Source organism: Ochotona princeps, chromosome 4 (assembly GCF_030435755.1).
Source record: "Ochotona princeps isolate mOchPri1 chromosome 4, mOchPri1.hap1, whole genome shotgun sequence".
NCBI lineage: Eukaryota > Metazoa > Chordata > Mammalia > Lagomorpha > Ochotonidae > Ochotona > Ochotona princeps.
The window spans coordinates 51,027,060-51,099,148 of NC_080835.1; the positions used below are offsets into that span (position 1 = coordinate 51,027,060).

At 41.6% G+C, this 72,089-nt stretch overlaps 6 protein-coding genes across 6 annotated transcripts; 2 read left to right on the top strand and 4 right to left on the bottom strand.

Annotated features, from left to right (window-relative positions):
- Positions 1-7,829: 7,829 nt before the first annotated feature.
- On the bottom strand, positions 7,830-8,804 carry LOC101535548 (olfactory receptor 51D1). The gene has a single exon (XM_004590061.2). The coding sequence runs from the start codon at positions 8,802-8,804 to the stop codon at positions 7,830-7,832; it is 975 nt and encodes a 324-aa protein (XP_004590118.2).
- A 14,447-nt stretch (positions 8,805-23,251) lies between these two features.
- Positions 23,252-28,731, top strand: TRIM68 (tripartite motif containing 68). Its single transcript, XM_004589947.2, has 6 exons — positions 23,252-23,727; positions 24,928-25,023; positions 25,695-25,955; positions 26,321-26,343; positions 26,910-27,010; positions 27,204-28,731. The coding sequence occupies exons 1-6, from the start codon at positions 23,302-23,304 to the stop codon at positions 27,752-27,754; spliced, it is 1,458 nt and encodes a 485-aa protein (XP_004590004.2). The 5' UTR covers positions 23,252-23,301; the 3' UTR covers positions 27,755-28,731.
- Positions 28,732-32,941: 4,210 nt separating this feature from the next.
- On the bottom strand, positions 32,942-34,458 carry LOC131480206 (olfactory receptor 52I2-like). The gene has a single exon (XM_058663482.1). The coding sequence runs from the start codon at positions 34,429-34,431 to the stop codon at positions 33,472-33,474; it is 960 nt and encodes a 319-aa protein (XP_058519465.1). The 5' UTR covers positions 34,432-34,458; the 3' UTR covers positions 32,942-33,471.
- Positions 34,459-41,920: 7,462 nt separating this feature from the next.
- On the bottom strand, positions 41,921-43,026 carry LOC131480084 (olfactory receptor 52I2-like). Its single transcript, XM_058662499.1, has one exon. It carries the CDS (start codon positions 42,913-42,915, stop codon positions 41,968-41,970), a length of 948 nt encoding a protein of 315 aa, XP_058518482.1. The 5' UTR covers positions 42,916-43,026; the 3' UTR covers positions 41,921-41,967.
- A 12,826-nt stretch (positions 43,027-55,852) lies between these two features.
- LOC131480085 (olfactory receptor 52I1-like) lies at positions 55,853-56,842 on the top strand. The gene has a single exon (XM_058662500.1). The coding sequence runs from the start codon at positions 55,868-55,870 to the stop codon at positions 56,840-56,842; it is 975 nt and encodes a 324-aa protein (XP_058518483.1). The 5' UTR covers positions 55,853-55,867.
- An 8,073-nt stretch (positions 56,843-64,915) lies between these two features.
- Positions 64,916-65,911, bottom strand: LOC101525922 (olfactory receptor 52I1). Its single transcript, XM_004589946.4, has one exon. The coding sequence runs from the start codon at positions 65,888-65,890 to the stop codon at positions 64,916-64,918; it is 975 nt and encodes a 324-aa protein (XP_004590003.2). The 5' UTR covers positions 65,891-65,911.
- Positions 65,912-72,089: the final 6,178 nt, after the last annotated feature.

Consider the following 72,089-nt stretch of genomic DNA (forward strand, 5'->3'; position numbering starts at 1 on the left):
AACAGCATCACTACCCATCTATGAGTAAAGTCATGTGCTGTGATTTTACTGTCAAGAAATTTTTTTAATTCATTATAATCATATGAGAACTCCAACACATATGTGGCTTGAGGTTAACCAAAATGTCACTATGCAACACTGTGCTATTGCAATGACATGAATTTCACTGAGAAAGCCAAGTTAAATACATATACACATATATATACAACTCTGCATTATAGATTTAACTTTTATATGTCTAACATTATTTTTAAATGAAAAATTTTAAGTAAATATTCTGAATATAATAAAGAAATAATAAGTTGTTTTTAACATGAGACAACACATTTTAATTCACATTACATCAAAGGTTTATTGGTTTTACCAAATAAGTTCAACAAATAAAGAGTAAAATGATGCATATGCTGAGCATCCTGAATTGACCATTACTCAATATATGTGAATCAAAACATTGCTTTGTACCTCACAAATATGCATAAATACTTATGTATCAAAAATTGAAAATTTAAATTATAAAAAGTTTTCAATTCATAACATAGGTCATGCTAACTGCTAAACACAAACAGACATTGGCAAATCAGACCACTCTAGCTCAGCCCAGAATAATGTTACTGACAATAAGAAAGAGCTTCTGTGCCCACAGAACCTGCTTCCTGACCCTTTCCATCACCATCCAGAACCCTCTTCACTGCCTTGTTAATCTCTCATACACTTAGACAGCACAATGAATTTTGAAGGAAAAAAAAAAGCACGAGCAGCAACTGTGGACCTCTATTTACATCTACAGTGAAGCGATGCCCATCTGAAGGACCAGGAAAGTAGACAACATATGGAAAACAATGGTAAGAGACCAAGCATCAGGCGTTGCAGCCACTGTGAGACCTAAGACAAGGTGAACAAACAAGTGAACTGCCAACTTTGCTGGCTTTTTTCCTTGAAAGAGTTTCCATGCTATAGCACACAGAAAGGAAACAGAATGTAGAGGACTCCCTGAGTTAAGTGTGTGGATTGGGAGCTCATGAAGACCAAGCCAGTTAGAACCAGAACACAGTGTAGGAGATGAGAGATCTGACTAGAAGGAGAGCACCAGGATGTGCTGACTGGCTTCCTCCAGAATCCACCTAGGTAGGGATCAACACATACCATGGACAAGCTGCCCAAAGCTACATAGGTCACACTAGTGAGTGCTCACTTGGGGCCAAGAATAGAGATCTCACAAATCCAGCCTGGAAAACCTCAAAATTAACACCTAGAGAAGGATGTTTAGTAGGTGGGCACATCCTACCTAACACATATTAAAAAACAAACCCTAAAGTAAAGAATCTATTCTCAGCCAGCTTACCCATCTCCCTGAACAAAGTACAAGCATATCTCTAAGGATATAAAAATATCCAGGACCAAAGTAAAATTCAGTGTCTTAAAGGTGGTCAAACTGCCAGAAAAAATTAAGTAAATCAAAACTGATTGGGGGCTTAATCATATTTTTAAAATTAGAAGATATCAACATTAAGAATATTATACTGAAATGTTAGAAAAAGCCATGAAAGACATCTTTAAACCCAAATTTCTAGAAAAAAAAAGTCTACAATGTGTTAGATGTAAAACTCACTGAATGAAATTAAGGACACGTTAGACACTACAGAAGATGACATTAGTAAATTTGAAAACATTATAAATTATTTGAAAGTGAACAGTTATTTTCAAAAATATTTTAAAACTGAGCACAGCATTCATAGACCATGGGACAACCTTAGATATATGTACAGATATATATGTGTATCTGGAATACAAAAGGGGGAAGGCAAAAGATAATGGCCAGAAATTTTCAAATTTGTTGTAAACTATAAATCTACCGAAACAAAAAGCTCAACAAATTCCAAACACCACAATATAATAGTTACAATAAGAATCATCATAATAAAACCAAGCAAAACCTAGAGAGAAACAGAGTGCAGTGGATGTTTGACCAACCAGTTAAAATACAGCTTGGCAAGAGCTCCTCACCACATATCAGAACACCTACTTGGAGTCTCAGCTACTCTGCTTCCAGTCCAGTTTCTTACTAATGTCCATCTTGGCAAGCAGTGGATGACAGCTCAAGCACTTAGGTCCCTGCTACCCACATGGGATGTATGAATTGGGTTCTTGCTTCAGCTTGGTTCAATCTTGGTGTTGCAGGCATTTGGAGCATGAACCAGTGCATGGAAGGCATATTTTCATCTTTATTCACAACCTGATCTATAGGGAATAGATTGAAAAATATGATAAAATGTGTACAAATGATAAGTGAGTTTAGCAAGGCGTAAGATTCAAGGTTGGGCCACTGTGATGGCTCAATTAGCTAATACTCCCCTTGCAAGTGCCAGGATCCCATATGGGCAACAGCTCATGTGCTGGCTGTTCCACTTTCCCATCCAGCTCCTTGCATGTGGCCTAGCAAAGCAGCGAAGCATGGCCCAAACCCTTGGAACCCTGCACCCATGTGGGAGACCTAGAAGAAGTTCCTGGCTCCTGGCTTTGCATCAGCTCAGCTCCAGCCATTGTGGCCTTTGGGGAGTGAATGAGCAGATGGAAGATCTTCTCTGTCTTTCCATCTCTCTATAAATCTGCCTTTCCAATAAAAATAAATAAATACTTTAAAAGAAAAATTCAAGGTCAATATAGATAAATCAATTGTAATTTTCTAAAATAGTAATGACAAAAATTTTGATGAACTTTAAATCTCATATAACACTTGAAACATAAAATGGTACAACTGTGTTGGAAAACAGTCTGACTGTTAAAAATTAAATAAACACTATAATATTAAGGCCATTCTATTCCCAGCTATTTACTCAAGGAAAATAAAAATATATACTCATAAAAAGACATGTACACAAATGTTTACATCAACTTTATTTGTATTGCTCAACCCTGGAAACTTCCCAAATGTTTCCCAGGAAAGAGGTTGAACAACTTATAATCACACAATGAAATGGTCTCAGCAATAAAAGGGCTGCTCTATTTATACACACTGAAATGCAGATGGGTCTCAGACCAACTGTGCTAAGTAAAAGACACCAAATTCAGAGCTCGTTTTTACTAATTCTAGGAGATGCTTTACTTGTGCGTTAGACTCAGGGTGGCAGAGACAGGAGCAAGGAATCTCAGAGTGAGAGAAGGGAATTCGTAGGGGCGAGATAAGTTTATCATCTTGATTGTTGGAATGGTTTTATAAATGTGAATATGTCAAAACTTCTATTGTATATTTTTAATGTGTGCAGTTTGTTGTATACTAATTATACACTAGCAAACTACTAAATTGAATTTCCCCCAGAGCTGGAGACCTAGCATATCCCTGTCCCAAAATTGAAACATTCAAGTTTAAAAGCCATGATGGCCAAAAGGTTCAGTTTTCATGACAGTCTGTTGTCAGGGAGCATAATTAACAGTGGTCTCCACAACTGCCCCTTCTTTGGTTACCACCAAGCTAGCAAGAAAGTCACTCCTGCCCCACTCCTGGTCAGTGACTTCATACGGACTCATTCTTGCCAACCTGGGACTTTTCCAATGAGCAACCATGGCTTAGGAACTTCAGCCTAGCTAGGACTTTCTCAGAATCAGGCTATGGGCCATTGTCTGACTTTTCAATTTTTCCTTTCCTTTCTCTTTTAACATGTATCAACTCCTCAAGCATCCTCCCCCATCTACGCCTGCTTCCTCTCCCTGTTGTGTGCCATAGGCCTTAAAAAAAAAAGCCCTCTTGCATATCTAATCTCATCTTGACCACTGCTTCTTAGAAGACCTGAACCCTGCCCTTTTATGTATTCACCCTCAGTTTTATTGGAGCTGAGGACCCTCATACTTTTCCAGTGCCAAAAGAATATTCCAGAAAAGATCCAGCATGATGGCTTAATTAGTTAATCCTCCACCTGCAAGCATCAGCATCTCATATGAGCACAGGTGCATATATAGGATGCTCCACTTCCCATCTAACTCTTGCTTATGGCCTGGGAAAGCAGTGGAGAATGGCCCAAAGCCTTGACCCTGCATCCACATGGGAGATTCCGAGGGAGCTCCAGACTCCTGGCTTCAGATCCATTCAGCTCTAACCATTGTAGCCATTTGGGGAGTGAACCAGTGAATGAAAGATCTTTCTCTGTATCTCTCCTTGTCTGTGTAAATCTCCTGTCCCGTAAATCTGCCTTTCCAATAAAAATAAATAACTGTTCAAAAAGTTTCCAAAAAAAAGTAGAAAATTCAGAGAGAAAACACTTGCTTATGGGACAAAAGGAGGTATTCCTTCGTTTTAAAGACATTCTCAGTGATCCCTCTACTACCCAGCAGCCAGTGGCGAAGTCACAGTGATCAACCTATCCTGGATTCATCTCACTCATCTAAAGCGCACAGATGTGCTGTGACCATGTGATGTGACCTGGAGCATCTGTAGGAGCCACAGGGGAAAACTGGAGCTCTCTGACACTTGTCAGCAACCTTTTCCAAGACAGTGCATCATCCTCCAAGCTGGGTGGGGTGAAGAGGAAGGCTGAATCCCCTTTGCAATAAGTTTGACAACAGAATTTATAGACAATACCTAAAGAATTACCTATTGCTAAAAAAAATAATAAATAACTAAAGGGGGGAGCTATGGGGAGATGCATCCCTCAAGCTGTCTAATCACCAAGATAAAAACAATAGACTGAAGGCTCAATGACTGTTTTGAGGACCAAGCAGAGTAGGGTTAGTGTTGAAGTGCAGTACACTCCTAGAGCATGATTCTGAAGTAGAGAAACCCACTAGAAGTTTTTCACAGATTTGGTAATATGGTAACATCTTCAATCTTCAGACAAATACTTCTGACTTTGGGAAAGAGGCTTATAAAATGACATTATCCTGGTTTCAGCTGTAGGGGCTTTAGGGAAGTCGCTTAGCTTCTCAAAGCATAGGTTTCCTTATCTGCAAAATGGAGATTAGAGCATTATCTAAGAGCTAATGTCATTTTGTGATCATTCAAAGCTGAGAAAAGTATAATCAATATCAAAAAAACAGAGATGAGGGAGATGGTAGAATAAGAATGAGTTTACTTTTTTAAAGTGAATCAGAACCCTCTTTGTCTCTCCTAATCTCTGAACAGACTCAGGCAAACAGCCACAGAGCATTGCATGTTCCAGGATCAGAAAACACAGAGATAATAACACTGAGGTGTCATGGCCAGAGAAGCATGAACAAGGTCTTAAAAAGAGGATGGCATGTAATGAGAAAAGACAAAGAGAAGTAATTTTATTCAAAATGGGCAACCAGAGGAGTCCTCTCTCATGACAATGCATTCACAATTCTTGTCTCCACATTTGTCTATTCATTTGGGGAACCATACTTAGGTTTATTTGATTCATGTGTGGGTCTTCTGTTTGCTGACTAATCACAATCCCAGCCAGGACATCCTTAGGTGGATCATCACCTACCTGGAGGGAGGAAGATGGCTGAACAGGTAGCCAATCATCTTAGGCATGTGTGCGGCTGGAGATCTGGACTTACCAACCGCAGACCTTATCAACATAGTATCACCCCTACAGCTTCCTCCTCAGACAATTGGCACTAGTTCATCTCTGTCCTTTGGCTTGCTGTTGTCTCCCCTTAATTACCTCTGGTTTTTGAATATACTATCTTGGGAACAATACCTGCCTCTGAGGGCTCTGGCCTTTGGTCTACTGCTGTCTTGCAAGCAGAGTTAATTTTTAAAGCAGTTTCTACCGGCAGCAGGGTTTCTATGCTAAAGAAAGACAGACATATGTTGTGTGGGAAATTGGTTCTATGATAGAGAAAATAATTACCATGCAGCTGCTTAACTCTAAAGCAGAGGGATAAAAACCCAGTTGGATCGCAGAGGCTTATGGGCTGTGATAGAAGTGCAAAGATGGTGGGAACCTAGAGAAAGCCTGTGATCTGGGGTGGCTGTTAGTCAAGTTGTCCAGTTATTCAACAATCACTCTTAATAGTCATTCCTCAGCCAACAAAGAATTCCTAGAACACTCAGAGGTGGCCTAAGAGCTCCTGAGAAAGAAGGCTACCAAGTGGTCTAAAGCAAATGGCAGCTCCATGTAGACAACGCAGTGGCTTCCAGCCTTGGCACATATGCTTTTCATGAAAGGTAAAAACTGCTGTACTTTAAATACTATTGCCTAAGACAGGATAAAGATGTCTCTTTCCATCATTGCATCAGTAATTATTAATCATTTGTATTTTTGCATGTGTGCTCACATCTATTGTCCTATTTCATTAATCCCCACACACATAGAACACAATCTGTAATATACTCTGGTTTTGTAGTGTTTACAGTTCCCAAAATTATTAATTTTCAGTGGGTTAAATAACTGTTCCCCAAAAAAGCTAATGATACTAAGCTAACATATATGCCAGCTAACTTCCAGAGTGGTTTTTTGTTGTTGTTCCTGGACTAAGTGTAGACCACATCTAAAGGAAACTCTTGGCAAGGTCTAGATCTCATTTCCAAGTCACAGTCCAGTACATGGGGAATGAATTTCAACTTCTCTGAAGCTTTGTGAAAACAATTTATTGAAAGACAGCATTATCTTGATCAATTAATAACAAACAAAGAGAACAGTCTTGCCACATTAGGACACACTACACAGCTTAAAATCACGCTTCATATAGACCACCAGTGAATAGCTTCCTCCACTTGAGCAACAAAACAACCAGATGAAGATAACCATTTTTCACATGTTTACAAAACACAGGATTTAAGCTTCCCAACATCACTGCTATTGCAGTTTCTCACTACACAAAAGAGAGAATGTCTAGAGAGATTGTAAGGTATGTTGTTTTTGTGTTTCCTTGTAAACCCGGTTTGAGTATTCTTTCTTGGCCTCCAAAACCACACTATTTTATACCTACAATTTCAATGTGAGTGCTTCTGACCTAACAGATTGCAAAAGTTAGAGGTTTAGTGATTCACCAATAGACGGACTTGACAACATATCAGGCAAACCAACAAGAAAGAGAAGGGAGTAAAGACAATTTAAACTGTTATTGAACAGAAAGCTACTTCCTCAGGTGGAGCAGAAACAGAAGATAGGACGTGACATCTGAGCTACAGGTAGTCAGCATGAAGAAAAAAAAAAAGAGACAAGATTCTTACTAGAGAAACATATTTTCAACCATTTCTATGCAGATACACAATGCACAAAGACATTACTCACGAAACATACTTAAATATGCTGGGACACCTCTACCACACTTACCAAAACACAATTGTCACATTTTCTCTCTCTTTCTCTCACTCATTCTCACTCTCTCTTTCATACAGCATGCACCGATGCATTTTGCAGATAAATATAGCCAAATACATAAAGAAACTTGGGCACTTCATGTGAGATGTCACTCTCCTGTCTCCATTTCCTTCCCATCACTATTCTCCATACATTTTCATTAACTCTTAATTATGAGCATGTATATAACTACTTTGTGGTGCAAACAGTAAGTTTCATAGCCAACACAGATTTACCAATCTAAATGCATGGGGACCATAACAATTTTAATCATACATGAAGTGTGGAATGAATCATGCTGTGTGACATTATAGCTTTCTCATGTCAAAATTACGTGTATTTTTGGTTGAGAGAAAGGGAGTGGGTAAGCCCAGAATAACAGAGAAATTCCCCAGGATGACCTGTCTTTGTGGAATGACACATTCCTAGAGACAGAAACACACCATCTATTTTGATAACCAGAAGTAGACAGTCAAGAGGGTTGGCTGTTGCAATCAATACATTGAACAGTATCCAATCCTTCCATCTTGGGTACTACTAAGGACACTCTGATAGGGATCTTTCTCACGTGCTATCCTGTGAGAACATTTGAAGGACCCTTGAGCGAATCTCCTTGGTCTTGGCTCCATAGACAATGGGGTTGACCACAGGTGGCAGCAATAGATAGGTATTAGCCATAACCACATGGAGCAGGGAGGTGGGCCCACCCAGCCTATGTACCACTGAGAGTCCAATAAGAGGCACATAGAAGACCAGCACAGCACAAAGATGGGAGATGCAGGTGTTGAAAGCCTTGAAGGCAGCTCCCCTGGAGGACAACTCCAACACAGCTCGCAGTATAAGGATGTAGGAGAAGCCAATGAAGAGAGAGTCCACGCCCATGACTGAGAGAATGATGAAGAGTCCATAGACCACATTGACGGTGGTATCAGTACAGGACAACTTCATAATGTCTTGGTGTAGACAGAAGGAATGTGTGACAGTATGTGTTCGGCAGTATGACAAGCGCTTCAGGATGAAAGGCAGAGGGAAGAAGAAAACAAATCCCCTGGTCAGGGCAGCGAGTCCAATCTTGGCCACAGTTGGCACTGTAAGCACAGAAGCATGGCGTAATGGGTGGCAGATAGCCACAAAGCGGTCAAAAGCCATGGCCAGCAAGACAGCTGACTCCATGGCTGACAAAGCATGAATAAGGAACATCTGTGCCAGACAAACATTGAACTCAATCTCCTGGATGCCTGTCAGGAAAAGGCTGGCCATCTTAGGCATGGTGATTGATGAGAGGACAAGATCAATGGTGGAAAGCATAGCCAGGAAAAGGTACATGGGCTCATGCAGATATCTCTCTGTGCGAATAATGAGGACAATAGCCAGGTTGCCCAAGGTGGCCACAGCATACATCACACATAGTGGAAAAGCCAGCCAGAAGTGTATATCAGGACCCAGACCGGGGATACCCACCAGCAGAAAGTATGCTGGGTGGACCAGAGTTCCATTTGGAGTGGCCACAGCAGGGTCCAAAACCTGGGTCTTCTGCATTCCAAATCCAGTGTCTAAGAAAGGAAAAAGTGGAGGGGGGATCAGTTGTAGCTCAGAGGAAAGCTATAAGGAGAAAGCACTAGAGCAGTGACCATAGCACATATAAGAATTTGGTCCTTCTAATAATCCTAAATCCCAGCCTCTCTCTGCTTCTGTTCTCTCCTATCCACCTCCTTGGACAATGTGAATGTTGCCATGATCCTCCAATGTCCCAGAACCATGCAGCAGATTCTATTACTGTGCTGTTCATCTCAGTGTGTCAACGTCCACTCACAAAGCATGCAAGAATCCTTTGCTTGCAGAGCTGATATTGCTGACATTGCCCTTGGCCACTCTCCAACACAGTGCACATGCTTCCAAGGCCATTCACATTGACCCCAGTTTATTGGGTTTGGGGTGGCTATATGTTAATGCAGATTCACTCCATGGTTTCCTTGAAGATCCATTATGAGCTGGTTTAGGGCAGGAAACAGGAGCTCAGTGCAGGCCGGATTTTATGAAATATTTGTACATAAATCTGTGTGGCATTTCTCAACCTTCCTTGATGGGATAGTTCAAGTAGATGAGAAGATCACCCCCTGTCCTAGGTCCTGCTAAGGGCCAACCAGTAAATCAACATGTCTCGGAGAGGAGCCCAGAGTAGTAAATCCCTTTATCCTAGCCTAGAGAACTTCCTTTTAAATCAGAGAAAACTGGAGAAATCGGTTCCAGTGTTCTAGAGATGGGGCAGGGAAGAGTGAAGAGGCACTGTCATTTCTAGCCCAACACAGAATGGAACAGAATGTGCCTTCAGGATCTCTCAAGGCCCACTGAGCCCCGGTCCCACACTGTGCCTGCCTGGCGAGTGTCCAATACAGCTTAGACATTGGAGGAGCACGAGGCAATGCTCCTGTCGCTGCCACCCAATACCCACAGGCACACCCTCCATCACTACTGCACAGGTGTCACTTCCTTCAGTGCACATACCCCTCTGTTCTGAACCTCTGTCCTGCAATCCAGACATAGAACTGTCTTCCTCCTTGATGTTTCTACCTGCATAGCCTGTAGGCTCCTAATAAACCCCTCCAAGCTTGCACCCCACTCTGTCCCCAGTCTCAGTGGACAGTGCCAGATGGCAAGCAGCCACATCATTCAGGTCAGGGCAGCTGGCGCTATTCTCATTTCTCTGCTCTTCTACTACCAGTCGTTGCTTTTGCTTTATTAACTAGTCCATTCAGGCCTTTTCACTGTCTGACATAGCCCTGTCTCCCTCCCAGGTTCACTCTTCTACGCACTCACTCTACCCTGATTATGACGAGAATGTTCTGTCTTCAAATTCAATCTATCACAACCATCCTTCCACATCATTGCCATCTAACAGCATAACTAGAGCTGTCCGTCTCCTGCTGAGAAAACTATAAGTGATCATCCTCCCCTGCCAGACTCCACAGTCTGCACACAAGGACCTGCACAGTGTGGCTCCAATCCAATCTCTCTCTCTCTCTCTCTCTCTCTCTCTCTCTCTCTCTCTCTCTCTCTCTCTCTCTCACACACACACACACACACACACACACACACACACACACATTTTCCCTGAGTAAATTAATCCTGCCTGCCTAAGGAGCTGGAACTGGGAGTTCTGTCCCAGCACTAAGAATAGGTAAAGCTTGGAACGGGCCTCACAGAGACTTGCAGAAGTTAAGTCTATTGAAGCTAAGTCCAGGACCCCAGTACTATAATCAGCAAGGTGCAAGCTGGCGGACCTCCCCAAGCAGCCAGACTATCTAAGCAAGGGCCTGGATTCTGCTGTAGCACACCTTCCTGCCCAGCCTCTCTGTAAACTTCTCAAAGCCTGAACAAACCTCATCCAGTCTCCCTGCTCTGGGCTGTGCCTGGCACAGCATTCACCAGCAGTGCCTCTACCCCAGGGCCACCATCCATATATAGCTTCCCTGGAGGCTCAAGGGAGTGTGAGGAGTGAACAGTGACCTGGGACTGTCTCTCCACTCAGGAGCCCAAGGAAAGCTGTGACTGGACTGGACCCAAAGGGGCTGTGCTCAGTTGAGGTCAGCTGAGGATACTAATGCGAGGGCAGAGGAAAGGGGAGAAGAGGAATGGCCGGTCTGGAAGAGAGTGGCTACTGGAACAGAGGCTGGGCACGTACTAGGAAGCATATAGACAAGAATACTACTCAGCTATTAAAAAAAACAAAATGCAGTTCTTTGTGGCCAAATGGGCCAAACTGGAAACCATAATGCTAAGGGAAATGAGCCAATCCCAAAAGGTTAAATACCACATGTTTGCCTTAATTTAAGATGATATGATGTTATGTATAATATGTTATGTTATGTATGTTATATGTTGTGTATAAACTAAAATGGAAATGTCAATGAGGTGGTCACAGAAGGTGGTTAAGAACTCGCATTTACTTTTAACATATTGGTTACTCATTACTATGTCAATTAATTCCATAATGATGTAAATTTTTGCTGATGGTATGTTGGAGCTTTTAATTGATCGGGATGATACTCTGCTGGCTCTGTCTTCAGACCAGAGAGGGTATACCTAAGAAGCCGTTGAACTTGACTGGACAATAAGACGCTGGACTGTATGTTTGGTATATGCTTGCAATGGGGGAATCTCAAGTGAACTTGAACTGTGGTTATGCAACAAGGTGGAGGAATCCACCATGGTGGGAGGGGTTTGGGGAGGGGTGGGGAGAATCCAAGTACCTATGAAACTGTGTCACATAATACAATGTAATTAATGAATTAAAAATAATAAATAAATTTTAAAAAGAAAGAAAAAAAAAAAGAGAATACTGTGCTTCCATTGGTAACGCATTGTCCCAGGGCACCCAGGGCAGGGTCAGGACTGCGTCTCGCTTCTCAATGCTGCCCTCTTGTGCTCCTGTCGGGGCAGTGGTTCTGAGCCTCAAGTCTCAAGTTCAATTACCTTTTAGGCTTACTTCCTGTCCAAAGCTAGACAGGACGGTGTGGTTGCTTCAACGTGGCCACCTGTCAGGAAACAGATTGAGTGCTGACTGCTTAGTACTGGTTTGACCTTCTAAGCCTCAGTGAGATATGAAAAAAAGTAAGATTTCCCAGTAAATCTTGGTGTTCATTAGTCACAACTGAAGAGCCCTTAATAAGGAGGAGGAAACGCGTGGAAACAGTTCCACCAGAGTCAGAGGAAGAAAATGTTTGGAGAATGACGATTGGACAGCATCCCCGAAGGCTGTTGAGAACTCAGGCTGTGGAACCACTGAATATAAAAGGCTGCTGGTAACCTGGAGAACTGTGGGTTGGGGTGGTGAGGACAGAGAGTCATGAGTGAGTTGGAAAGAAACAGAGAAAGTGGCCTTCAGCAACTCCTTGTATGTGAGAGGACTGAAATGGGCAGTGCTTGAAGAATGGATAGCTCACTAGTTTTTGAAGCCAGTCTTGGGAGCTGGAAGAGAATGAATACAAGTAAAGGTCAAGAGACTGGGGTTAATGGGGAGGTTCCATGTCCTGTAGTCCTCACGTGTCTGATGAGTTCTCAACACGGTCCAGGAGGACTTCTGACTGCCCGTCCATTTGGTAACCAGGAAGTATAGCACTTGCTCCTGTACCTTCCACACCTGAAGGATCAGACCAATCCCCCCTGAATTCCAGACACGGTCATGTCTATTGGCCATAAGCATCATTCAGGCACCACAGACTCAATTCCTAACATTATTTCTAAGCTTGTCCATGTCATCATCCACTCAGCTCATCATTTCTGATCCCCAGTCTGTGGCCCAAGCCAGAAACTGAGAAGCCATCATCCCCAAACCCATGACATCTCAATACTCACAAGATCTTCCATTTGCTATATTTTGTGAATTGGGTGATTTTTTTTTCCTCTACCTCCTTTGACTTTTCTCTCACTGATGCCAAGATAACTTCTGCCTAGATCATCAAAATAGCTTATTTCCAGCTCAGCCTCACTGCAGAACTTTCCTGCCAATCCACTGTCCACACTGTGGCCAGCATAATGTCCCAAACACAAATGCATTCAGAACAACTTCCCACTGCCGTTGCAGTGGAAGCCTGAGGTTCCAGCCACCTAATCCAATTCATAAGATGCCTCTGAACCATCTCACAGCAACACTCTGTCCCCATCCCTACGTCCTACATTCTCTCTACAGCATCTCAAACATACCAACAACCCTCCCCGTCCCTGCTTCTATCTATCCTGCCCTCTCTTAATCCTCTCCTCTCACATGCATTTTTACCCACTGTAAGCAGGCTCACCCACTCCCTGCTCTGAGTGAACTCTTCGTCTCTAAGGTGTGTTTGAAATCTCTCCTTATAAGGACTTTCTTGATGACTCACTTGGAGGGAACCACTTAACTCTTTTTCCCCTCTCTCATGGATAGTATTTAATATTTGGAGCATAATAAATTTTAATTCTTTTGAGTAGAAGTTTCTATATTTTTACTGGAAGGATACTGACAAACATGTATCTTTAAAAGGGGAGGTAGCTACAACATCCTCATTTGTTAACTGTGAAGGCAGAAATAACTGGCCTTCTTGTTAATTTTCACTCACAATGCTTGTTACTACCGCTGAGATATGAAAATGCATACAGGCCCTAAGTTTTTGGTGGCATCAACAACTGCTGAAAAAAACCTCATAAATTTAGGGTTTTTTCCAAAAATTTTTCAAGCATTTTTATTATTTATTTATTTTATTATTTATTTTTATTATTTATTTCCCTTGACACAGTAATGTGAATATTATCATGCAGAACAATGTGGAACATGCTATGACTTTCATATAATAGCTTCGCCTATATTTTTATCTCAATATTTGTCACATAAAAGAAGAGGGAAAATCAACATAAACAGAATATTAAATGGTCCAAACAATAATGGAAAGTTCTTGCTAAGTATATACTCAAGTACTAGGGTTAGAGACCCTACATGACACAACCCACCTGATTCTCCCACAGGCTCTCATTACACCCCAGCTTTCTTGTATTTCTTAGATTTCTTGTATTACGTACAAATTGTGTAATGTTTCTATCAGAATAAACATGTCTTCTCAAACATTTCCACTTATTTATGATAAAAATATTGAAATCCCTTTTCTGAGTTTCTAAGAAAGAAAAACAGTACAGTATCAGTGTCTAACTATGGTCAACCCTTTATAAAACAGCATATCAGAACACCACTAGAACGTAATCCACTTAGATAACCCTTTGCTGTCGCTCCATTCCTCCACTGTTGCCAGCCTTTGGTAGCCAACATTCTGCTCTAATCTTCTCTGAGACCAACATCTCTAGATTTCACATAACAATGGGATTGTGTATTATCTCCCCTTTCACCTCCAGTTGATAAACATGATGACCTTCAGTCTGACAGACTGACTTTATTTCCTTTGGATACATACCCAGAAGTGGAATTCCTGAATCATTTGGTGGTTCTAACTTTTTGAGAAGCCTTCCCATTTTTTCCATGATGATTGCGCTGGTTTACGTCTCTACCAGCAGTGTACAAGGACTGCCTTTTCTCCACCTCTTTGCAAGCCTGCTTATCTTCAGTCTCTTGGACGATAAGCAATCTAGCTGGAGTGAGGTGATGTCGCATTGTAATACTGATTTCCATTGCTCTCATAAGTAGAGATTTTGAGTATTTTTTCATGTACCAATGGACCATTTGTACATCTTCCTTTGAAACATGTCAGGCTAATTCAGAGGCTAGATGCATAAGACAGTCCATGCCCCGTTGTATCACTCTGGTCACAAGTGTTGGTGGAAGAATCCATATTCCATAGAGCATAGTGTAAGTTAGTAGTGCTAAGTTCAGGAATAAGACCATGCTCAATGAGCAGTAACGGTATGTCCACTAGGGTGATACAATGTTATTCCTGTCATCAATGAGCTGCCAGATTATTTAATAAATTTTATTTTCTGTTTAAAATAGGTTTCTGGAACTTTCACCTCTCATTTTTAAGGCAAATCTTTGGATGGATGGCTCCTGGTTCAGTTTTCCATCTGAACCCATGGTAATGCCAGGCCAAACCCCTATAAACACATTATGCTTGGAAAAGGAAGCATGTCTTCTTTTCCAAAACTTCCTGAGTTAATCATATAATGCAATTACATAACTGAATACGAAACATTTTCCCAAATTACAGGCTACAATGGTTCCTCATCATAAAATAATAGGAAAAAAACCTTTTTTAAAAATACCTACATATTTAGCAATACAATGAAATCATTTCTGGAGAAAACGAAATTCAAAATCATACTTACCCAATCAGTGCACCATTAGGACTTCTGGGATAAAGCCTGACCTACATTTAGAAAACTTTATCCTCCCTAATGAGCAAATTAAAACTCAATATAAGAAGAAAGAAAAATAAGATAATTAACATTAAATGAATAAAGGAAAAATAGAACAGTCATAAAATCAAGAAAAATTAATTATAAAGCTGCCTTTTAAATTTTAATCTAACAGAACTTTGGTATCAAAATCACTAATAGTATTTGTTTGGTTTATTGTACAGCCAAAGCATGTAAACATCTTGCTGTTAGTTCTGTCTAACTAATAGTCACTGCTATAATATACGCCAATGTTCTGATTGCCATCATCCCTCAGCATTCATGAGATTGGTTCCAAGTCTTCCTGTAAACAGTTGCTCATGTTCCTTATATAAAATGCCAAAATATTTGCAAATAACTACACACATTCTCCCCAGACCTAAATTACCTCTTAAGTGCCTATCATAGCTGATAAAAGATAAATGCTGTGAAAATAGTTGCACTGTATTATTTAGATTATGACGAGACATTACACATTCAGTACACTATTTTCTAATATTTTTCTGTATTTTTTACAGTTATTTGTTTGAAAGGCAGGTCAAGAGAGAACGAGGAGCGGGCACAGCGTGATGGGCCAATAGCTGAATCCTCACCTTGTACACCCAGGATCCCATATGGGCGCCGGTTCTAATCCCGGCTGCTCCACTTCCCATCCAGCTCCCCGCTTGTGGCCTGGGAAAGCAGCGGAGAATGGCCTGAAGGCTTGGGATCCTGCACCCATGTGGGAGACCTGGCAGAAGCTCCTGGCTCCTGACTTCAGCGTGGCTCAGCACCTACTGTTGCAGCCACTTGGGGGATTGAACCAATGCATGTAAAAATCTCTATCTACTTCTCTCTCTGCAAATCTGTTTTTCCAATAAAAATAAATAAATCTAAGAAAGAAAGCAAGAGACGGGGCTGGTGGGGGGGAAGATGGAGCAAGAAACCAATCTTCCATTCACTGGTTCACTACTCCACAAATGTCTACAACAACAGCTAGAGCTGGGCATGCCCAAAGTCAGGTGTCCAAAAACTCTATCTGGGTCTCCTATGAGAGTGACAGGCACCCAAGTACTTGAGCCACTCTCAGCTGCCTCCTAGCCCGCACATTACCAGGAGCCTGGATTGGAAGCTGAGGCAGGACTCAATACCAGGAACCCTGGGATTGCAAAAAACAGTTTAACCCACTGCTCCATAACACCTTGTCCTCAGATACTTCCAAATCCACAGTTGTGATACCCCCCAGACTTTACTATCAGTCTACATGTATAGATGCTGCTATATTCTTATCCACATCATCTCATACTAAAACCACCCCCCCACACACATTCTCATAAGGTCTTCTGCCTCTTTCTAGTCCTTTCTTCTGCCTCTGAAGTTGCTCCCTCTTTTTCACTCCCCAGCTCCCCATCTCCTGAGGTTTGTTCACACCAACCTACAGTCATGCCAGTCCCAATGACAGCACATTCAGAAAGGCGTCCCACCTGCTCCAGGCACAATTCTTGGCACTAACATCTGAACTCACTGCCCTGTCCATCCTTGCACCTTCACAGAGAGTGGTAAAAAGGCCTACAGCTTTGCTGCTTTCAGCCCAGAGTAGATAGCGGAGAGGGGTCCCAACTTCCCCTACTCAGACACCTGTGAGGTGCCAGCCTTAACTTCTGTAAACTGAAGACACAAACAAATGAACATGCATACATACACAGCAAATACAGAAAGCAACATTGAGCATCAACTCATTCTGAAGAGATCCAAAAAGAGACTATCAGGGTAGGGCCCGGTGGCGTGGCCTAGCGGCTAAAGTCCTCACCTTGAAAGCCCCAGGATCCCATATGGGCGCCGGTTCTAATCCCGGCAGCTCCACTTCCCATCCAGCTCCCTGCTTGTGGCCTGGGAAAGCAGTCGAGGACGGCCCAATGCATTGGGACACTGCACCCGCGTGGGAGACCTGGAAGAGGTTCCAGGTTCCCGACATCGGATTGGCGCGCACTGGCCCGTTGCGGCTCACTTGGGGAGTGAATCATCGGACGGAAGATCTTCCTCTCTGTCTCTCCTCCTCTGTGTATATCTGGCTGTAACAAAATGAATAAATCTTTAAAAAAAAAAAAAAAAGAGACTATCAGGGTAGAATGAGGTCTCTGCTCTTAGCAGGTTCCCCTGCTGACTGCTACTCCACTAGCACAGACAGCAATCTCCTCCTCTCTAAGGCTTAACCTTGATATGGCTGTGGACATTCCTTCTCAGACTTGTGAGAGGAAAATCATCCAGGGGTCTCCCATTATGGTAGGTTGCACAGCACAAAGTACAGGCAGTCTCTCATCTTCCAGAAAGGCAGGCCCCAAAGGTCTACTCCAGCTGCTTCCTGACCTTTGTTCTACTAAGTCAACGCATGGACCTCTTTCCCTGCCTCTCACCCAGTTCTCTGTCACTGCTTCTCCTTTGGTGCCACAGCTCTGCTAGTATGTAGCTGCACACCATCCCACATCTAGCCACTTGCCCATTGTCCTGGTCTGTCTTGGATTCAGGGCAGAAGGTTGGATTCTGCAAAAACAGTGGCAGACTCTGTCCTAAACAGAGTCTCTTCTACACACACACACACACACACACACCCATCTGCCACTCATGGCCAAAATAGGCACTCTGAAGGCAGCTTAGGAGAAGAGCGCCTGTACTTTCAAATCCCCCTGCTTGGCCTCCCCTGGTGCATAAGAACCCTCCCTCACCCCTGCAAACCAAGGTGCCTGTCACCAGGATCCTTGAGAGGCAGTCACAGTTAGAGGCAACTACCACATCACACATGAAAAGGATCACACCCACGACAATTGTAGCTTCACAGAAACGCTAGAGAAACATAGCCAATTCGATCCTACTCTCCTTGAGAGTGAGCCTCAAGTCTCACCCATTGCTGTCAATACTGGTTTTTTAATCCGTCTTTAACAAACAGAATCCTGCTTACCCTGCTTCCAATTCAACTTCTTACTAACATGCATTCTAGGGGGGCAGCATATGATGGCTTAATTGAGTTTCCCACCTTCCACATGGGTGACTTGGATGGAATTCCAGACCCCTGGCTTTGGCCAGGCCCAGTCCTGGCTATGCAGGCATTTAGGGACTGAACCAACAGGCAGAAAATGTCACCCTCTCTTTCCCTTTCTCTATCAGTCGACCTATGTTCTGCTCTCTCAACCTTTTAAATTAATTAAATTTCAAAATAGGGGAGGCCTGGTGTGACGGCTCAATGGGCTAATCCTCCACCTGCAAGTACCAGCATCCCACATTGGCCATCACAGCCACTTAGGGAATGAACCAATGGATGGAAGATCTTCCTCTCTCTCTTCCTCTCTGTATATCCGCCTTTCCAATAAAAATAAATAAACCCTTAAAAATAATAATAAAGAGTGGAGAATCCTTACAAATAATAAATTCTTCAAATGGTGCGTCTCAATTAACCCATGTGATACAGACAACCTCCAAAACTAGCTCTGCTCACCTAAAGCACAGGGCAATCACTGATATCCAGGGGGTCAGAGAAAGAGGGCACAGCAGGAAGTCCAGTGGCTGTAATGAGTTTCTGGGGCTCCCTGAGGAGTTGGGGTAAAGGTTACTACCGGCTGAAGTTGGGATAAGAGGTACATTGTCAGCACATGTCCACCTTACTTGTGGCCTCACAGCCTTCCTTTGATTGGTCAGGATAACATGTTCTTTTTAGAAAGACAACATTTGTTTCTTTATTCGAAAGAGCTAAAGAAGAAGGACACATGGGGGCGGAGGAGACGTCCATACATTGGTTCACTCTCTAGATGGTTACAACGGCTGGGGTTGGGCCAGACCAACAGCAGGAACAAGGAGGTTTCTGCTGGTCTCCCATATGGGTGGCAGGGGCCCAAGCACTTGGCCCTCTTGCACTGCTTTCCCTAGGCCATTATCTTGCAGCTGGTTCATAAATGGAGCAACCAGGACACAAACTGGAACACATATGGGATGCTGGCATCACAGGCAGCAGCTTTACCCACTCTGCCACATGCCAATCCCAGGATACAGTATTTTTTGGAGATTTTTTTTCTTGATGGTCAAGTGTGCCCTGGTCCATCTGGGGGCTACATGCAGGTGGGGGAAGGGATACTTTCTGCCTTGGTCCTGTAAAGAAACCCCTTGAGGCAATCTTGAGCATCAAGAGGTTACCTATTGGAGGCGCAAATGACCTCGCAGCACTGGTGTTTACAACCTTGGAGGACCAACTACACCACTTCCTCAATTCAGTGAGTTAATTTTAGTTAGTGGTTGGTTAGCATCTCTCAGCTATTGTTGCTGTTTTTAATTTTTTGGATGACGGTCTGTGACCAGGGATCCACATTCTGCAGTGTCTGCTTCTAATTCCGAAAGGCAGGCTGGGACTGTCGTGACGAGACAATACCTGCAGAAGAATTACCGCGGGAGTACGCCAGGCAAACTCAGGGAGGATTTTTGTTTTGTTCAGTTGTTCCACGAGTAGGCAGTACAGGAAGCCTAGCGCCAGGAGAGGGCGCACCCGTTGCACGCACAAGCAGAATCCACAGCACCTGCGTGCCCAGTCCTGTGCTAACTGGGGTCACCGAACCACACCTGGTCTCATAAACTGCCGCGTGTAACACGGACAGCCGACAAACAGCAACCGACTAAGGCTCCTGTGCACGGCCTGAGCAACCTCATGCGGGAGTTCCGGGAGCCCTGACCCATCCCGAAAGCTTTCAGGGACTCTCAGTCCTGGAGGAGGTCAGGAAGCCCTGGAAGGCACAGGAAATATACGGAGACTCCCCGAGCCCCGTCCCGTTTCCGATTGGCTGGAGCTGTCCCGATCCTGGTCTGTGACTCCGCCAGTGGGGCGGTCCCTGGGCCCCGCCGGCCGCTGATTGGTTGTGGTCCCGGGAGCTGGGCCTGGCATCCGGGTGCGGACACCGAGGAGCGTCGGGGCGCCTGGCAGCCGTGTCCTTGACCTCTGCTTTTGGGGCAGCAGGTAAGTTCTGCACTAGTGGGGAGCCAGTTAACTTCCACGGTGCGGACCGAAAGGCCCGGGAGGGAAGTGTGTGGACAGTTAGCAGCTGTGCCTCTTGTGAAGTCAAGGGTCCTGAGAGCACCCCGTGGCCGGCGCCGACTCGCGCTGCCCACAGGACCTGGCCTGCGCCCGGTCCCTTTGCGGGTGACTGTCCCCCTCCTCCCTGTCTGGTCTGTCCTGGGGAATTTTTTCAGGCCCCACCCTCTCTGTATTCCAAAGGTACCACGAAACAAGTTAAGCATTTTATTTAAGTTTTGTCCTAGAAATTTACGTATGGTTTTAAAAATAAAGCATTTAATGATACTGAGCAGTGCTCAGTACTCACACCCAAATGACACCACTTGTAACTTGCCCAGGTTTAATTTCTTTGCAGTTCCAACTTACTGTCTCCTGGATCGCAGGATTTACATTTGGTTCTTAGGAAAACGAATGTTTGGGGCACTCTTCTTAGTGTTAATACTAGTGAACAAACACGTGAAACTTTTGTGAGAAATAAGGCAGTCGGTGTGTGGCAGGTGATGACAAAGTTACTGTGGAGGAGCAGGTGGTGTGGAGCTTAACGGGTAACATGCCCACATCCTGCTTCAGGGTGCCTGGTGTGAGTCCAGACCTCTCTCCTGACCCCAGCTCCCTGCCACTCTGCTCATCCCTGGGAGGCAGTGGTGATGGTCCCGCTGATTGCACCCACCCACCTGGAGAGCAGGCCTGAGTTTCCAGTGCCTGGAATAAACGGATTGGGATGATGTGGAATCCACAGACGGTGGTGAAGTTCATCTTGCTGTCTGGCCACATGAAGTTTTAAGCTTGGGGAAGATTTATGTAGGATGCCTGGGCTACAGTTTGTGTAGAGCTTGCGCTGAGGGTTGGGAAGCCAGAACGGGCTGTGCAGTTAATGGTTTGTGGGATTTGTGGGATCTTGGATCCCACAATTTGGCATTGATAACAGGAAGAGGAAAAACAGGAGGCAAGGGGAGGCCAGTGAGAGGGCATGACCTATTGGTACCCTGGCACAGAGCCCTGTGAGACTGACTGTCCTGCTTCCTGCAGGACTGCCTGGAACCACAGCGGTTTCTCTCTGTACATCCCTCTGGAATTTGTATGATACCTTAAAGCTATGAATGTGAAGTGATTTTGCAAAGATAGAATGATGTATTCCCAAACCAAGTCTATAAAATGAAAATCATGATTTCTACCCAGGTTTGTGAAATACACTAAAAATTGTGAAATGCTTAGAACATGACTGGCTTGTAGCATAAGTGCCATTAATATTTGCTATTAATATTTGTTATCAGTCATTTAAATTATAATAGCATCTGCAGTTTAGGTACTGTGTCCTACATCTAGCTAGCAAATGTCCTACAGCAGCAACTGCATGGTAGGCTAAGGATATAGCAGTGACCAATAAGGTTCTTTTCTCTATAGGTAATGCAGACTTGTAATGTGAGTGAATAAATATTGCAAATCAGGCCAAGAATGTGCCCTTTGCAGTTGAACTTCCCTGGCCATATGTGGCCTAGGAGCAACCTCAGACGCCTTGCTGGAGGACTGGTGTCATCTTGAGTTGTCATCAGATGAGCTTTGCTTTTATCTTCCCCAGGATGGTATTCCATCTCTGCTTCTGACATACCACTAAAGGCTGAGGAATGTGACTAGGTTAGTGCTGCAGATGTGGGCAGGGTATAGAAAAAATTATTTTCCTTATATTTTGTCTTGTAGTTGACAACATAAAGAAACAAATTGATGGGCCCAGCACAATAGCCTAGTGGCTGAATCCTTGGCCTTGCATGAACCAGGATCCCACACGGGCACTGGTTCATATCCCGGCTGCTCCACTTCCTATCCAGCTCCCTGCTTGTGGCCTGGGAAAGCAGCTGAGGATGGCCCAAAGCTTTGGGACCCTGCACCCATATGGGAAACCAGAAGATGCTTCTGACTTTGGATGGGCTCAGCTCTGGCCATTGCAGCTGTAGGACAGCTAATGGGATCTATAGGCCTAGTTCACAAACAAGGAGAGGTTCTTCCAGATAGGGGTGTGGGAACAATTGATAGGATTTGCAGAGGGGTGGTTGATTGGATCTATAGACCTAGCTTACAAAACAAAGAGATATCCCACACAGGGGTGTGGGAACAACTCCTGGGGGTCTGTGGGCAGGCATATGGAAGCTCCCATAATCTCAAGTTAATTCCCTCTCGTTGCTGATATGTAAATTCCTCAAATCCCGCTCCCTTATCCTGTGTGACCCTCGGTATATAAAAGCCCAGTGCTGCTAATCAACTTTGGCTATTGACCATCAGTCAGTAGTTCTTGTGTGTGATGATCAGCTCTGTGCACCAAGTTCATCACTGACAGCAAACAGTGGCCACTTGGAGAATGACCAGTGTCTCTCCTCTCTGTAAATCTGACTTCCCAATAATAATTTTTTAAAAAAGAAGAAGATAGAAAACAAGTTGAGCGTATGGACCATGAGCTTCAGGCATACTAGCTTTTACATCTTCAAGCGTACAAATGCACAGCTGCCACACTTGCAGACACCAACATTCATGAATATTCAAGTCCTTCATATAAAAGCAGGTGTGCAGCCTCTTTCAGTTCTTTTAATGCTTACTACAGTGTAAGTACCACGTAAATAGATGTTACTTCATAAATAAAACAGCCTAACAAGAAAAAAAGTCTTTATGTGGTTAGGTCAGACATGATTCTGTTTGAGTTATTTTGAGTCAGGTACAGAATTCAGGGATACAACCATGTCAGAGAACAAAGCTGGAGGTCTCGTGGCCATACTTTACATACTAAGATACCACATTTTATGTGAACTTTCCCAAGTTCAACAGTAACACTGAGTTCATGGAGTGCGATTGGAGTGAGAATGATCTGGTGGTAAACTCAGAAATTGTTGACCAAATGAGTGAAAACAGATCTGTATGTCCCTTCTACAGCTGGAGTTCTATGGCCCTACTGGGCCATCAGCCAGGAAAGCCAAAGCCTAGGACAAAATCAATAAGGGATCCAAAGGAAGGAATGTGGTTAAGTCATTAATTGTCCTTTCACATGATCTCTCTGTTGGATTTTTCCTCCTGATGTATTGTTTTCTTTTCCTCGGGCATCACACTTCTCACTGGTCTCCTGCTTCCCTGAGCAGGGCATCGGAAGGAGCTATGGATCCTGCAGCACTGGTGGAAGCGATGGTGGAAGAAGTGGCCTGTCCCATCTGCATGGCCTTCCTGAGGGAGCCCGTGAGCATCGAATGTGGCCACACCTTCTGCCACAGCTGTCTATCCAGACTCTGGGAGGTTCCAGGGGAATCCCAAGAAGCGGACTGCACCTGTCCTCTCTGCCGAGCTCCTGTCCAGTCAGGGAGCCTGCGACCCAACTGGCAGTTGGCCAGTGTTGTAGACAAAGTCCGCCTGCTAGGGCTACATCCAGGATTGGGGCTCAAGGGTGACACGTGTGAGCCTCACGGGGAGCAGCTAAAGATGTTCTGCAAAGAGGATAGCCTGATGATGTGTGAGATCTGCAGCCAGGCCCCAGAACATGAAGCCCACTGTGTTGTGCCCATAGAGGATGTCGCTTGGGAATATAAGGTAGGAGAAGCAGCCCGTCTCAAGAGGGGTCGTATGACCTTATATCAGATGACCACTCTCAGTCATGGTCCCTTATAACTGAAAAATCGATTCTGATTTCCAATTTCTAAGCCTCAGATTTGTCTGTAAAAGGAAGGAGTTATAGTGACTCACCCAGTGTCAAGTGGCATTGCTAGAAGTTTGCAGTTTGGGTAGCTGCCACCTTGATAGATAACAACCTCAGTCGCAGATTCATCCAGGGCTCCCAGAACTCCAGATACACTCAGTTAATCTCCCTCCATTTCTCAAAATCAGAATCATCTTGGACTCAGCCATAAGCCAGGTTTGGATGGAGGATTTTGGGGGACAGGGGAGGGCAGAGGAAGTTGAAGGGAAGGAAATCAAAGAAGGTCATGAACGCTAACAAAGGTATATCTGTGTTAGATGCCACAAGCCTACAGGTGTTGGGGTTCACAGAAATTCAATCTCTAGGGCTGATAAGCAAGCTCTTGACAAGAGATAGCTAGATGAGGACGGGGGAGAGGCCCTGTGTGTGTAATCTGAGAGTTAAGGGCTGAGTAATTCCCAGCTGAATGACTTTGGGTGGGGCATTAGTAAGCTTCATTTTACTTAGCTGCAACATAAGGATAGCACCAGTCTCAAGGAATGAGATTGAATGGGTATGAATGTACATGTAGTGCTTAAGCTGCATCCAGGTCTGAGTAAATCCTGAGTAAAATGGTTACTTTGGTCAAAATTAAAAGTATTTTCAAGATACGCTTTCAAATAGAAAAACTGCATTCCTGTTCTAGAAAGGAATATGTGTTTGATGCCCCCTGGGTCTTGCTGAAACAGAAGTTCTCATTCGGTTGGGTAGGGGAAGGTCTAGGATGACCTTTCTTTCTTTCATTCTGGCATGCCATTCTTTAGTAAGGAAATCCTTATAACTGTAACATTACAAAGTTAAGTTTAGGCAACATCCCCTCTAAGAGTTACTCTCCCAAGAAGGCCCATTTCTTACCTGCTCCTTAGTAGTACTTATGCTGCTGGTTGGCCTGATGCATATTTTGAATGGCAGGATCTAGGGAAACCTTGCCCCAACACCTCTTCCCACCAGCTGCCTGAGGGACACACATTCTCCCATCAGTGCCAACACTAGGAAACTTTCATCAGCCTGCACAGCCTGAGCTGGCCCCGTCAGGTTGTATTTGTCTCTTGCAGTGGAAACTCCACGAGGCTCTGGAACATCTGAGGAAGGAACAGGAGGAAGCCTGGAAGCTGGAAGTCAGTGAGCGGAAGCAGGCTGCCGACTGGAAGGCAGGTTCTCCCCAGAGGAGCTTGTGTTGTTGTCCCTGTGTTGTCCTGGAGCTGTGCCTGGGAGCTTCCTTCCGGAAGGGGGGGCACTTACCTTTAGAGAGGCCGAGTTCTCGTTGGAAAGGAAAAATGCAGGCCTCGCCATTAACTCTCGGGAACATGGCCTGCTCCATGCTGGTAAAGCGGCGGCCCTGCTGCACTTTCCCCACCTGGTTCACAGCTGCCAGAAGTTCAGTTACTAAACTGTTGGAAAATCACCTGTGAAACAAATTTGAGGCTAGGGACTACCAAACTCAGATGAATGGATCATCAAATCTAAAACAGGTTGAACAGATACACAACCAACAAGAAGCGAAGCCGTCTACGCATGTTAAGTCACACCGCTTCCTAGACTGGTGTGATCCATTGGGCCATTAGTCTGAAAACTGAAAATGGTTCAGAGCAGGTAGTGCTAAAGTAACATCGTAGCCCCTACCAGAGTCACCAAGAATGCAAATAGGGGCCCAAAAGCATGCGCTGGACTGTGGGAGCAGAGGGAGAAAAAACCACACTCTACCTTTGCCTCAACAGTACTTGGCACAGAGTCATTCATGTGTGTGTTTTCTTACATCCTCAATCCTGGGCGACACTTGACCCTCAAGATAGTAGTGCTGATTCCAATGTTGACTTTGTAGATACAGGTGAAAACCCAGAAGCAGAATATCATGTGGGAATTTGAGAAATATCAGCAGTTACTACAGGAGAAACAGCCACCAGGTCCCTGTCTGGAAGAGGAGTTAGCTGCAGCTCTGGCCAGCCTAGAGCAGGAGAAAGGGGAGACCATGGAGAAACTGGAGCAGAATTATGAAAAGCTCACCCAGCAGAGCCGAGTCCTAGGGAGGATGATTGCGGAGCTGGAGGAGAGGGCTCAGAGGCCCATCCGCTGGATGCTGCTGGTAAGTAGCAGGTGTCTGTGGGGAGCCTGCATGAGAACCCCCCCCCAAAGACCTCCCGGTTAGAGGGCTGGCTATTGATGGGCCTTTCAGCACTCTGTCCAGTACATGTGTAAGGGTACCCCTCGCACACACAGCACCTCCTCTCCTGCCCTGGTTGTCCTGGTCTGTGGCAGCCTTATAGGTCAGGCAGCAAGTGGGCAGTTTGGCTTCTGTCTAGTCCCTCTGCTTCTGCTAGATGCCCTTCTGCATGGCTTCTCTCCAGTCTTTGGATCTGACCCCCTCCCCTGTGAGAAGCCAGAGTTCAGGGTCCACCGGGACCTGTGAGGAATAGTACATCTCATGTGTTGCTGTTTTTCTCCTTGCAGGGTATTCAGGAAGTCTTAAACAGGTAGGTGCCCATCCTCGGAACCTCCATCTATGCAAGGAGGAGTGGGGCCTTCTGGCCAGAGCCAGAAGCAAGAAGAACATAGAGCCAGTAACTACAGAAAAACAGCTACAAGTGCCCAGACTCCCCCTTCCCCCCACCTCCATTGTTTTGGCAAAAGAAGCTATGTTGACCTTTCTGTTGACTTCATGGAACATGATCAGATTCATTTAGGGGATGGCCAATAAAAATGGGAGGGAAAGTGACCACGTCAGCAGTTTCCAGTAGCTCACCCAAGGACAGGAAAGACTGCCTTAAGGCCCGCAGCTCAGAGTGGCAGCCCTTTGCCCTCTGTGGCATGCCCCTTCCTTTCCCCATGTCAGACACACGCATCCCCTCCCCACAGCACCGGGATGTGAATGTTCTCACCTCTGGGTCACAATTTAAGGCTCTACCACATAATCACCCACATCTCTACTTGGGTGAGGAGGGATACCCCACTACCTCCCCAACCAAGCCCCTCTTCCCTGTACTAAGAGCAAGCCCATGTGGCCAGACTTTTGACCTCAAGACTCACCCTCCTCTGCCAGGAGCAAGTCTTGGAGCCTTCAGAAGCCAGAACTGGTCTCCTTGGAGCTGCGGACGGGTCGCTGTGTGCCAGGGCTGAGAGAGATCCTCAAGACATATGCAGGTAGTGGGTGCTGGGGGTGGCTGTGATGGGCAGCGGGAGGGACCCCTGTCAGTGAAATAAAGTGATTCAGTGCCCTCTGCATGCTCTAGTGTCCCCACCACCCACCATCATAAGAATTCTGTGCTTGTTTGCCAGGCAGACCTCACCTGGTCCCTGGCTCTCTATGTGGCCAATCATGGCTTTCTTTCCTCAGCTGACGTGCGCTTGGATCCAAATACTGCTTACTCCTACCTCGTTGTGTCTGAGGATAGGAAGCGCGTGCACTATGGAGACACCAAACAGAATGTGCCTGACAATCCGGAGCGATTTTACCGCTACAATGTTGTCCTTGGCAGTCAGTGCCTCTCTTCTGGCCGGCACTACTGGGAGGTGGAGGTGGGAGACCGTTCTGAATGGGGCCTGGGAGTGTGTAAGGAGAATGTAGACCGGAAGGAGGAGGTCTACTTATCCCCCGACTATGGATTCTGGGTGATAAGGCTAAGGAATGGAAATGAGTACCGGGCAGGCACCAATGAATACCCTCTCCTCTCCTTGCCAGTCCCTCCACGCAGGGTGGGAGTCTTTCTGGATTATGAGGCTCATGATGTCTCCTTCTACAATGTGACTGATGGTGGCGCCCACATTTTCACTTTCCCCCATGCTTCCTTCCCGGGGCGCCTCTTGCCCTTTTTCAGTCCTTGCTACAGCATTGGAGCCAATAACAGTGCTCCCTTGGTGATCTGCTCCCTGGAGAAAGAAGACTAAGGAAGCCACCATCCTCATCACAGCCTGCAGAGGTCCCAGAGGAGCCTGCCACTGGAGCCACACTGAGCCTAGAACCCAGGGATCCCTCTGCCTGAACCAGTACTCTCTTGCTCCCAGGACCAAGTGTAGCACTAAATCACACACATATGGAATCTAAATGAGCATGGCACCCCCATCAGGAGGATGTGTCAGGGCTGGTGACAAGGAGCAGAGTGATCCTTCAATAACATGTTGATATGAGACTCGAGGCTCTGTCCCTTCTGTAGCTCATGTCCCTCAGGTTCCTCGCAATTAAATCAGAAAGGCTGGGGCAATGGCTACAGTCTTCAGGAAACCTGGATAAAGTTTACAACCAGCTGGAGGAGTGTCATCCCTGCACTTGCTGAGGCCAGTAAGAGACTGCCACAGCGCAGATTGCTGGGCAACCTGCAAAGGAGTCCACTCAGTTCTCTGTGCTCCTGGCTGGAGAATTGCAGTGCAGCCCAGGCCCCCGGCTATCATCAGGATAAGGCTAAGTGTCAGGTGCAAACAACTTGTGAGCCTTAGATATTATTTTCATTTTGTAGAAGATCCTGAACTGACTGATGAAGCAAGTCACTTCTTACAAAGCCTTTGAAGATAAGTTTATAAAGACACAAGGCACTTTCCACATTGAAATGAACAAAATGAACAGATTCACTTCCTAGGTTATATATCTGCATATCATTCATGCCATTGGGGTCTGAAATATCTCACATGTTCAGCCATATTGAATTATCTTCATTAGAAAATAGATGTAACAAATCAGCATAAAACAGCATAGTTGCCTACCTCACCATTGTGAAGATCCCAGTTCCATCCCATACTTTGATCCTATCTCAGGAATACAAGAAGGCAAACCATGGATTCTCCCTGTGGTAAATTCCCCAGCAGCCTGGACACAGCCAGCATCCTCAGGGCCTGTTCCTTAGGGCCTCTGATCCTGAGCCCTTAGGTGCCCACCACAACAGTAGTGAAGTGTGCATGTGATTTTGTATGTCTTTGGTTTGAAGCAGGAACTATGATCTCAGGGTAGAAAACAGATCATGAAAAGGGGAAAAAGTGTAAAACATTGGGTAGTAGGAAGGATGGCTCTCTCAGTAGTTAATTGGGCTAAAATTTGAATATTTTGATGTTACCAAAGGAATCTTCATGGTACTTGGAGTTCGCTAATATTCATCCTGCCTTCCTGTCTCTGAATCTATGATAGAAGAAGAAAGTGGGCAGGTAAGTCCAGGGAGAAAAAAAAAAAAGCCAGTTTGGGAGCCATATACTGGAACAAAAGGCAGTTAGCCAAAGCTGGATGTGGGTCATTAATTGTGACAAATATATCACACTAATGATGTTAATGATAGGATATGCTAGGTTAGGGTCTATGGTACTGCATCACAAGTTTTGTCTGATAAATTTGAAGTTATTCTGAAATGAAAGTTGAAACAGTGAAATATATAGTTAGACTTACTGGCCTTGACGTGATCGCCATGTGAGGTAGGGAAGGTAGAGCAAAAATAATTTACTATAAATCTGAAGGTAATGACAGGGGACTGATTGTGACTAGAACAAACTGCAAGACAAACATGGAAGAATTACTTGCTCAGTCTTTTGCCAGGGTCTGCAGTCTATGAATTCCATGTTACAATAATGCTGTATGAGACAACTTCAAGCACTTCTTGTTGAAAGATAGCAAGTTGTTGTCAAGTTAGCAACAAGAAACAAGATAGGTGTTGGCTAAGAGCATATGTAAACCAGCATCCAATCAAGTAAGGAATACTTAAATGTGCTGATTCATAAATAGATGACAAACTAGGAGCAATAAGCTCACTCTTCCCACCGTGCTTCCAAGCTGAGAATTGGTGGCAAAAGGACAGAAGTCTCAGTTGGAGGGCAGCAAGCTGGTGAGAGATGTGCAAAAGGTTGGGTTAATGTACCTTAGAGGGACTGTGCGTCTTCATGTGTGGGGATCCCTGGAGAATGAGATGGAAAACAGGTCCTTATGAAGTGCTGCCAGTCATAGCCCTGGGCACGTGGCAGAAGAGAGTAAGATCAGAGCAATGATGCTCTTCATTATGGTGTTACTGGGGCAAATCATGAATGCGTCGCAGAAAAATTATTAGTTTATCAATTCCTTCAAACCTAGCTTTAAAGAATAAAAAGGCCTTGTTTGTAATTTAATTTATTGGTGTGTTTTCTTAAAATTACAGGTTTATCAGGGTACTATAAATTCAGTATAATTACAAAGATAAATGATACCACATTGTTTATTTCATATACTATGACATTTTTAAGCCTCATGCACAAAGACTAGAGATGTTAAGCGCGTGAAAGCACCGTTCAGTATGTTATACTTCCCTTCTCTTGTGCTTCCCGTGAAGTCAAATGCCTTATTTGTTTAGCTCACCATTGTAGCCCAGTCTAGTGCTCACCCTGTCTTGTCCTTCCAGTCTCCTCTACTGTGTGTGTGTGTGTGTGTGTGTGTGTGTGTGTGTGTTGAGAGTGATTTTAAACTTCTGAGGACTTCGATTCATATGCCTAGTATCAAAACAAAAACAACGAGAAAAAGAGCTCTTCCTGACTCACAGTGGCAGTAGGAATGAGATGACAACTAAGTTTTTTCTGTGACTTTCAAAAAAGCCAGTCCAGAGGAACACAGAAAGCCACTGTGAAGTACCTGCCTGGCCCTTGTGGAGTCTGGTGCCTCCAGCAAGCTGTGAGAATTCCCTACAGGCTTTGCCATTCTTGTTTGCAGAGACCAAGTGCTCTGAGTCCTGAGAGGAGAATCTTACGACAGGAAGCATAGGGGCAGATTGTTGGACTCAAGCTCCCTGCTAGAAAGCTGGTCTCTGCGGTGTGAAGCAAGATTGAAATCCAAACATTGATGGTCTACTGTGGGTCACTGCTGGCATTAGCTAATGGAATGTGCATTACTTCCTGTGAAGATGAGCAGGGGCCATCTCTGAATGCCTTGGAAGCATGGAGTCTCCATGATGAGTTAGGCATAGCACACAGGCGAATAAATATTTGAGTATGAACGGTAGTTTCCACAGGTTTCAGGGAAGAGCAATGTCAAAGAAATGGAAAACTTCCAAGAAGGAATGCCTGTTTTGGATGCAGGCTGGATTTTAAATTGTTACTTTACATGAGATTTTTAATGCATGTAGTATTTTTGGATTTGATAAATGTAGCCAGTTCTTCAAATTGCTCATAGAAAGGTTTGGTGAGAATTTTTTTAAATGAACCTCTTTTCAAGTTCTTCTGTGTATAACCACCTCATGATTGTGGCTTGTTTTGATGTTAGGAGGTTGCAAGAGGAGGTTCTCTTTTTCCTGTGTGAGATCTCAGTGTACATCATTGTCAGACTTGGGGTCTGACTCTTCCTCTGCTGCTATTCAAAAATAGAATACGTAAGCAATTCCCACATTAGCGAAATGCAAGGATGATAGCTAAAAAGCATCATGTCTTTTTGAAAGAACTATCGTGAGGCCTGACTGGGTAGGACTGGTTTCAGCAGTGTCTAAAGTATCTACCTCAGAGCAGGGTGTTGCATTATGCACAATCAGTTACTCCTCAGCAATAGGAAATGATAGGACTTAAATACAATAACATGTTGTCAAAACAAACTCTTCCCTACACTGAATTTTAACATTATGAGGAAATTATATTTTTGAGGATTTTTAAATGTATCAGATTCAATTAGTGTCTCTTAAATATGAGATCATCTCTTCTCAGGTATCTTTGCTGCTCTCTTTAAAACTTGCCGAAAGGCAAGGAGTAAGAAATCTATGGAAGCGGAAGGAGACATGCAGATGAATAGTAACGTTTGAACTGCTTTTTATATCATTTCCCAATAGCCTTAAAATGTGAGGGCATACATCCTGAGGGGTCCCACAAAAATCAAGACCTCTGTTACATTGGATCCATCTTCAATCTCTCAATGTTGAATTATATAGTGCAAAGCTAGGAAACAAAAACCGTTTCTAAAACCAGGCTTGAGGCTGGCATTGTTTTTTTTTTTTTTTAAAGATTTATTATTATTGGAAAGCCGGATATACAGAGAGGAGGAGAGACAGAGAGGAAGATCTTCCATCCGATGTTTCACTCCCCAAGTGAGCCACAATGGGCCGGTGCGCGCCGATCTGATGCCGGGAACCAGGAACCTCTTCCAGGTCTCCCACGCGGGTGCAGGGTCCCAATGCATTGGGCCGTCCTCGACTGCTTTCCCAGGCCACAAGCAGGGAGCTGGATGGGAAGTGGAGCTGCCGGGATTAGAACCGGCGCCCATATGGGATCCTGGGGCATTCAAGGCAAGGACTTTAGCCGCTAGGCCACGCTGCCGGGCCCGAGGCTGGCATTGTTACATAAGGGGTCAAGCCTCCACCTAGACTGATACGCTGGCATTATATATGGGTACAACTTTGAGTCCTACTTGCTCCATTTCTGATCCAGCTCCTTGCTGATGCACCTAGGAGGGCAGTGAAAGATGCCCCAAGTGCTTGGGTCTCTGAACTCAGGGAATAGACCCAGAAAAGGCTCCTGGCTCTTGGCTTTGGCCCACCCCACCCCTGGATGATTCAGCCATTTGAGAAATTAGTCAGTAGATGAAAGATAATCTATTTACCTCTGTCTCTCTTTCCCTTTCAAATAAATTAAAATATTTAAAAATATGAAAATCTGGGCCCAGCACAGTGGCCTAGTGGCTAAGTCCTCACCTTGCATGCGCTGGGATCCCATATGGGCACCGTTAAGTGCCCCAATGGCCCCACTTCCCATCCAGCTCCCTGCTTGTGGCCTGGGAAAGCAGTTGAGGACAGCCCAAGGGCTTGGGACCCTGCACCCTCATGTGAGACCCAAAGGAAGCTCCTTGCTTCTGGCTTCAGCTCAGCTCAGCTCCAGCCGTTGTGGGCACTTGGGGAATGAAACAACAGACCTTTCTGTCTCTACTCTCCATATATTTGCCTTTCTAATAAGAATAAATAAATCTTAAAAAACCATGAAAATCTGGTAGTGAGTGTACCAGTTCAAACTAGCTTAGTGATAGGTACATATTAAAGGACACAGAGGTAACTTGTAAAACTAAATCACAGAAATGTACCTGGATGCAGGTGAGTTAGAACCAGGAAACAGGAGATTCATTCTCTCCATCCCATCCTGCTGATTAATCCTCTTGATAGCTCCAGATTTTTCCAACATCTTTAAGCCCAGGTCTACATCTCATCAACTGGAATCCATTTCACATGCACAAAGACCCTGGTCCAAGTATGAGCACATGACCCAAGTAACATGCGTTCATTAGCAGACTAAAGGGCAAGATTGTATACCAACGGCTTCTTCCATTAAAATCACATAAATGGAGAAATAATTTTGATGAGACAGGATAGAGGGAAGTATGCACAACATGCAACTTCAGTACTGGAGGGACTGGGAGAATATCAGGTAGGAAATATGGGTCAGATGCTAAGAAAAATTCTTAATCTATGTAATATATCTCTGAACATATACAAGTGGATTGAAACCATTGACATGCTATTATGACACAGCACACTTTCAATTCCCATTTTAACTAAAAAGTGAAAAGTTATGAAGAAACCAATTACACACTCATTAAACAAGTGATCCAGTCCAGCTCAATAGATCTCCAAGGCATTTTTTATTTAGCGGTAAACTCATAGTCTAAACAGATTTTGTGTTCCATAGCAGTTGTTTCAGTGGTCCAAGAGACAACATATCAGCAAATTCCATATCCTCTTCTGAATTTGTTTGGTCTTCATGCCATAAATGATAGGATTTAATGTGGGTGGGATGACAAGATACAGGTCAGCTAACAGCACTTGAGTGTGCAAGGGTACTCTGTATTGCCCTAGCCAGGATACATAGATGGATGCTATTCCAGGCAAATAAAACAGAACCATGATTCCCACATGAGAACCACATGTGCTCAATGCTTTCAACTGAGCTTTCTTGGAAGAGAGACCAAATACCGCCCTGAGAATCAACACATAAGAGGAAGCAATGAACGCCACATCACAGCCCACAATAATAGAGGAAACAGTGAGGCTGTAGAGACTGCTGGGCATGGGGTCAGCGCACGCTAACTTGACCACAGCCATGTGCTCACAGTAGGAATGCAGAATCACATTGGAGCCACAGAAAGGCAAATGACTCACCATCCAACTCAGTGGAGACATGGATATTACAGCTCGAAGAATGATGGCCAAAGTCATACCCAGGATCACTTGAGAGGTGAGAATTGTCTTGTAGTGCAGAGGCCTGCAGATGGCTACATAGCGGTCAAAAGCCATGGCCAGCAGCAGCCCTGTCTCCACAGCCGTGGCCGCATGCACAAAGTACATCTGAGTGAGACAAGCATGGAAGCTGATGGAGCCGTCTCCCGAGCAGAAGATGCTCACCATCTTGGGCACCACGGAGGAGGCCATGACAATGTCCACAGCAGCCAGACAGCACAGCAAATGATACATGGGCTCTTGCAGAGTGGAATCCATCCAGACTGCAATCACGATGAGGGTGTTTCCCACCAGGGCTGTGGTGTACATGGGACTCAGAGAGATAGCCAGCCAAAGATGTGAGGATGGCAAACCTGGAATCCCCACCAGGAAGAAGATGGCAGGGGTGTCCACTGTGTGATTGTAGGGTGGTCCCAGCATTTCAGGTGAGAATGATTTCCTGTTGGTGCATAAAGTGATGTCAGGAAAGGATGCAATTTTGTGACATCTTTTTCCATCCGTGGTTTTGAAAGAGTGTGGAATTACAAGTTTGGTGGCCTTTTTCAGAATCAAAGAACTGACATCATGAAACTTTCCTGCTCCAGCTGCTTTTCTTCCCAACTATCTTAATAATTTCTCTTTATCTTTCAAGTATCATTCATATCTGACCTGTTTGGGGAACTCTGTTCTCTCCTACCCCATGTCATGTCTAATGTTGGCACATATCTTTGGTTAAGGTTTCATAGATTCTGCCATGCTAACTCCTCAGGCACCTAAAAACTCCCCCATTCCAATATGCTACATATCTCGTATGACTCTTCTTCATCCCCTTGTACCACACAATTTGTCATAGCTCTCAGGCACAATTCTTTTAAAAGCAAATATGCATCCTGAATTTAGTAAATAGTTCCTACATAATGAATGATTAGTTACTTATAATATTTAGTGGTTGTTGAATGATACAGTTAAACTCTTGACATCAAATGTCACATTTTGTATCCTCAATAGAATACCCAGAAGAAATATGAATAAAACATCCTTGTGATTGAAGAAATACAGCAATGATTCAGGCAAATAAGCTTTAGAGAGCATCATTACTTTCCACAAAAGATAACATCACCAGCAAATATTTACACCCTATTTTCTCAACTTTGGTCTGGGTTTCCTATCAAACTGGGTTCAATTAACAACTAAATAACCATAGATCTTTGATCTCATATCATAAATGAGTGCCTCCAAATATGTTTTTATAATTCCTAAACATAACATTCTCCTTCTACACGATAAACTACAAAAATAAGTAGATAAGAAGGAAGTCTATCCCTCAGAAGGGAAAGCATTTATAATGAACCTAATATTTCCCAGGATTGTGTTAAAAAGTAGTAGGAAATATTCTGAGCATATTTATCCATTTTGAAAATAAGACAAGGACCCATGCAAGACTGTTGTATAATTTAAATGAAACCAGATGGTTCAAAATCACATGGCAAGTATATGACAGTCTAGTCAGGGTCTTTTCAAGTCTAATTCCAAGGTGTCCATCAGTCCAAGATTACTAGATTATATATAGACTATGGGCACTAGTCACACACACACAAAAATCCATCAAACAAACAGATCAGGCACCCTGCACATCCAAGAGCTGAGCTCCAACACATGCTATTTCTGTTTATTGTGCTGCAGTTGAATTACCTGTGCCTCATTTAGGCATTATAGTATAGCATAAAGTTCAATAATCTGACGGAGTAAACACAAATAAAGGGTCAACACTAACTACTATTGCCGTGTGACATAACCCTTAGACTGGGTTCCATGATTTCATATGGCTTTGGAGTACACAAGCCCTCAGCCAACTGAGAACACTCCCTATAAGGGCCTTTTTTCCTCTACTGATACACCACTTAGCCATGTTGGTTGAAATTTATGGGACCTTATGGTTATTTTTCACTAGAACACAGTAAAAAATTCTACTTACTTCAAAGTATCTCATTGAGAATATATTGATATATAATATATTGAATATATTGATCTCATATCAGCAAGAAGCAGTATAGCAAAGTGGCAACAAAAACCTTACTGTTACATCTGCCTAGACTAAGAACCCTTCTCTGTCACTTGCTAGCTATTTGATTTGGGGGAATTCTGCAAAATGCCTAAATATTTATTTACTCATTAGTAAAATGTAGGTCCTAATCTGCACATCACAGACATGTTTAATGTTTCAATTAATAGCTATGCAAAAGTCTTTAGCATGATGCTGGATATACAGGTTCTCAGAAATGTAGTTGGTAAAAATGAGACTGTTTTCCTATTTTATTCTGGCAATCCTGGAACTCCCTAAAGAGTATATTTAAATGTGCAAATATGGCCAAAGCCAAAAAAAAAGGTAGCTCAACCTTCATTGCTTGAACACCATGAAGGTGTCTTAGCCAGTGGCTATAAACAGAAAAAGTTTTCAAACCCAAGTACGATTAAGAATTTATTATAGGTTGGTTTTCAAGTTTAGAATTTCTAGTTTTGCTTTTGCTTTTCTTTAAACACTCTAGTGAAGATATATTTGTTACATTTGCTAACAACCTATCTTGAACAAGAAAGCCTCAAAGTAATTAATACTTATGCTGTCATATATATCAAAAAAGGGAAACCTGATTAAACAGTAAGTGGAAGCCAGTATAACAAATATCTTTACCCAAGCTAAATTGTTGCTTCTTTTCATAGTATTCTCAGATCATTCTACTTGCTCAAGATATGAACATGTAGCTTAGTCTTAATCCTGGACTCAAGATCCCTAGTATGCATGAGATCATATTAAGTGCAAGCCCTTATTGTCTCATACAGCATCTCTCAATGCGTTAGCCTAGTGAGCCTCTGTATGAAGTATCTGATATGTGTTAATCAAGCAATAGCTCTTTATAGCAAAGAAACTCTTTGTGTCAGTAACCAGAAAAGACGTTTCAGTGCCCAGCCTCATGAAAAACCTGCCTTTAGCCTTAACTTCCTAAAATTCCCCTCAATAAAGGGCTTCCAGGAACTTCCAGGGGGAGTTGCCATTTCTCAGCTCTTGTATACTGTCGCTATGAAGCCCTATTTCATATCTTACTGAATGCCTGACCCCTCCAAGAACCATTGGTGGGGTCCAATTGTGATTCTACACTCAAGATCCTATCTGATGCATGAGACATTTTCTGTTAGTCAAACACTAGACAACCATTCACATCCTAATCATGTAATGGACATGTCCTCTTCCATTTTCCTTTTAGAAAGTCAGTTGTTTACTGACCCTGTACCAGGTAGCAGCAACACCACTGAGAGAAGGGTAATCCTCAGAAGTTCACTAAAAACCCAGATCTAAGGGTCTGGGGTAATGGCTGAACTGGCTAATCATCTGCTGGCAAGAGTTAGCATCACATATTGTCGCCTGATATGTGTGCCAGCTCTTCTACTTCCCACCTAGCTTCCTGATTGTGGTCTGGGAAAGCAGTAGAGAATGGCCCAAAGCCTTGGGTCCCTGCACCCACATAGGAAACCTAGAAAAATCTGGCTCCCAGCTTTGGATAGGCTCAGCTCTGATTATTATAGCCATTTGGGCAGTAACCAAGTGGATAGAAGGTCTCTATGTCTCTCTTTCTCTCTTTAAAATATGTTTTTTCTGATAAAAATTAATAAATCTTAAAAAAAAATCTAAGACAACTATGTGAACTGTGGTCATTATTAGAACAAGGAAATAAGCAGCAAAAGAAAAAGAAAAACTGCAAACCTGTAAGTTCTATGTAATGAAACAGACTGAATTATGAAGTGAATTCTGCACCATAATAAAATTAGAATAAATGTTGTAAAAGTTAGCCACTGGGCAAAACACCTTCAATGATCATGAGAAGACAACAGAAAGCAAAGTAGAATGGTAGTGAAGAGCGAAATATATCTCAAGATATCCTTGAGACTATCATGTGTTGTTCTGTCTGATACATCTGCAGGGTTGGGCATCACTGCTTATATAACTGAAGAAAAACTACAGAATTTCTACCTCCAACCAAGTGCTGCTCCAGTATTTTCCTGTCTGGAATGCTTCTCAAACCTATCATTCTTTTTAGGGCACCCTTTCTTGTACAACCCTCTTTTCTTCAACCTTGGCAACTTGTAAATGTTTTTATGGTTTGTCTTTGACTGTTTTACTGTGTTCATGTTCTCTTCTTTGTTAACATTTCTGTAGACTTACCTTTGTTGTTAGTCTTTCCAAGTACAAGAAATTTGTTTTCGTATACTGGGTCTTTGCTTTAGAATTTTTATTTCATTCAACTTAATGGGAAAGTTTCTTATTATGATCAATACTGCTCTCCATCAAAGATCTATTTGTCTAGTGACGTTAGTCTTTGTTCTGCTGATCTCTCCAAAGTATTCAACACCATTTGATTCTTCCTTTTTGTTTGCATTTTAATGGAAGTAAATGTGCACACTATAAACCATAGAAATCTCAGTTGTACAGCTTGCCAAAATTTAATGTTAACACATGACCACACCCACATGGTCAGACAATATACAGACAACATTGCTCCATGATTGTTCGGTTGCAGTATTTTCAGCAAGTTCTGGACAGGCTCTCACAAGACACATTGCTAGCATATTCACTTACACCTCTCAAAGACATTCACATGAAAAGCTGAAGGGTCAGTCCTTGAGAACTAGCTTAAATAAGTCACTAACTTCAATAACAAAATCCTAGGATATGTGTGGCTCTTTCATTCTATTTACAGGACAAAGATTTTATGATTCAGATTTAGCATATCTTAAAGATAAAAGCAGTGATGTGTGACTCTTCTGAATGGAAATTTTTTATTTATGATGATCCTGTGTCTTTGCCTGGATGTCTCCAAACAGAAACCTTTTGTTATACAAAAGGTTTTGTTTTGTCTTTACTCCTGAATCAAACTAGGATTCCCATTTTGAAACATGAAAATATACCCATACAGCATGATACTAACTATTCTACCTTTACCTAGACCTACCACATAATGATATATTTAAATAGCAGGAAGTTAATGTTGTAACTGTTACTAAGGCAATGTACTCCTGGATTCATTCAAGGAATAATAGCAGGTGGGGTGGAGGAACAGGGAAAGATAAAAGAGAGGAAGAGGGGAAAACTCCTGTATCAATAAGACTGTACCATAGTGAATAATAAATATATTAAAAATAAACAGAAAAAATTTAAATACCTTCCCAAACTTCCCTACAGCTTGGTTTATTCTCGTAACTTCTCTTGGCCCCGAAAACTATCTCCACTATTCCAAGTTTGGACTTGCTGCTTTCGTATCTGTGTTTGGAATCAAAGCATTCACAGGCTGTTTTTCCACCCTCTCTCATGTTCCTCATTCTCACCTCATCTCCAGGAGAAGCTCTTGGTTTCACCAGTCCCCTCCTGAGCTGGTGAGTCCATTGTGGAACTGAGGACTTAGAGCTCTCTTTCAGCAAGACCCTAGCCTTCAGATTCCTTCTGCCCCCAACCTCATCGCCGATCAGGTACCCACAAAACTGAAATTTTGCCTATTAACCTTGCTCTGTTAATCTTTGCTGGTGCCCTACACTTACTTCACTCCGATAGGGGAGGACTATTCAGAATCCCTAAGGAAAAGTAACAGAGGATCACTAATGAGCAATGTGGAGTCATAGTACGGCATATTGCCCTTTTCAAAAGCCTCCCAGGGGAGCCCTGTGTGCCCCTTAGATACTATAGTATCCTGCCTTTTCCCTGGACAGTCACTCCCCTCAGCCTTTACACAGAAGCAAAACACCATGACTCTCCCAGACTAATGCTTCATTGTACTTCATTGTAGGTTGTGTTGTCATTCTGTTCCTTTGTTTCTACAAAGTCCTTATGTTAAGATTCAGATACAATAACTCACCGTCAATGCTATATCTCTAGACACTTTTTAACACTCTTAGCAAATTATCTTATTATTAACACTCTCAAATACACCAGAGTCAACTATATGTCTTTTACAGATGAGGTCTCTTTCTGCTGATTACATAGCCTGAGACTCTGAAAGTCCTGGTTCACCATGGGATGTTACCCTCTGGTCAGTTTTCATGATTTTGTCATTATAAACTTTTAGAATTTTCTTCTCTTGAACTATTTTCCTTCAACTGTAGTTTTTACATCTGTCTTTAGGAGTGGAATCTTCCCTTTGGCCCTGGCACCTGTATGTGCACAGACTGAATTTGTTGAATCATTGGGTCCTAGTTGATGAATTCTATCAGACAAGCACTCTACTGCTACTGTACTTTTCTTACCACCTCCTTCTGTTGCAAATCTCTTTGCACTACAGGGACAATTGCCTGCTGCACCATTGTATCAGTCTTCTAACATTATTGCGAGCTGGTATACGACATCTTTACCTTTGTTCTGCATCCTTCCTCTTGAAAACAAACAAAAGCATATGAAAGATATCCATGGAGAAACCAAAACTACTACCTAGTACACCTTTCTTAATTACTTATTCTCTTTTGTCATGTAACTGCCTCTGATTCCTATCAGAAAAAAAAATCTTTTTAAGCTTGAGAAATTTGTTTAAATGTTTATTCTTTATTTGGCTTCTTATCAGAGTGCTTCAAAAACAATTTCTTGTAAACATTTTTTTTAATTCCTTGGTGTCATTGCATTTGGCTCCCAAAAGAGCATAGTAACTGATTTATTTCACCATTTTCTACAGCCTATTTGTTTTAAGTGGGATTCCCCAACCATTACTTGAAGATGGTAATATAAGAAGATATTCCTTAGGTTTATTATAGGCTACTTTAAACCTTTTGACTTTGCTCCAAAGTAATTTAATGTTGTTAGGACAGCAAATTATGATGAATCCCTTTAATTGTGTGTTTAAAAGTCATGTTCTCAAGTTTAAAGATGAATATTAGAATTGAGGCAATTCTTGAAATGCATAAGTCTCTCCTTAATATACTGATTAACGAAGAATAGAAGACTTTCTAAAAGGAAAAACTAAAAGCAAAAGTAATAGAAATAACTAGAGACATAAAAATGCATCATGGCATTTCAACTTCAATGTCAATGTATTATTTTCTATTAACCTTTTCATCCCAAAACACAATTCCTGGGAGGTGCCCAGAAGAGGAAAGAGGTGCTATACTTGAGCCCTGTTTCATATGTCAAACTTATAGTACACACAACAGGAATAGGAAAAAATGGAAGATTTGTAAAACCACACTAACCTTGACTCAGTTTCAGTGGTTTGAGTGTATAAAGCTATACACTATCGAAACAATAGGATATACTTGAAAGCATATAGAGATGTCTTATGGGACTTTGTACCAGGGATACACACAGTGATGTCCCAAGAGAAATAGTAGCAGAGAATCGAACTGGCTTCTCTTACCAATGATTCAGTTTCTGGATAAAATCCAATGTTTTAACATTGCTACCATCACTAATCTCAGTTGTTGAAATGAGCCATAAAACCTGGAATCCAAGTTGGCTAGAAAAGACTTTGCCCTGAGTTTGAGCAATGGCCCAGGTCAGGAGGGATCATCAGTAAGCCAGAGGACACAGTCATAAGTTGTACAGTTGTACATTAAAGAACAAAATTTTACAGTTATCAATAGGAGTAGGGTGATACCGAAGTGCCAAAGACTCAGGTTATTAGGCAGAGAAACTGCTGTGATATTAGTTTGCATATATAGACCCAAAATTAAGGAAATAAGAACTTATAATTGATATTCTTTGTATAAAATACTTCCAATTCAACACTATTACATAGAAATCATTAAAATGCTCAGAGATATTCAAAATAATTCTGTTATTTCTATAGAAATTGAAAATTTAAATAAGATATATATTACAGCATCATATGAGAATTACCTTAGATCCAAATAAAAAAATGGATGATAACTCTCGAAAAGATCTTTCACATTGGATGGAAAATTCAAGGTTGAAATGTATTTTGAGTTCAGGGACCACAAGGGAAACATTCAAGGAGACAACAGTAAATTCCATATTCTCTCCTGGATTTGCTTGGTTCTCATGCCATAAATGATAGGATTTAACGTGGGTGGAATCACCAGGTATAGGTCAGCTAACAGCACTTGAGTGTGCAAGGATACTCTGTCTTGTCCTAACCAGGCTACATAGATAGATGCCAACCCAGGTAGATAATAGAGAGTCATAACTCCCACATGAGAACCACATGTGCTCAATGCTTTCAACTGAGCTTTCTTGGAAGAGAGACCAAATACTGCCCTGAGAATCAACACATACGAGGCAGCAATGAACGCCACATCACAGCCCACAATAATGGAAGAACCAATGAGGCTGTAGAGACTGCTGGGCATGGGGTCAGCACATGCTAACTTGACCACAGCCATGTGCTCACAGTAGGAATGCAGAATCACATTGGAGCCACAGAAAGGCAAATGACTCACCATCCAACTCAGTGGAGTCATGAACAGGACAGCTCGCAGAATGATGGCCAAAGTCATACCCAGGATCACTTGAGGGGTGAGAATTGTCTTGTAGTGCAGAGGCCTGCAGATGGCTACATAGCGGTCAAAAGCCATGGCCAGCAGCAGTCCTGTCTCCACAGCCGTGGCCGCATGCACAAAGTACATCTGAGTGAGACAAGCATGGAAGCTGATGGAGCCGTCTCCCGAGCAGAAGATGCTCACCATCTTGGGCACTACGGAGGAGGCCATGACAATGTCCACAGCAGCCAGACAGCACAGCAAGTGATACATGGGCTCTTGCAGAGTGGAATCCATCCAGACTGCAATCACGATAAGGGTGTTTCCCACCAGGGCTGTGGTGTACATGGGACTCAGAGAGATAGCCAGCCAAAGATGTGAGGATGGCAAACCCGGAATCCCCACCAGGAAGAAGATGGCAGGGGTGTCCACTGTGTGATTGTAGGGTGGTCCCAGCATTTCAGGTGAGAATGATTTCCTGTTGGTGCATAAAGTAATGTCACGAAAGGATGCAATCCTGTAATATGTGTTCCCATTTTTTTCTATTGAGAAACTTTAAGGAATTTCTACATCTCCTTGAGGTCTCCAAATCAGGTAATGTTTTCCTCTTCCACTTCCCATAATCCCCATTATGAGCTGTGCAATCAATTTTTTTTCACAGTTAAGGATGTCTTTTCTAGGGTATTAGCTCTCCTCTCTGTCTAGCTCCCCTCTACCCATGCCTAGCCTAAGGAAGTTCTTTTGTTCTTCATTCTGCAGTATCTTTCCTGCTGATTGCTGAGACACCTAAATTTATGATGTAAGCCTTCCCCCTGTGGTTCTAGTCTATGCACTCAGTTCTGTATGTCTCATCCATGGTTTATACTTATTCCTGTAGTCCATGATCAAGCACATATTCAGGGCTTTAATTCCTGAGCATTCTGGAAAGCAAAGGCTGAACAGAGAAAAGAAATTACATTTGTCCATGTTTAATTAGTTACTGGTGAAAATGTTGAATGCAATAATGAAAGTCTTGGCATTGAATGTGACATATGCTATGAACTCAGGAAAGTGTGCAACGCAACATGAGTGCAGCATTCTTGTTGTTGAATAACTATATTAGTCTGTTCTGGAAAATAAGAGAAATAGCTACCATGCTTTATAGCCAGTAGTAAAACATCTGGAAATGTCTGTAATACCCAACATCTCTTAGTTTCTCCTCCATTTACTGTATCAATAGTTTCAATTGACCTGTTAAGTATAAATAAAACTTTCAAGAATTAATAGTTAATTCCTGGTAAATCCTTGCGATGCTTCAATATCGCTAAATATTTCTGTATGGTAATAAGCAGTCAAAGAAGAAAATTTATCACTTAGAAAATAAAGCCCTCCTTTTCACATTCATATGTTTTATTAATATAAAATCATAGATTTCATGTAGTTCATAGATACAATTCAAGCACCTCTTAATGGACATTTGCAGTAAGGAATGAAAACCATGCAATGCCCTATGTGAGACTACATTTATGAAATAGAATGCAATCCACGTAAGAATGAGCATAACTGAAATCATGTTAAATATTTCCTCTAATATCATAAAGCAGGTAGTGGTAAATTTGAGAGTCAATTTCAGGTCTTACCCACTGCTGTAACTCCCAGGCGCCCCGCCAGCCAAAAATCAGTAGTCCAGAAAACAATATGTTCATACGAAGAGAAAAATGTGAAGGGCTTCATGTGGCCTGTTTCCCTGAGACAAAGGCAGCTATTACCCTGCACAGGAACTAAACTCTAACATCTGTACAGTTACCCACCTTCTGCTCAATTCAAGTGTTACCTCATCATAGAATGTACAATAATTTGATTGTGCAAACTTAAATATAAGGGATCGGCATTAATGATCAATCGAGTTGCAGTATGCTGTCCCATCAGCTATCTTCTGCTTAGAATGTTATGCTACTCAGATTGTCTCAGTGCAGTAACAGATTACTCCTCTGGCTGCCAGAGCAGGTATCTCACACAGGCACTGGTTCCTCTTCCAGCTGCCACACTTCTTTTTTCCTTTTGTTTTTTTTGTTTTAATTATTTTTTACTTTTATTGGAAAGGCATATTTAAAGAGAGAAGTAAATACAGAGGAAGCTCTTCCATCTGCTGGTTCACTCCCTAAATCCCACAATGGCCAAAGCTGAGCCACTCTGTAACTAGAGGCTAGAAGATTCTTCTTGGTCTCCTAAGTGGTTACAGGGTCCCAAGGCTTCAGGCTATCCTCCATTGCTTTTCCGGGCTGTAAGCAGGAAGCTGGATGAGAAGAGAGGACAGGAAACAATTCCCCACATTGGATCCTAGGGCTCGCAAGGGGAGGATTAGCCACTTGAGACATCGCACACCAGGATGGTGCATTTCTGATCCGGCTCCCCCATTTGTCCTGGGAAAGCAGCAAATCCTGGCCCAAGTCCTTGGGCTCTCCATTCACGTGAGAATCCTAGAAGGAACTCCTGACTCCCGACATTGGACCAACCCAGCTGTGACCTCTCATGGCCAGTTGGAGAGCAAACCACTAGATGGAGAGATATACAGAGATCTTCTATCTGTATATCTCTGAATTTCCAAAAACATGTAGAGCTTTTGTTTTAAAAATGGATGGTTTGTTTCCATGATTTAATATGATATTTGGACATGTTCACACTCCTTCAGCCTTCTGAAAAGACTTTAACACAGGTCTTACAGAAGAATCTTCTGGCCCTATGCTATCACCCAGTCTTTGGAGATGTTGCTTGGTTTTCATAGAACCCTTAGTTTCTCTCCTTGGAAAACAGTATAAAAATTATATTGATGGAACCCCTTCACAAAGCTTTGCTGTAAAGACGCCACTAGGGACACCTGCAGACTATCAGAGTTCATGATTTTGACTCACAGTTGTTCTGTTCTAAAATCCACCTTCCTCATCATGGACATTTTCTGGAGGCAAACGTGATGGCTCAATTAGTTTGAAACTTATTTCTCTGTCATAGCGCCCAGATTGAGTTCCTGCTTCATCCTGAACCATCGCTGGCTGTTAGTGGAATTTGGAGAGTTAACTAGCAAGTGGGAGACTGTGCACTGTATCTTTGCTTTTAAATAAGTAAAAACAAACTGTTTTTTTGAAAGTTGAATTATCTTGCGATCAGCAATGCCCACCCCACCTAGGACACTTTAATAGGTATTCTGCCACATTCCTAGGGTGACTCTGCTGTTCAAAGCACATCTGCCCACCCACTAATCCCGTCGGTCAGTTGCCCACTCCTCCAGGTTTCTCTCTTCAATAATCTCTGATGGCCTTTACCTGGTAGTCCACATTTCTCTCACTCCAAAGAAAGAGAGTTGCCCAGAACTCTGCTTCAGGAGGGAGCAGGAAGAGCCACAGGAATCACACATGAACAATGAAGAGTCATGGGGAGGAGTATTGTCCTTTTCAGAGAACATTCCTGGGGAACGCTCTTTCCCCTTTACACACTCTGTCACTCTACCTTTTCCCTGGACACTCTGACTTCCCTTGGCATTTGCCCAGCAGCCAAATATGTCACTCCTCCAAAGGCTGATTCTCCTCTGTGCTTGGGGCCCTGGGGCTTCCCAGTATGCAGGAAGAGGAGGCAGAGGCCTTAATCAGCAGGGAGTCTTAGTGTCTTCAAGTCTCAAAGGATATCTGAAAATTAGGCTAAGAATGTAAGCTATTTCCCTAAGGTGAAGACAAAGTGAAAGCTTGATGTGTCACAGGCATCCTAATAAAGGACTTCCCAACATTGTCTCTTTCTACTTCACTATCACCTAAAGCACCTGCTGTCATTACATTTTACACAGGTAACCACGTTCGTAAGGCAGAGAGGATGAAAATTCTGCAATCACAATGTATTTCGCTCTGTGCAGCTATTCACATAGATAGTGTATTTAAGTGCACTATGTACCAAAGTGTGCCAATAGTAATTTTTTAATGCCCTCCTTCAAATATTTTGGATATATACTCAGAAGTGTGATTGTCTCAAAATATAATATTGGCCAATTTCCTAAGTTTAATTGATTTATTATTGCTTATTAAAATGAAAGACAGGGGCAAGTATCATCAGATGACTTTGTACTCCCTCAAATACTTGGAACAGTCAGGACTGGGACTGGCAAAGCCAGGATTCAGGGACACAATAGGAGTCTCTCAAGTGGGTGGTAGAGATCCAACTTCTTAAGCCATCACCCAGAATAAGCATAAGAAGGAAATAGAATTCTGGGCATAACAGAGCCTGGAAATCAGGTACTCTTTGAGATACTGGCATCCCAGAAGCTTATTAATTGTGCTAAATACCCCCACCATGAGTCCTGTTTTTGCTATTCTGAGAAACCTCTGTACATACTATTTTTCACTGGAATTGCTCTACCTCACAGTGCATGAGGGTTACTATTTAATGCATCCTGACCAATACATATTAGTTTAAAATACTTAGCATCCTAATGGGAAGGTGACATTATCTCCGTGTGTGTGTGTGTGTGTGTGTGTGTGTGTGTGGTTTTGGTTAGCTTTTCTGTAATGATTAGTGAGGTGAAGCATGTTTTTCCTGTGCTTCTTATCTACTTGTATAACACCTTACCAGGAGAGGAACAAGGACTCCTGGTAAGTGGCATTCTCAGATAGCTTAGGGATTGTGCACGTACCCAAACACTGTATGAAATCACAGAAACCAGACACCCCTAAGGCGAAGGTAACTCAGGAGATTGTAATAAAGACAATCTGTTAAATTCCAAATTAAACAGTCAGGTTATTTCAAGTATATTATATGGTCACACCTGAATGAGACTGGCACAGGGCAATTGTAGCACAATAAACAGATATGGACAAATTCTGGAGCTGAGACTTGTACAGAGAGAACCTCCTTTATTTTCATGGAAACAAGTCTAGATAAACACAAAATATGTTTTTTTTAGTATCTTTAGTCATTTTCTAGACTGTTAATTTTGGGCCACATGGGCACCACAGTGTCCAGAAAAGATGGTCTATTATCTCACAGATACCATGGTTTTCTAAATGATTGGGGAAGAAATGTTCACTATATTTAAATTATACCCACTTCTTCATATGGGTATGTATCCAATTTTTAAAGTAAGATGTACATTCAGAAAAGTTGTTAATGTTTTCAACATAGTACTGCCAAATATTATATTCACTAAACATTGTTTTACCTTATAAAAATTGTTATGTTTTTGATAGTTGATCATGCAGAAGGAATCAGCAATATTAGAGAATCATAAAAAATCATTAAAAAATTATCTGGGGTTCATCCATAAGGTAGATCCTTAGTTTCACTTGTAGTCATTTCATCTGTCAATTGACCCTAACTCTGTAGGCAATCAAGACTGTACATTAGAGAAAGAAGGGATCACAAATCTTTCTAGACACATAATTATCTTTTATGTCAAGTGATACTATTTTCCCTTATTTTCCTGAACACATAAATTTATTTCCTCAACCATGGTATGCTTCATTTTGTATTACTTAGGCACTTTACTCAGGATATAAAATGTAACATGTCTGATATCAAGAGTTCATTATTTCACTGGCACATTATATTGCTGGTAACTGAGCAGATAAATGAAAGATAGATGCCTTCCCCTGATTTATTATTAATATTTCTGGGAAATTGCTTATTGTAATGGATACATGTGACTACTTCACTGTGCTTTATTCCTATGGATTCCACACATAACATGAGACCATGAACAAGAGATGCAAATTGAGTACATACAATAAATATACAGGTGGGAAACCCACATTATGTGGACACAGGGCTGCTGGTGGTCATTGCTTTGACAGCTTTGTAGTTATTTGCAAGCCTCTACACTACCAGACAGCCCAACCCCTCAGGGATGTGGGTGTGATTGTGGCCATCGTCATCAGGTGGTCATGTCTCCATTGGATGATGAGTCACCTGCCTCTCTGTGGCTCCAATGATTCTCCATTCCTACTGTGAGCATATGGCTTTGGTTACATTAGCATGTGCTGATCTTGTTCCTAGCTGTCCCGATAGCCTTAACACATTCCTCCATTATTGTGGCTTTCATTGCTGCCTCCTATGTGTTGATTCTCAGGGCAGTATTTGGTCTCTCTTGAAACAAAGCTCAGGTTTAAAGCATTAAGCACTTGTGATTACCATATGGGGGGTGGGCTATTGCTCTGTACCCTCTACTTGTAACAGCATGTGTCTATGAAGTCTGGCTTTGGAAAGATGCAGTGGCCCCGAACAGTCAAAACTTTCTGAGTTGTATGTGGTGATTTCACTCATATTAGGTTCCATCACCTCTGGCATGAGAATCAAACAAATGTGGGGGGAGAATATGAAATTCACTGATATGTTGACCATTTGACCATACCAATCATGGTTCCTGAACAACAAAAAATTTGTTTAGATCTTATACTACTGGCCAAGTTCAAAGACATTTAGAGATTAGGGAGCTAGATTTATTTACTTTGCACTATTAAATTCTGATATGATGCTGTAACAGTTATCCTGTTCAACTTTTCAATTTTACAAGATTAAGGATCAATTTATTCCAATTCTTCTGACAACCTTTTAAATGACTTCAACAGCTAGTATCTGATTTGAAGATATACTGAGGTAGAAACATACATTTGAGATTCTCATTTCCTTAGTTTCAGATGCATATTTGCAAATCAATAACTTATCAGTCCTTCTTGGATAAACCAAGAGATTCCATCCACTAGCATACTTGACTGAACTGTTCATTCTCCCCTCATGTGACTATATGGAGAAGCTGTTTGGACAAGACTTTTCCCTCTTACCCATTGATAAACCCACCTCACTTGGGCCAGTGCTCACTCTTAGGTCAAAGTCCTTTACCAGCCCAAGTGGATTCCAGTTTACTTAAGGATATGTAAAACTGAGGTTAATGACAGTGGCCATGTTATATAGCACAGGAAAGAAGAGAAACCAGGTCTACAAGCAAGAAAAGCTGATTAGAAATCTAGGATAATGAGAACCACTCTTTGATTCTCTGGAACTGTTTCTGTGTTGCTGTCATGATGTACATCCGGTTATTAAGTTCTACAAGGCACCTCTATATGCTTTATGATACTTGCAGCTGGTATAGGAATTATCATCTTTAGGTTTCTGAGTCAAAGAAGCTAGTCAGTGTATTTACTTCTGGGAATATTTCATTTGCTTCCTAGGCCTGTTCTTTGTAACCCATCCATCAGACGTAGTGAAGAGTGACCATGTATAGCACAGATCTTTCCTTTTGTGGACACTTCTCACGGATTGTAGTCTGGGATAAAGAGCAATGATTAAACTGAAAATCAAGTTAAAGTGCCACTACTGTTCTCTAAGTCTTCAGATCCATTTTTGATTTTACTTTCTCCTGATTACTGATTAATTAGTGCATGTTATAAAGTCTCACATGTAAAAGACACATATTTAATGCTCATAAATGTGAAATTCTTAAAAAATAAGATAATTCCTAATAGTGTTAAAATTAAGAGTACATAGAGGTACTGTGTAAATAATGAGCTACTACAATTGAGTCAAGCACATTTTCTGTAACAATGGAGACAACAGTAAAAGCAGCCTACAAAATGAGAGAAAACATATCACAGATCTGAAATGGGACTTTAATTCAGCAAAGAGAACTATTAGAAACCAAATCAAACAAACAAAATCAATGCCTTAATTAAAACTTGAGTTTTAAACATTTCCCCAGGATATTATACAAGTGGATAAGAAGCACAGCAAAACATGCTCCACCTCACTAATCATTACAGAAAAACTAACAACAAGTACAGTCTGGGAACACACACACACACACACACACACACACACACACACACACACACGGAGATAATGTTCTTTGAGACTTGAAGACACTAAGACTCCCTGCTGATTAAGGCCCCTGCCACCTCTTACTGCATACTGGGAAGTCCCAAGGCCCCAAGCACAGAGGAGAATCAGCCTTTGGAGGAGTGACATATTTGGCTGCTGGGCAAATGCCAAGGGAAGTCAGAGTGTCCAGGGAAAAGGTAGAGTGACAGAGTGTGTAAAGGGGAAAGAGCGTTCCCCAGGAATGTTCTCTGAAAAGGACAATACTCCTCCCCATGACTCTTCATTGTTCATGTGTGATTCCTGTGGCTCTTCCTGCTCCCTCCTGAAGCAGAGTTCTGGGCAACTCTCTTTCTTTGGAGTGAGAGAAATGTGGACTACCAGGTAAAGGCCATCAGAGATTATTGAAGAGAGAAACCTGGAGAAGTGGGCAACTGACCGATGGGATTAGTGGGTGGGCAGATGTGCTTTGAACAGCAGAGTCACCCTAGGAATGTGGCAGAATACCTATTAAAGTGTCCTAGGTGGGGTGGGCACTGCTGATTGCAACACCTCCTAGAAGTGATGGAAGGTTGATAGAGGTGGGAAAGGGAGCAGAACACATCTGACTGATTTGTTTCAGAAGAGTTAGTTCAACCTTCTGATTGCTTAAAGATGGTTATGAAAAGAAACCAGCAGCATGGATGCCTTCGTGCCTGTTTTGTTGCAGGCACTCACTAACATGGGGTTATCACAAACAGAAAGACTTGACTCAAACTGATAATTCATTTGTGTTTTTATTTTTAATGTAATTTAAATTTAGATTTTGTATCCTCCATCTTGTAATTAGATATGAAAAATCTTTATCATTGAGGCATTGAAATTAAGTGACATATCTAAGCTGCTCTTCAGTTTTTGACCTGCACCTGTTCATTTGAAAATGTCTGCAAGGTTAAAAGTGAAGGAGTTAGAAATGCACCTTCTGAGAGTTTGGCCAGAAGTAGCTGAGACAAGTGAAACAATCATCAGGAAGCCACATGAGCGAGTTCTTGCGTTCACAGCATCAAATTTTCCAAGTTGTACACCTGAAGTGTATAATTCATAGTATGTATGTTTACTTCTATTAAAGTATTACCAGTAAAATGAAGAATATGGAGTAATGCTAACTTCTTTGGAGTGACCAAATCAAGAATGAAAATAAATCACTGGTTTGGCAATAAACTGTTGATGGGGAATGCTACTGACCTTAGGAAGTCATCTTTAAGCAATGATTTATTTTATTCGAAAGGTAGACATAAGAAGAGACAGAATGAGCTCTTCTGTATTTGCATATCTATCTTTTGCTTCGAAATCAGAGTTACGGAGAAAGAGAGATACAGAGAGAGTTGGGTGAGTTTTTTTTTTTAAGATTTATTTATTCTATTACAAAGTCAGATATACAGAGAGGAGGAGAGACAGAGAGGAAGATCTTCCATCCGATGATTCACTCACCAAGTGAGCGCAACGGCCGGTGCTGTGCCAATCTGAAGCCAGGAACCTGGAACCTCCTCCAGGTCTCCCGCACGGGTGCAGTGTCCCAAGGCATTGGGCTGTCCCCAACTGCTTTCACAGGCCACAAGCAGGGAGCTGGATGGGAAGTGGAGATGCCGGGATTAGAACCGGCACCCATATGGGATCCTGGGACATCCAAGGCGAGTACTTTAGCCGCTAGGCCATATCGCTGGGCCCATGAGATCTTAATCATACCATTCTATCAATGAGCTCTACTTAATGGTAGAGGCCTTGTGTCTGAAGAAATATTGAAAAGGACTAAGTAGAGACAATAGACAAAGTGGGAAATGAAAACTTCTCAGCCATGATGTTCTTTATTGAGAGGAGACAGAAATGATTGTTAAAAGCAGGGTAGCCCAGATATGGAACATGCTTCACATAGACATTCATGGTCACCAGGACAGCTTTGGCCTAAGAGACTACTGTAGATCAACACAGGTAGAAAGTTTGTGCAATGACTCAGCAGGCTGAGGCACTGAGAGATGTCATGTTAGGACAATGAAGGTGTGAGTTCCACTTGAACTAAAAAGAATTCATGCATACTTACAATGTTGAGCCTAGGTCTTGGGATATGATAGGTATGTCCAGGTGCTGAGTGAGCTGAATGATCTGAGTATGAGGAACACAGTGGAGCAACAAGTTGGCCTGGATAAAGGGTATTTGTCAGATCTGTACTCAGATTTTTCCTAATCTATTTCCATTTTTGTTAAGATATATTACACGAAAACATAGGCATTAGCTGCTTTCAGGTCTTCTTGTTAGGGAGGTGTTGTAGGTGGATGTAAGGGACATCTCATTAAAGTGGGAAATAAAGCACACAAGCAAATAGAGAAGTTCCACACTTGGAAACTGACCTATGAGAAAGCATATGATGAGTTCCTAAACAAGTGTGGATTTGAACAACCTTCCTGTGTACAGTCACCGAGAGAGAGAGAGATCTTCAGAGCTAGCTCCTAGGAGACAAGAAGAAAGTCTCAGACATTGCTTTTGTTGTTTTTTGTTTCAACTTGGCTGCCAAATCACACAACACTCTCCTCTTCATGTTTTTCTTTGTGGTGAGTCCAGAATCACAAGAGTAAAAAAAGAAAGTAGTTTTTTTGATTCATTCTTATCAGAATATACTGAACATGAAGTAAAGCATTGTGTCAAGCAGTTTTGCACAGCTTTCTACTTAAATATCAAAACATCTCTGTGATATAGGGACTAGGACCATCATCTAGCCAATTAACAAATGAAGATTTGGAGACTGCAAATGTTCCAAATCAGATGCTTAGAAAATAACAATAGGATTTTTATTAAAAGAAAACAAAAAATATTCGACTTTCATTTTGTTTTGTCACTTGTCTATTCCGCATCTTGATTATGTAAGCCAAGATGAATGCAAAATTAAAACCTTTGAAAAATTATATTTTTATTTATTTAAAAGCAAAGATACAGTGTGTGATGTACCAATTCCTAGTTAACTCTCCAAGTTCCACTAACAGCCAGCGATGGTTCAGGATGAAGCAGGAACTCAATCTGGGCACTATGACAGAGAAATAAGTTTCAAACTAATTGAGCCATCACGTTTGCCTCCAGAAAATGTCCATGATGAGGAAGGTGGATTTTAGAACAGAACAACTGTGAGTCAAAATCATGAACTCTGATAGTCTGCAGGTGTCCCTAGTGGCGTCTTTACAGCAAAGCTTTGTGAAGGGGTTCCATCAATATAATTTTTATACTGTTTTCCAAGGAGAGAAACTAAGGGTTCTATGAAAACCAAGCAACATCTCCAAAGACTGGGTGATAGCATAGGGCCAGAAGATTCTTCTGTAAGACCTGTGTTAAAGTCTTTTCAGAAGGCTGAAGGAGTGTGAACATGTCCAAATATCATATTAAATCATGGAAACAAACCATCCATTTTTAAAACAAAAGCTCTACATGTTTTTGGAAATTCAGAGATATACAGATAGAAGATCTCTGTATATCTCTCCATCTAGTGGTTTGCTCTCCAACTGGCCATGAGAGGTCACAGCTGGGTTGGTCCAATGTCGGGAGTCAGGAGTTCCTTCTAGGATTCTCACGTGAATGGAGAGCCCAAGGACTTGGGCCAGGATTTGCTGCTTTCCCAGGACAAATGGGGGAGCCGGATCAGAAATGCACCATCCTGGTGTGCGATGTCTCAAGTGGCTAATCCTCCCCTTGCGAGCCCTAGGATCCAATGTGGGGAATTGTTTCCTGTCCTCTCTTCTCATCCAGCTTCCTGCTTACAGCCCGGAAAAGCAATGGAGGATAGCCTGAAGCCTTGGGACCCTGTAACCACTTAGGAGACCAAGAAGAATCTTCTAGCCCCTAGTTACAGAGTGGCTCAGCTTTGGCCATTGTGGGATTTAGGGAGTGAACCAGCAGATGGAAGAGCTTCCTCTGTATTTACTTCTCTCTTTAAATATGCCTTTCCAATAAAAGTAAAAAATAATTAAAACAAAAAAAACAAAAGGAAAAAAGAAGTGTGGCAGCTGGAAGAGGAACCAGTGCCTGTGTGAGATACCTGCTCTGGCAGCCAGAGGAGTAATCTGTTACTGCACTGAGACAATCTGAGTAGCATAACATTCTAAGCAGAAGATAGCTGATGGGACAGCATACTGCAACTCGATTGATCATTAATGCCGATCCCTTATATTTAAGTTTGCACAATCAAATTATTGTACATTCTATGATGAGGTAACACTTGAATTGAGCAGAAGGTGGGTAACTGTACAGATGTTAGAGTTTAGTTCCTGTGCAGGGTAATAGCTGCCTTTGTCTCAGGGAAACAGGCCACATGAAGCCCTTCACATTTTTCTCTTCGTATGAACATATTGTTTTCTGGACTACTGATTTTTGGCTGGCGGGGCGCCTGGGAGTTACAGCAGTGGGTAAGACCTGAAATTGACTCTCAAATTTACCACTACCTGCTTTATGATATTGGAGGAAATATTTAACATGATTTCAGTTATGCTCATTCTTACGTGGATTGCATTCTATTTCATAAATGTAGTCTCACATAGGGCATTGCATGGTTTTCATTCCTTACTGCAAATGTCCATTAAGAGGTGCTTGAATTGTATCTATGAACTACATGAAATCTATGATTTTATATTAATAAAACATATGAATGTGAAAAGGAGGGCTTTATTTTCTAAGTGATAAATTTTCTTCTTTGACTGCTTATTACCATACAGAAATATTTAGCGATATTGAAGCATCGCAAGGATTTACCAGGAATTAACTATTAATTCTTGAAAGTTTTATTTATACTTAACAGGTCAATTGAAACTATTGATACAGTAAATGGAGGAGAAACTAAGAGATGTTGGGTATTACAGACATTTCCAGATGTTTTACTACTGGCTATAAAGCATGGTAGCTATTTCTCTTATTTTCCAGAACAGACTAATATAGTTATTCAACAACAAGAATGCTGCACTCATGTTGCGTTGCACACTTTCCTGAGTTCATAGCATATGTCACATTCAATGCCAAGACTTTCATTATTGCATTCAACATTTTCACCAGTAACTAATTAAACATGGACAAACGTAATTTCTTTTCTCTATTCAGCCTTTGCTTTCCAGAATGCTCAGGAATTAAAGCCCTGAATATGTGCTTGATCATGGACTACAGGAATAAGTATAAACCATGGATGAGACATACAGAACTGAGTGCATAGACTAGAACCACAGGGGGAAGGCTTACATCATAAATTTAGGTGTCTCAGCAATCAGCAGGAAAGATACTGCAGAATGAAGAACAAAAGAACTTCCTTAGGCTAGGCATGGGTAGAGGGGAGCTACACAGAGAGGAGAGCTAATACCCTAGAAAAGACATCCTTAACTGTGAAAAAAAATTGATTGCACAGCTCATAATGGGGATTATGGGAAGTGGAAGAGAAAAACATTACCTGATTTGGAGACCTCAAGGAGATGTAGAAATTCCTTAAAGTTTCTCAATAGAAAAAAATGGAAACACATATTACAGGATTGCATCCTTTCGTGACATTACTTTATGCACCAACAGGAAATCATTCTCATCTGAAATGCTGGGACCACCCTACAATCACACAGTGGACACCCCTGCCATCTTCTTCCTGGTGGGGATTCCGGGTTTGCCATCCTCACATCTTTGGCTGGCTATCTCTCTGAGTCCCATGTACACTACAGCCCTGGTGGGAAACACCCTCATCGTGATTGCAGTCTGGATGGATTCCACTCTGCAAGAGCCCATGTATCACTTGCTGTGCTGTCTGGCTGCTGTGGACATTGTCATGGCCTCCTCCGTAGTGCCCAAGATGGTGAGCATCTTCTGCTCGGGAGACGGCTCCATCAGCTTCCATGCTTGTCTCACTCAGATGTACTTTGTGCATGCGGCCACGGCTGTGGAGACAGGGCTGCTGCTGGCCATGGCTTTTGACCGCTATATAGCCATCTGCAGGCCTCTGCACTACAAGACAATTCTCACCCCTCAAGTGATCCTAGGTATGACTTTGGCCATCATTCTGCGAGCTGTCCTGATCATGACTCCACTGAGTTGGATGGTGAGTCATTTGCCTTTCTGTGGCTCCAATGTGATTCTGCATTCCTACTGTGAGCACATGGCTGTGGTCAAGTTAGCATGTGCTGACCCCATGCCCAGCAGTCTCTACAGCCTCATTGGTTCTTCCATTATTGTGGGCTGTGATGTGGCATTCATTGCTGCCTCGTATGTGTTGATTCTCAGGGCGGTATTTGGTCTCTCTTCCAAGAAAGCTCAGTTGAAAGCATTGAGCACATGTGGTTCTCATGTGGGAGTTATGACTCTCTATTATCTACCTGGGTTGGCATCCCATTATGTATCCTGGCTAGGGCAAGACAGAGTACCCTTACACACTCAAGTGCTGTTAGCTGACCTGTATCTTATCATCCCACCCACGTTAAATCCTATCATTTATGGCATGAGAACCAAGCAAATCCAGGAGAGAATATGGAATTTGCTGACGGACTGCCTCTTTAAGCACTCTAATCATGGTTCCTGAGCACAAAATCTTTCCAGACCTTAAGCATGTCAGACCATTTCAGATACCTAGTGTAATCATGTACATGTCTGGGCTGTTCTGTCTGGCATTCTAGAAGAGTTAATATGAACCTGTACAAATTATCCTTGCTTAATTTCTCAAATGCTAACACAAATGATGGAAAAGTTCTATCTGAATCATAGATAATTTTAGGCAGAGAATATAGAGTTGGAGTTTTTCTAGCATCTGACCCGTATTTAAACCAGATATTTTAGTAGTCCCTCTGTTGAAGAATCCAACTGTTTGGTCCACCTCACACATTCAGATACTCCACTGATTTTCTTAGAATTGCTGTTCTTGTGTTTATATGGAAGAAGCTTTAGGCATGTAAGTCATTGGCAAATGTCCCAGACTTGGATCACATGTGTCCATCTATAGCTTGTGCCATTTAAATGAACTCTAGATATTTGACAGACTCACTTGGATTTGTCTCAGTGTTGCCTATCTCATGTAAATCTCAAGGCATTAAATATTGAAGATCTTCAAATCCCTATTGTTTTTTAATCTTCAGGGATTCCACATATATACAATTGATGTAAATATATTTGCCTTTCTTACATATTTACTTTCTCTTATTTTATTTTGTGTTTGTTTTTCGAATCAGAATGTTTTTAACTTCCCTACTGAAATTTTAAGTTGAATCTCTTCAAATTTAGACAATCATTTAGTTTAAATTTTGAGCTATATTTTTAATATTGAAAACTTAGGGTTCCTAACTCCAGGAACATCTCTTTTATATATTTCAATTTTATTTTTTCTTATGTCACATTTTTGACATGAAGAAATTTTTTAACAGTCAAAATGAATTAATTTCAAGGGGAAATAAGTTCCAAGAGGAGGACAGCTGCTGAGGTCCACACAGAGGAAGCACGTGGCCAATAGCAACAATGCTGTTACCACCACTGGTTGATATAGCATAAGACAGGCAAAAGCTAGGAATAGGTATGCAGAGTTGTGCTAGCTTTGGCTTGCTGGTTAGCAAACAGTGAAGAGAATGGGTGTGGGATTGAGAGAAAAAAAAAAAGACAGGTGAGACCTTCTCCCCACTGGCTTACTCCTTAAATACCCACAATACTTATCGGTGGCCCTGGCTAAAGCCATCAGCATGGAACTCAATCTAGGTGTCCCTGTGGGTGCCAGGGTCCAATACTTAAGCCATCACCTGCTGCACCTCAACCCCCAAGTGCACATCAGCAGAAAACAGAGACTCAATCCTAAACTTTGTAACACCTGATGCCGACACCTATTACCACTACCACAAATCCTGTCCCTGTTTTATTTTAATGACAGCTGGGAGTACACATACAACTGCATTAGGGAGGTTAATAACCAAACAACATACTTCACAATTTACCGGAGAAAATATGGGCTTGGAGATGGTGGAGAATAGAACGTAAAAGCACAAGCCTAGTATAAGACACACGAGTATTTTCATTTTTTAGGATTTATTTTTATTGGAAAGACAGATTTACAGAGCAACAGAGACAGAAAGATTTTCCATCAACTGTTTCGATACTCAAGTTGCCACAATAGCCGGAGTTCAGCAAATCCAAAGCCAGGAGCTTCTTCCAGGTTTCCCATGTAACTTCAGAGTCTTTGGGTCATCTTCTCCTGCTTCCCCAGCCATAAGCAGGGAGCTGGATAAGACGTGCAATAGCTGGGACACAAAACAGCGCTCTTATAGGATCCTGGTGCATGTAAAGCAAGGATTTAGCCACTGGGCCACCATGACAGGCCCATGTGTACTTTCCAATCAATAGAAAGTTTTCTCTGTATCTCATACAGAAAAATTACTTCCATCTCTGTAGTACTCATTTGGCAGTAACTACCCATTAAATTATCCATGAAAATAGAACACAATTGAACATGTATTATATTACTCTTTGTTTGTTACAAACTAAGGAATATTATATGCCTTGAACCTAAGGCTAACTTAAAGAACACATTGATAAACAAGACAAAAACTTTTGACAATAGAGATATTAACTCTGCCTAATAGAACTGATTCTTATTAGTGGCCCCACATTCTACACTATGCCATGTGATATGCTGGATTGTGGCAAGCTCACCCAAAACAAAATATTTCTCCTCAGAGGTATTTTTATTAAAATAGTGGAGCATCAAGGAAACGCCTAATGGAACTACAGAACACTTTTAAAACATCACAATTTCTGAATCTACTTAAATTTTCAAATACTTATCCATTGTGTGCACACACCCACAAATACTCACACACACATACTCTATGTCTTGACCACAAAGAGGCTACATGTTGCTAGAAGGCATAACTGCAGCAGGCAAGAGAAAAAAAACAAATAGTATCCAAATTGAAAAAGTTCAAATGTTATGTGCAAATGATTTGATCTTGCAGAGAGAACCTCAGGGACTCTTCCTATAACTAGTATTGGAATTTACTAAAGTTAAGGATTTAGAATTACCTTGTCACCAACTATGTGAAAGAGAAATTTAAAAAGTAATCCTTGGGGAGACCATTTCTGGTCCGAAGTTAGAGCTGGTAGAATATCATCCCAGTCAATTACGAGTCCCAATATAACATCAACAGCAGTTTGCAATATTATGGAATTGACATGGTTTTGAGTAACCAGTATGTTAAAAAAAAAAAAGTAAGTCCTAACCACAACCTATGATTAGCTCATTGACATTTCAATTTTAGTTTATATACAGCACCGGATGCTATATACCTTAAAATGGCTATAAGGTACCGTTCAGCCGTCTCGTGTCTATTTCATTTTAGTATTTAGCCATTTGTTGTGTTGAAGTATAGAAACTGTTCAACCCATCTGGACAATAAGTAGCTGGACTCTATGCTTGGTATATGTTTGCAAGGAAAGAATCTTGATTGAATTTGAACTGTAATACTGCATCAAGGTGGAGGAATCCACCAGGGGGAGGGGAGGGAAAGGGGTAGGGGGATTCCCAGAGCCTATGAAACTGTCACATAATGCAAAATAATTAATAAAAAGTAATCCTATTTCCAATGCTACCAATAAATTCCTACAGGTGAAACAGCTCTATAATGTAAATTATAAATAAAGAAATAAAAAGAACTCAAAGAAAAAATATGCCTTGTTCAAAATTAGAATCAATAAAAATATTTACTCTAACTGAAGCAATATTCAGATTCAATAGCTACCTATCAAATACTAATAAGATTTTTCAATAATTACAAAAAAATTGTAATATATGGGACATAAAATATTAAATAGCCAAAGCAATCTTGAACAAAAATAACTAAATCAATGAACAAACCATTGCTGAAAATGACAGAATCAAATTACCACCTATTCATATTAACCCTGAATGTAAATGACTTAAACTCAAATAAAACAGGATAGATTAGTAGATTGAATTAAAAACTAGAATCCATTTATTTGTTGTCTAGAACAGACACATCTCAGCGACAAAGATCACCGGAAACTGTATCTCATGGGTTATGATGTTTTTGTTTTTATTTTCATTTCTTCAAAATAGTTTTTTCATATTAAATTCTTCACTGATTCATTGACCATGCAGTAGTATGATTTTCTTCAAGAAGGTTTTTGATTTTCATTTTAATTTCTTCAGTGACACATTAGTCATTCAGTAGCATATTATTTAACTTCATGACATTGTAAATTTGTATTTTTCTTCCTGTTGTTGATTTTGTTCTGTGGCTTTTCATATAAGGGGATGTATAGTAACTGTGTAATGGAGACTATCATGTCCAGATGTGAAGATACAATGCAGTATGCATCTGTACTTCCAGATCAAAGATGAACTCCCAATAAAACTGTTAAATTTATCTTGACAATAGGAAGCTGGACTCTGCTATTGTCCGTGCCCACAATGACGGACTTATGACTGCTTATGAAGAACTGTATTATTGTAATAAAGGGGAAATCAATGTGTGGGGGAGGATTTGGGGAGTTGGTTAGGAAAATCCCAATACCTATGTATCATAGAATAATAAAAAAAAAAAAAAGCAAAGCAGGAAGCATTAAACCACTCGACTTTAAAACACACAACAGAGTTAAAACAATTAAAACAACATGACTTTTGGCATAAAACAAGCATTAGACTAAAGGAACATAATAGAGAACTGAAAAGCAAACCCAGCCATAGGCTGCCTAATCCCATCCAATCCCCAATTCTAAGTGCTTTCAACCCCTAGGGCCCCTTACTGCCTGCTCCATCCCAGAGGACCAACACCTCAAGAGTGTTATTAGTGCTGCTGCTCCTCATTGTGAACCCGCCAGGACCCAGCCTACTCCACCCCACTAGCAGCTTATAGCCCTCCCCCAGCCTCATTAAGTCTGCCGTTGATTTTTTTGCTTCTCTCTGCCCCCCACCCCTATCACCTTCGGTGGCTGAAGGGGTGGACACCAGAAACAGGCCATGTTCCAATGAATGTGTTTCCACCTACAAGCAAACAAAAAGTGAACTCGGGCATCTACATCCAGTGGAACTCTGACAAACTACTAAGAACACTCATTAGAGCAAAAATAATCTTCTAAATAAATTGTTCTGGGAAAATTCAATCTCTCCACATGTGCAATTATCAACTCAAAATGGATTGGTGACCTAAATATAAGACCTGGAATTAGTAAACTACTAAAAGAAAACAGAGGAAACATTCCAGGACATTGGAATTGGCAAGAACATTTTGGATCGAACCTGAAATGCCCAGGAAACAGAAGCAAAATTAGACAAATGAATTTTTTGAAACTGAAGAGTTTCTACACAGCGAAGAAAACAGGGTGGAGAGACAATCTTTAGATTAGGAGAAGATATTTGCGAACTATTCATTTGGACAATGGTGAGTAACCAAAATACATAAGGAATATAATCAGTTTAGTAGTATATACACATACACACACACACAAATAATCATTTAAAACCAAGTAATATATATTGAGATATTTTTCCAAGAAAGACACACATTTAGACAGCAAGTACATCTTTTAAAAATATTCAACATCACTGGGCCCAGCAGCGTGGCCTAGCGGCTAAGGTCCTCGGTTCTAATCCCGGCAGCTCCACTTCCCATCCAGCTCTCTGCTTGTGGCCTGGAAAAGCAGTCGAGGACGGCCCGAGGCTTTGGGACCCTGCACCCGCGTGGGAGACCCGGAAGAGGTTCCTGGTTCCCGACATCGGATCGGCGTGCACCGGCCCGTTGCGGCTCACTTGGGGAGTGAAACATCAGATGGAAGATCTTCCTCTCTGTCTCTCCTCCTCTCTGTATATCCAGCTTTCCAATAATAATAAAAATCTTTAAAAAAAAATTCAACATCACTGCATCATTGAAGAAATGCAAATCAAAACCACAATGAGAAATGCCTTTGCTCAAGTCCAGTTGGTTATTATCAAAAACAAAAAGAATAGGAAAGATTGATGAGGATGTAGAGAAAGGGAGCCCTTGAGTGTTGTTGCTGGAAATACAGATTAGCATAACCCCCAGGAGAAATAATATAGAGGTTACCCAAAAGATAGATAGAACTACGGTGTGAACCAGAAATTCCACTCCTGGATATATGCTCTACGGAAATGACATTAGCCTGTTACAGAGACACCTGCACTTCCATTTTTATTGGAGCACTATTCACAATAGCCACAACATGGTAAAAACTATTTGTTCTTTTCTTTACTTGATGACAACTTAAGACAAGATGGTACACACACACACACACACACACACTATACAATACTATTCAATAATTAAAGATGAAATTCTATCACTTGTGACAACCTAAATAGAATTAGAGGTCATCATCACCATGTTAAAGGAAATAAAGAAGATACAAAAAACAGGCACCACATAATTTAACTTGTGTGAAAGAAAGTTGATCTAACAGGAGCCAAGAGCATAGCACTTGTTCTCAGTAGCTGGGTAAAGTAGGAGGGAGAGAGTGATAAGGAGAGCTGAGTAACATGTACCAAATTATAGCTACAGGAGAGTATGAAGTTGTACAGTAAGCTGTACTAATTCACTGCATGTGTTTGATTCCAAAAATAACGCTAGAGGAAAGAATTTTGGATGCTTTACCCATAAATATGATGAATGCTTGAAGAGAAGGAATTGTTCTGCTGAATTGAACATTACTCATTGTACGCATGTATCAAAATATTACATAGTATCCAATAATATATAGAATCTTATGTCTACTTAAAAATATTTTTAAATTTTGGAAAAATAAAGCCAAATAAAAATAAAGCATATGGAATACATCCAATCACTTATGATTGTACTTTGTGTTAGCAAGTTACCAGAGAGTTTATTTTTGCAGTTCTTCGGGGCCACAGTACATCCTTATCAAATTTCAGGAGTCTGACTTCTACTCTGCTGCTATTAAATGGCAAAAACATTCTTAATAGGTTAAAAAAAAAACTCCTTAACGGTAAGATACAGGATAACCAGTTGCTTAAAACTACCACATAAAATTATGGAATTACAAACGAAATGTCAGATGTTGGGTTCTGTGCTTTCCATTTATTATCTTCCCTTTGTCTCCAGTACTCTGTAAGTTAACATGGCTTCCAAAAATAGAAAATAAATGCTAACACTCACATCAAAAAGCCCTACTAAAAATAGCACTATAGAGTTTTAATTTCACCATTAGAAAATTATCCTTTTATTGAAATGTAAAATGAACCATAATCAACCATAGATATTCTCAACATACATACATTACTCAGTTTAAAACTATCTAAAAGGATGAAATAAAAACAAAAGACATGGAAGTATCTGGCACCTGAACAAGATGACCTTTCAATGCCTTTATCTATAAAATTCTCTATTAACATTTTCATCCCAGAACAATCTCATGAAAGGTATTCACCAAAAGAAACACTTGAGTTCTGTGTAATCTCTTTCTTCTGTGTCATAGTTGAATTGCAGAGTATCAGGAGAAAGCAGAAAGTACCATGCCCAAACCACATTTACATTGGCTTAACTCCTGTTGTTTAAAAACAAAAAGTTGTTACATGAAATCTGATCTCTCTATATTTATAAAATCTTCTTTAAAATCTGGTTATTAGCACATAACTTCAACTAGCTTTACAAAACACAATTACTTAAAGCCATAGATATCCTACATGAACTCATATCATGCATGTACCATGGTATTTAAATTTGAATCAGAGAATGAGTTTCTCAATTACTTCAGGCCAAGTGGCTTCTCTTGCTGTGCACGAGATTTCTCTTTCCAAGTTACATGTTGTAACTCAGCCGTAACTGTCAGCCCCAAGCTTACTCCTTTTCAGAGAAACAAGTGCAACTGGGCTGGGTGAAGGCTCAATTAGATAATCCTCCACATGCAAGCAGCAACATCCCGTATAGGCACCAGTCCATGTTCTAGCTGTGACACTGCACATCAGTCAGGTTCTCTACCTATGGCCTGGAAAAGCAATGGAGGTGACCTAAAGCCTTGAAACCCAGCACCTATGTGAAACACACAAAAAGGCTCCTGGCTTCAGCTCTGCTCAGCCCCAACCATCGAGACCATTTGGGGAATAAACCTGTGGATACAGAATTTCTCTGTCTCCCCTCTTCTGTAACTCTTCCTTTTCAATAAAAATAAATAAATCCTTAAAAAAAAGTATAACTGTCTGGTGTCCATTTTGTTGGCACAAGCTATAGATGGACACATGTGATCCAAGACAGGGACTTACATGCCTAAAGCTTCTTCCATATAAACACAAGAACAGCAATTCTAAGAAAATCAGTGGAGTATCTGAATGTGTGAGGTGGACCAAACAGTTGGATTCTTCAACAGAGGGACTACTAAAATATCTGGTTTAAATACGGGTCAGATGCTAGAAAAACTCCAACTCTATATTCTCTGCCTAAAATTATCTATGATTCAGATAGAACTTTTCCATCATTTGTGTTAGCATTTGAGAAATTAAGCAAGGATAATTTGTACAGGTTCATATTAACTCTTCTAGAATGCCAGACAGAACAGCCCAGACATGTACATGATTACACTAGGTATCTGAAATGGTCTGACATGCTTAAGGTCTGGAAAGATTTTGTGCTCAGGAACCATGATTAGAGTGCTTAAAGAGGCAGTCCGTCAGCAAATTCCATATTCTCTCCTGGATTTGCTTGGTTCTCATGCCATAAATGATAGGATTTAACGTGGGTGGGATGATAAGATACAGGTCAGCTAACAGCACTTGAGTGTGCAAGGGTACTGTGTCTTGCCCTAGCCAGGATACATAATGGGATGCCAACCCAGGTAGATAATAGAGAGTCATAACTCCCACATGAGAACCACATGTGCTCAATGCTTTCAACTGAGCTTTCTTGGAAGAGAGACCAAATACCGCCCTGAGAATCAACACATACGAGGCAGCAATGAACGCCACATCACAGCCCACAATAACAGAAGAACCAATGAGGCTGTAGAGACTGCTGGGCATGGGGTCAGCACATGCTAACTTGACCACAGCCATGTGCTCACAGTAGGAATGCAGAATCACATTGGAGCCACAGAAAGGCAAATGACTCACCATCCAACTCAGTGGAGTCATGATCAGGACAGCTCGCAGAATGATAGCCAAAGTCATACCCAGGATCACTTGAGAGGTGAGAATTGTCTTGTAGTGCAGAGGCCTGCAGATGGCTATATAGCGGTCAAAAGCCATGGCCAGCAGCAGCCCTGTCTCCACAGCCGTGGCCGCATGCACAAAGTACATCTGAGTGAGACAAGCATGGAAGCTGATGGAGCCGTCTCCCGAGCAGAAGATGCTCACCATCTTGGGCACTACGGAGGAGGCCATGACAATGTCCACAGCAGCCAGACAGCACAGCAAGTGATACATGGGCTCTTGCAGAGTGGAATCCATCCAGACTGCAATCACGATGAGGGTGTTTCCCACCAGGGCTGTGGTGTACATGGGACTCAGAGAGATAGCCAGCCAAAGATGTGAGGATGGCAAACCTGGAATCCCCACCAGGAAGAAGATGGCAGGGGTGTCCACTGTGTGATTGTAGGGTGGTCCCAGCATTTCAGATGAGATTGATTTCCTGTTAATAGACAAAGCAGAAAGCTGTAATTCAGTAAGATCTTTGCCTCTCTGTGTACTTTAAAAAAACCTGGTGAGTGCTTAGGTTGGGTCGGAAAATCACCATAAAGAAAATACTATGCTCTCTAACTTCCCTTGAGTCTAGCACTATTTGCCTTACTAATTTCTATTCATTGTTCATTGATCATCTGTTTGTTACCCCTTGTACAGTCTATTCTCTCCTCTACCATATCATGCTTAGTCTAAATATGTACCTTTGTTTTAAGTTTCTATAGACTTTTACTCTGATCTCTGATGGTTCAAATTGATAATTCTAATATTTTACATATGGCTGTGTGTGTCTTTTGTCTATTGCCTTATAAAGGATGTGATCCTTAGTGATAGCAAACAAATAACTTAAAAGAGAATATACATACTCACAACAATAGTTTTCACATAATGATAATCAAGAGAATAAAATCTGTTGTTTGCTTCTATCATCTTATTAATAAAGTTTGATTCACACATCAAAATTCTTCACAGCAAGTATGTCACATTTTATAGCCTCAATATAATGGCTGGATTAAACAAGAAACAAGCATTCTTACAATTAAAGAAATACATCAATGAATACAGGAAACTAGTTTTTTGAAAACAGTATCACTTTCCATTATAGATAACTGAAAGTCTGGAAAGGTTTATAATCCCTGCTTCTCCAGCTTTCATCCTAAATCTCATATCAAGCTAAGTTTACTTAATAGACTAATCAGATGAAAGTGAAACTTCAGATCTTCAGTATCACTGACTCCTGCTACAAGACAAACTACCTAGACAATTAGATAAGAAGAAAACCTTCCTCAGAAACCACATTATGCATTTCAGGTGAAGCTTTTCCTGAGATGTTGTCATTTTATAAAGATGTCCGTGCAAGTCCTAACTGTTCCTCTTTCTGTCCAGCTCCCTGCTAATGTGTCTGGGGAAGCAGCAGAGGATATTCAAAGTGCATGAGCTCCTGCACCCTTGTGGGATATCCAGAACAAGCAACTGGGCTCATTGCACCTGACTTGCTTCTGGCCCAACCCTGAGCCATTGCAGGGGATTGAACCAGCTGAGAGAGAAGTCTTCTCTGTCTCTCCCTGCTTCTCTCTCTGTATCTCTGCCTTTCAATTAAATGAATCTTTAAAAAAAATAGAAAGCTTTATTTTTAGCAAGTAAAGCATATTTTAGTGAATGTAGCATTTCTCAATACATTAGTGAAAACTACAGTAGACATAATCTGAGTCTACATCTCCATTTGTATAACAGGATACACATCCATACAGCACAGTTGGTTTAATTTAAATGAAATTAATTGTTTCAGGGCCTGTGGAATAGGTCAACTGGCTAATCCTCTGCCTACCCATAGGAGCACCAGTTCGTGCCCCAGCTGCTCCACTTCACATACAGATCCCAGTTGGGGGCCTGGGTAAACAGCAGAGGATGGCCCAAAGCTTTGAGATCCTGCACCCGCGTGGGAGAACCAGAGGAATCTCTAGGCTCCTAGCTTCAGTTCAGCTTGGCTCTGGCCATTGCAGCCATTTGGGGAAGGAGCCAGCAGACTGAAGATCTCTGTCTCTTCTTTCTATAAATCTGCCTTTTCAATAAAAATAAATAAATCTTTTTAAATAAATTAAATATTCCATCCAAGATAACTAAACAAGTAGAAGGAAACTTCAAAAAAGTTCACAGGAAATGAAATCAATATAAGTTCATATTAGTATGGAAATGTCTTAACTCATGCATAGCTTGTCAGAAAATGCACTTTCAATGCAAATTTTGAAGATCTCTCACATGCTGATTTGAGAATCTAGTCCAGGACTTTCCAACTGTGACTCCTAAGCTTCCCTACAGCCCAATATTAAGAGTCATGAAAGCAACCATCGACACTTATTTTAAAACATGTTAGTGGCTTCACCTAGGTTGTTTCTGAGATAAAGGAAACCACCACTCTGCACTTCCAGGAGCTGAGCTCTAGCGCTTGTTGATGTCTGTATTGCTTCAGCTGCCCTCAATCTGTCTCATTTAGTAGTTTCTATATCATATAATGTGTAATATTCTGAGTGGGGAAGCATGAACATAAGTAGTCAGAATTAGCCACAATTCAAATCCTGTATGATAAAGTCCTTTAATTGTCTTCCCAATCAGGTGATTGGTTTCCATGATTTCACATGAAGTGTGGACATGTAGACACTCCCCCAAATAAGAACACTATTTATAAGGGGTGTTTCCCTGCCTGCTGGTACCACCCAGCCTTTGAAGATGTGGATTGCTATTCTTTATGGAACCCTTATGTTTTCTTTTCTTAGAACACAGTATAAAAACCTTGCATCCTTCAAGGTATCCTACACAAAACATTGTGCTCCTGAATTATCAATAAGCTAGCAATGCATCTGAGCACTGATTCTAGATATACTCTCCCTAAAGTCCCTACCTTCTCACTTACTAGTCATTTTGCCTTAATGAAATTGGGCAAAATATCCAAGTTCATTGGTGACATGGAGATACTAGTCCTTTTGTCATACAGATGTTTTAACTTTAAATGAGAAATATATGCAAAAAATGGTTAGCCTGATTTTTTGCATAGATGCCTAATAAAATGCAACTAATTAAAATGTTTTTTTCTGCTTATACTTGCAATTCTACATTTTCTCAAACATACTTGTATAGGTAAGTGTGACTCAGAAATAAAATCAAATAATAAACAATACTTAAGCCTTCCTTGCCTAAAACTTTTATATTTCCATGATCTATCACTGAAGATGTTTTACTCAGTGGCTACACACAGGAAATCTTTTCTAATATGACTGTCATTATGCCTGTTCTCTGAACTGTGTAGAACTAAAAGCAGTCCTATACAGTCCAAGAACTGTTTCACAAGTGTCCAGTCAATCTTATATGAAGGGTCATTGTTTTCCCAGGTGCAGGTCTATGATGCTTCATCTATCACTTCCTACAACTCCCCTCAAATAAAGGGCTTTCAGGATAAGAAGGTCCCAAATCCCTTCCTTTGGATCTTCCCTTTACTTACCCATTTTTTAAAAATATAATCAAGAAGCTGATCTTTCCCTTAATCATCGGCTATATGTAAACATTGGTGCTACAAGTATTTTCTTTGTTACCAAAGCACTAAGCCAAGAATCACCTTAGTCTCAAGTCTAATTGCATGACACCCAATGCCCCTTCCAATTGGCTCATATGGAACCACACACTGAATAATTCCACATCAACACATCAACAGTAGCCTCAAGCAGAGTACTCAGAATTTTAGTAAGAGGCCAAATTTCAGGAATATGATTGCACACCATGGTCCTCATTTAAACCAACAAATAAACAGCAGAAATGAAAACAAAGACCCTAAACTCAAGGAAATATTATCTAATGAGACACACTAAAGCAGTGAGCTGCACTTCAGTCAGGCTGGTTCCCAAGAAGATAAGCAGAACTTTTTGTAATAGAATAGCTAAGAATAGAAAATTTCAGGTTATTCTTAATAATGCTGTGTCCTGAATGCCAGAAACCCAGCGTTGAGCATTTCTCCTTAAAAAGCTGAAACCTAAAGACACACCATGCTCACCAGTTTCCACTTTCCACACTAATCCCTGAACCAAGACACTCCCTTCCTGGTTGCCTTGTATAGATCTACTTTCTCTGAGGACACTCCAGGTTGAAACTGTGCTGTACTCCTTTCTCCAGCTTTGGCCACTCCTAAGTGGACATACTTCTCACATTCTTGAGAGTATTTTTCCCCTTCATTTACTTTTGTTCTTGTTCATCAACAATTAAGCTATTAGTCTTTCACAAGTGCAAGACATAGGGTCTGACTGGCTGTCTATTATTTTTATTTCACTCAGCCTGTCACTACTGAATAATGTCTTGCGATGATTAACAGTGATCTTCATTCAAAATCTATTGCCAATTCATTTTATTCTGTGTTTTACTTAACCTCTCAAACATTTAAGCAGTACTATATGCAGTCTTATTTTGGATTGAAGGGAACACACACACACTGTAAAATGTGAAAATACGCTATTAATAACAGCCTAATAAAGTTTTTATGATGAAAATATGCGTGAGCACACCATGTAGCCACTACTGAGAATTACAAACACATTTGTTTCCAAGTTGTTGAGCTACTTTTTGTAGTATCAAGCTCTCTAAAGACATATTTGGTCTAGTCCCTGCCTCCACCCTCAACACTGCAGATACATCCACATGAAGAACTGGAAGGCCAGTCACTAAAACTAATTTAGACAAACACTTAACCCAATAAGTAAAAGCATAGACCCGTGAGTTTCTAGCATACCTTTTAAAAGCATGGATAAATACATAATTCAAATGTCATAAAGGTAAAAAGCCCTTATGTATAACTCATTTGAATGGAGCCTTTGTGTTTATGATAACCATATGTTCCTGTCTCCAACAAACATACTCTCCTGCTCAGCCATACCCTTTGATTTCTTACAACTTCTTGAACCCTGGAAACTGTCACTTCAGCATCCCAAGGCTTAAATTATCCATTTTTTTCTCTTCTTTGAATCAAGATAGCCACATGTTCTCTATCTCCTACCTCTCATATGTTCCCATCATTTCTAGATAAGGTCTTGTTAATAGCCACTACCACATCCCTGGCAGGCCCCATGGAGCTTCAACTGCTGCATCCTTCCAGGGATTATCCTGGCCTTGAGACTGCCTCAGCCCTACAATCCTCTATTATCCATGTCACTCTAATTTTCTCTAGTCAACATTTTCTAATGATCTGTACCTGGTAGTCTGCATTGCTTTCTCTCCAAAGGGAGAGAATTGGTTAGGACCAGTAAAGAGGAGCGGGAAGATTCACAGAAGATCACATATGAACAATGGAAAGTCATGGTGTCGAGTATTATCCTTTCCTGAGAGCTCCCATGAGGACTCCTCTTTCTCCTTTAGCTATTCCATCATCTTACCTTTTCCCTGGACACCCTGGCATCCCAAAGCCTTTGCCCAGGGAAGCAAGTGATTTCTCCAAAGGCTGATTTTTCTTTGTGTTCTGTGCCCTGCGGCTTTCAAGATTGCATCGGAGAGTAGATCCTTAGTGGCTGAAAATTCATGGTTTCTTTGTGTTCTCAGAGGATACCTAAAGAAACGGAAGACCCAAGATTGTTGTGAAAGTCAGCCATGCTCTAAGCACCCTAATAAATACTTTTCCAAATCTCTGTTTTAGCTGTGTGTTTCATCTCTCAATATGTACACCTCACTGTCTCCTGCCTGGGACTCATGATGTCCCACACTGTTTAAGTATTTATTAAAATTCTGCTATACAGTCTAGTTTAAATACAGAAGGGAAGAAGGACAGGGAAGATCAAAGAAGACAAGCCAATCAACTTGAGGGAAGGACACAACCTCAACCAGAGGTACGAAAGTCAAAGTGCTCTCCAAGTATAGAATACAACTGAGAAAGAAGAGCATTGGTAGTGGAAAGAAAATGAAAATGAGAAAGGTTAGGAAGCTGTTTGGGGACATTTTCTAACATTCCTGATTTATGTCTCAACAGCATCCCAAGGCAAAAATAAAACTGGGAGAGAGAAGCCACTAGGAACAAAATATAAATCTCCATTTAGTTATTAAATGGGGAAGATATATAAACATTTGAAAATAGGAAAAGTAAAATAACAGATTAGGCTCCTGGTTCCCCAGGTCCTCAGGAGATGTAGATACTGGTGATGTGAATGGTGGGAGGCCTTGTGTTATCTTTGAAGGTGGCACTGCGGGGGCGGGGAAAGGGAAGGACTTTGCATCTTCTTGAACCTTACCTAGTGCATGACTGATAACCAGACCTGTTTAAGTTCCATTAACTAGGCTTATCACATACTAGAAAGATCACTCTTTATCTGCTAAAGGACTAGTCCCACCATGCTTACTGCCAGGTTTAGAAGTTTAAGCTCTAAAACCTGTGAGTCCCTCTTAGCTTTTGATAATGCATAAAATAGGAAGAAAACAAATATAAATGATAATATAGAACATTGATAGAAAGAGTAGGTAATAAAATGCAGAGGGCAGTCAGATGCTATTTAAACAGCCCCAGTATGAAAGGAGGCAGCTAACTATATGACTGTGCCAACTGGGACAGATGCACTAGTTCCAATCTGAATTCAATCCAAATCCTCTCAAAACATCAAGAGTAGCA

Excerpts from the sequence above, each read along its gene's own strand:
- LOC101525922 (XM_004589946.4), bottom strand. The coding sequence starts at position 65,890 with ATGCTGGGACCACCCTACAATCACACAGTGGACACCCCTGCCATCTTC.
- TRIM68 (XM_004589947.2), top strand. The coding sequence starts at position 23,302 with ATGGATCCTGCAGCACTGGTGGAAGCGATGGTGGAAGAAGTGGCCTGT. Across the intron at positions 25,956-26,320 it reads CCATCCGCTGGATGCTGCTG|GGTATTCAGGAAGTCTTAAA; the intron begins GTAAGTAGCAGG and ends TTCTCCTTGCAG. Across the intron at positions 26,344-26,909 it reads ATTCAGGAAGTCTTAAACAG|GAGCAAGTCTTGGAGCCTTC; the intron begins GTAGGTGCCCAT and ends CTCCTCTGCCAG.
- LOC131480206 (XM_058663482.1), bottom strand. The coding sequence starts at position 34,431 with ATGCTGGGACCACCCTACAATCACACAGTGGACACCCCTGCCATCTTC.
- LOC131480085 (XM_058662500.1), top strand. The coding sequence starts at position 55,868 with ATGCTGGGACCACCCTACAATCACACAGTGGACACCCCTGCCATCTTC.
- LOC101535548 (XM_004590061.2), bottom strand. The coding sequence starts at position 8,804 with ATGCAGAAGACCCAGGTTTTGGACCCTGCTGTGGCCACTCCAAATGGA.
- LOC131480084 (XM_058662499.1), bottom strand. The coding sequence starts at position 42,915 with ATGCTGGGACCACCCTACAATCACACAGTGGACACCCCTGCCATCTTC.